The sequence below is a fragment of the Nicotiana tabacum genome, chromosome 20 (assembly GCF_000715075.1).
Source record: "Nicotiana tabacum cultivar K326 chromosome 20, ASM71507v2, whole genome shotgun sequence".
NCBI classification, from domain to species: domain Eukaryota; kingdom Viridiplantae; phylum Streptophyta; class Magnoliopsida; order Solanales; family Solanaceae; genus Nicotiana; species Nicotiana tabacum.
This window is the reverse complement of record NC_134099.1, coordinates 107,309,230-107,381,318: the sequence shown is the minus strand read 5'-3', so window position 1 is coordinate 107,381,318 and position 72,089 is coordinate 107,309,230. Positions and strand designations below refer to the sequence as shown.

Sequence of the window (72,089 nt, the reverse complement as noted above, 5' to 3'; positions counted from 1 at the left end):
CCACATAAACAAGATCAACAACTTCCAGAGGTTTAGCCAAAAGCTGGGCCAATACCAATAAGTTTTAAGCCGGCGTTGAAATTTGTCTTAAATTAAAACGTGAAAACAACATAAATTTTTCCCTGATATGGAATAAAGTTGTTTGCAACTTAGCTAATTTCTCTTGTGTAAAATATTCTCGTCTGTGCTTTGGCATATTGTAAAGCACTTTTTCCCAAACTGACACTTATCCCTCCTTAGAACATCGCCTCCTTTCAAGTTTCAACCCCAACAGGAAAAAAGAAACTGAAAAGTCATTTAAAAGACCTATTAAAAATCTCAAATGAGGTATCTTTGATGAGCTTAGACAAGGTTATGCTTAAAGAGAAGCAGCGACGTGAAATGAGGGGTTATCATTTGATGCTCTAGAGAAATGTGGCTCTTCAAAAAATGGAATGCCGAGTGATCCCAATCAGAAGCATTCTATTACTTGATTCTCAATTTAAAAGATGAAAAGTAAAAGAGGAGGGGACAAATGACCTTTTGCTATTTTAACTCATCTCCAGTTATGCTCATCATTCTCTTGGTTGTCCTTATCTTTTTGTTCTTCTCATTTTTGTAATGCATATTATAAAACTATTTATGTTGTGCTGCTTTTGATTTACTTCTTACTTTTTTTTCGTTTCCTTCAAACCGATTACTCTGTAAAAAGTTCTTTTTCTTCTAGAATGCAAGTCCTCATATATTCCTTATATATATATATTTTTTTGATAAGGTATATTGTATTAATCAAAAGGGAGAGAACTCCCGTATACAAGAAGTATACCAAAAAGTAGAGAATTTACATCAGAACATGATTCTCTACAAAAGACGCCCAATCTTCTATACAAATAAGGGCTATATGAGTGCACTATGGCTGTCCAACGGGACGGGACGGGACCAAATTAACGGGACGGGACGATATTTAAGCGGGACGGGACAAACGGGACGAAACGGTCGGCCCATCCCGTCCCGCTAACAAACGAGATGGGACGGGACGGGTTTGCGGGACTTAAGTGTAGTTTTTTTTTAATAAAAAAAAGTCTAGTTTTTTGAAAATGACTAAGTTCTTAAAGTTTACAATGGCTAGTTTTTTGACTTATTTAATAAACTTAAATGTTAAAAAGGAAATTAGAAAACTAAGTAAAGAATTATAAAATATTAAAACAATAGACTTGTAATGAAATATTCTAGTAATTGTAAATTTAAAATAGAGTTATAATTTATTTAATATAATTTCTAAGTATTAAGTAACTACGACAATTCATAAAAAAAATTCAACGCTTAGAGCCTATTATTTTATTAATAGAACTTTAAAATCTCACATACGAATATAATTCTTTTGAAGAGCACATATCCTACACAGCCACCTTCTAGGAAGGTTTTGTTTGAATTAGGCCTCTATGATCTCCGATTTGAAATATTGTTGCACTAACAGCATTCTCCGATGCTAAGAATCAAGTTCATCATCAATAGAGGAATCAAAACATGTTATATAATTCATATCTTCCAATAGAACTTCTACTCTAGACTTAGAAGTAGAAGGAGCAGTTTCACCACCTGTTATTTCCATAGATTTATATTTATCAAACATTGATCTAGATTCTAGCACAAGAATATATGTTAGCTTGGAAGTCTTCGAGAGATGGTTGTTCATTTTCTTGAATTGCTAAATTTTGATAAATTTTACGAACAAGTCCCTTTGTACCTCTTAATTTTAAATATGGTTTAAGTATTGTAGAAATTAAATAAACTTGGGGAATAGAGAAAAAATACATTTTAAATTTTGCAATCATTTCATTAATGGTCGGTGCATAAGTTGAATTTGTTTTATACTTACCAAATACAACAAAAATTCCACAAATATACCATAAAAACTCGCGGGACAGGCGGGACAGACGGGACGGGATGGGACGAGACGGGCGGGACAGGATGGGACGGGACGAAACGGGACGAAATGGGACGGGACAAACGGGACGAAATGGTCGTCCCGTCCCATCCCGTGTCCCGTTTAACATTGACCCATCTCGTTTAACTTGAAGCGGGATGGTACGGGACACGGGACAGGACCGGCCGGCCCGTCCCGTTGGGTCCCGTTGGACAGCCATAGAGTGCACCAAAAAGCGATCAAAGATAAAAGATTATTCTTAAGATGTGAAAAAGGAGACTCAATCCCCTCAAAAGCTCTCCTATTTCTCTCCCCCAAACTATCCACATGAGAGCTAACGGGGCGAACTTCCATGCCTTTTGCTTTCTTCTTCTACGGAAACCGACCCAGCTATATAGCATTTCCTTTACAGTGCATGGCATCACCCATTGAACACCAAAAAGGTTCAGGATCGCCCTCCACAAAGCCGAGGACACAGGACAATGCAACAAAAGATGATCAACTTCTTCCCCTGAGCTTTTACACATATAGCACCAACTATTGTAATTCCCCTCTTTCGCAGATTCTCAGCAGTCAAAATCACTCCCCTCACCGCAAGCCATGCAAAAAAAGGCACACCTTCGTGGGCGCCTTAGGAATCCAGATCGAGGAGTATGGAAAAGAGGCCTACTCTCTCACCAACATACTCTGGTAAAAGGACTTTACGGTAAACAGACCATCGCCACGCAAACCCCATCTCCAAGAATCACAAGATGGCTTAGGCCTGTCTTGCCCATATAGCAGTGTCAAAGAAATCTTGGAGCTCCGCAATCTCCCAAACTTGCATGTTCCTTCTAAATGAGAGGTTCCATACTACCCCCCCTACATGCTCCTTACCTTATATAATTTTATTAATGTTGGGGTAACCCCCATATATAAGTATCCCAAAAAGTAGAGAAATCTAGACTTTTAATACGGTACAAAAGTCACCCACTAATCTATAAAACCAAGAACTTCATGGGGCGGGAAAAAGAAACTAGAGAAACGAGACTACTCCTCACATGTACAAAATAACTCTCTACCCCTCCAAAAGCTCTCCTATTCCTCTTCTCCACACAACCCACATAAGAGCTACCTGGTCTTCTCTTCCTTCTCTTTAAGTCCCACTTGTGCAAGTCCTCTTTTTCTAATACTTCTGATTCCAATCTTCTCTTCTTCTTCTTTTTTTTGATAAGGTAAAAGTTTATTAAAAAGTACCAAGATGGCACAAAAAGATACAAAAAACATCCCAAACAACATCATCCAACTTCTATTCTACCCCTCCTAGCATGTCCAGGAACTCCATATACTGATCCAGATTTCCTATGGGGCTACATTTACACCAATAATACAGATTATGAAGACATTTATTCTTAATTCTAATAATGTGATTTCTACGCCCTTCAAATCTAGCTTTGTTCATCTCCAACCATAATGTCCATGTGATGCATAATGGAATGGTTCTCAAGATCTGCTTTAGTCTTCTAGGTACTTTCTGAGATTGCCAATTTTCTAATAAACCCCTTACAGTTTGAGACTCACCCAAGAAATGCCACAAATGCTTAAGAATAGATCCTAAGGTGCTCCGACACAGCAGTTTAGGTGCCACACCAATGTCGACGCGACACTCGTATGGGTGTGGGTATGGGATCCGTACCGAATTTGGTCAAACAATCTTGGGTACTTTGACCACGACGGACGGAAAAATTCGAGACGAGATACAATTTGATTCCCGAAATCAGACCCAAAACTCGGGTAAATTTGAAGAAAATGACATATCTTATCTAAGAAATCAATCTTTTACTTATCTACAACTTGAGAATAAAAAGAAGTCCATACATTACAAGCTAATACGTAAGCATTCCACAAAAAATTTCATAATTTAGTGATATTTTTATATTTTTGAATTATTTTTAGCCGGATCCTCGCACTCGTATCCGTACTAGGATCCGTATCCCCGAATCTTAGAATTTATATCTCGAAGGATCCGATCTCTAGATCCACACCCGTGTCGGTCACCCACACACGTGTCCGAGCAACTTAGAATAGATCACAACACTGTCTAGATACTCTGCAATGGAGGAGAAGAAGGTTCACTGTTTCCTGTTCTTCTTCTTCACACATATAACATCTGTTACATACACTGAAGCCTCTTTTCTGCAAGTTGTCTTGAGTCAAACAAACCTCCCACGTTGCTGACCATCAAAGCATGCTACCTTCACTGGTGCTCTGGTCTTCCAAATCATTTTCCGATTCCAGACTTCTCTTTTACTTCTGTCCTCTTGTAGTACAACTACTGAAGTAATCAAATACTATGAAATTGAATGCTGAAAATTGATCCTTTTTATGGTTGATTAATAAAAAATGGAAAAAAATATTTTGTGATTGAAATATCTTTTGGATGGTCTAGTTAAATTTATATTTTTATGATGATTTCTATCAGTTGGATAACAGCCGTCATTATTGTATATTGAACGCTAAGTAGTAACTGTACTTGCATATTGATTATTACAATTACTAAATCCTCATCCGTTTAGTCGTATTTTACTTTTGATAAGTTGTGCCATCACTTCTCACTTTTCGCTTCAAGCCTCACGGACCTCGTGCACTGTTTGCTCCTAGAAAACACTGAGCTACGAATTAAAGGTTTGACAACTCTTTTAATCTGAAACTAATATTAAATCAACTATGCTTGAAATCAAATCACCATATCTTATCATCTAAGGCAAGATTACAAACTAGTATAGTCACACCAAATGTCATAATATCCACACAAAAAATACTTCACAGAGCAACATCCACATATATTTTAGCACATGTTTGTATCTTTGAAGTCAAAAAAAAAAAAACAAGGTACTTACTTGGAGGGGTGTAACATGGTTGAGAAACTTGAGGGCTGACGTCATTCCACTTTTTGTTAGCAGAAAAAGCAGCCATGGGGTCAGTGTAATAATCAAATCTTGGGGCAGCATGAAATTCAGCCTGTCCTGAAGGAGATTCAATTAAAGGGTTGCTAAGACCTTGTAAATGATTCTGAGTTTCATTGTAATCTCCACTTTGTGAAGCTTCCATTCTCATAGCTTTTAGCCTTTCCTTTCTCTTTGCTGACTCCTCCTCCATTATCTAATGTTCTAACCAAGATTCAAGATTCAATCTTTATGGTCGGTTTGGGGGGTTTTGGGTACTGTGATTTTGTAATTGTAGGTCAAATTGGAATGGAGGAAGAGACAGATTTCTAATGTTTCAATCCCTAGGGCTTTATGTTTTACAATATTTATTTTATCCTATTTGGACGTAATTGACACATATATTTGTTTGGCAAAGTAATTGTTATTTACATTCTGTAATTATAAGTTGCTTTTTAGTTTCTTTACTTTTTGTTTTATTTTAATTTATTTTCTTTATAACTTTTTATTTCTATTATTTTAATTTTTAATTTTATTTTTACTTTTTAATTTCTTTTGAAATTTTAAAATATATTTTCTTTGTATATTATTTATCTTTTGTTTCTCTATCTTTACTTCTTGTGATTTCATGTAATTGCTTATATTTTATTTTTTATTTTTTGAAACTACACCTCCTAATATTAAAAATATTAATGAGTCATTAACAAACTTGGCATATAATGAGTGATGCAATTAAAGTGGAACTTCATTGTTGAATGTGGTTATAAACTTGTCATGTTTCCTAATCTTAAGTTGCAATGGAACTTACTATATTATGTCGGAATTTGACATATGTTAAACTTCTTTTTTTTTTTTTTGAATTTTGAAATTGTATTATATTCATGATTCTAATTTACTTGTTTTAATAGTATTGGCTCACATTGCATGTTGTTCATTTTTTAGTTAGAATTAATAGATTAGTTTTGTGAAATATTTGACTAATGTTATGACATTATATTTATAAATTAATTTATTTTATCAAACATGAATTCCATGATGTTCTTATAAAACGTATATTTTTAATTTTTGTAAGTATCTAAACATATATTTTTAGTTTTTGTAAGTATCTAAATTAAATATTATTAATTTGGAATATATATATATATATAAATTATTTTTACAATATTAGTTATAAATATATGATTACTAAATTAATGTATATTCACGAAAAATATACATCTTAAATACCAAATATAATATCATTTATACTTATAAAAATTTATAGGCATATATTTATTATATTAACTTTTAAGTTTTGATAATTACTTAATTTAAAATTTAATTTAACTATGTAATTACACTTGTGCAACCAAACAGTAAACATGTAATTACACTGTAATTACACTATGACAAACAAAAGGTCGTCGTAATTACACAACTGTATAATTACTAGACGGTAAAATTATTACTCTAGTAATTACACCAATTCCAATTGTAGGGTGACTTTCCAAACAGACTCTAACAGTTTGTTTGGATGGTTGTTACGCATCGTTTCATAATGTATTGTATCGTACTGTATTGTATTGTACTGTATCGTTTGATAAATACAATATTTGGATAGATTGTGTAGTTTGCCATCGTTTCATGATATCACGCACCAGCAATATGAAGAATAAACTTGCAATATGAAGAATAAACTTGCAATATTACAAAGAAAAATTATGATACAAGGTAAAATTACTATATAAAAAGATTGAGTAAATGATAAAATAAAATAATTTAATAATAATAAAGGGTGAGATTGAGAAAAAAAGGCAAGGTAACGACGCGACCACATAAATCGATCATTACATAAAGTGACACATTTCGTTGTTATGTAACGACGGATTTAACGATACGATACAATAAAATTTAAGTCATAATCAAAACAAATATTGTATTCAAAGTAACAATACGATACGATACAATGAGTAACAACCATCCAAACAAGCTGTAAAAGTAAATGGCGAATATGCCACCACGTTCATGCTGAGATTCTCAAAAGTTTGATGGGTATTTCTGGAATTAAATATCAGGAACCTTTTTTTAAAAAAATATTCTCATTTTTTTTGGGTAATTGTTTTTTCTCTTATATAGCTAGTATTTCGGATTCCTTTACATGTTGCATCTCTAGGTGGTACTATTTTTTCAAATGCACATCTCTAATTATTTTTTCTTGCTATTTAGTCTATAGGACCTAGGATGAAGGGAGCCCCGAGGAAGGGTAAAGTTGTCTTCGTATGACTTATAAATTACGAGTTTGAGTGGTAGAAGCAGTAACAAATGTTTGCATTAGGATAAGCTGTCTACATCACACTCTTTGGGGTGTAGCTTTTCCGTGGACTTTGTCCAATGCTTTATGCCCGAGCTGTCTTTGTTTTAATTTAGTCTCTAGGATATATATTTTCAACTAGCCCTTTCTTAATAACAATTTGTTTCATCTTCGTATTCTCTCTTTACCGTATCTCTACTTCATTTTCATTCAAAAACACAGAGAGAAATTCAAAAATAGTCAGATTTACAAGTAGTAATTGAAAAATAGCTAAAGTTTCAAAAGTAATCAAAATTTAGCTACTTTTCATGTAAATATAAAATTGAACGAAAATACTGTTCAAAATCAGGAAAATATTCCAGCATAATATACTGGAGTTCGAATTTTTTACAAGTGAACTTCCAGCATAATATACTGAAGTTCCAGCATAATATGCAGGAAGTTCATACACAGGTGCTCCAATCTCCAGTATATTATGCTGGAACTTTCCTTGTGCTGGAATTCCAGCATAATATGTTGGAACTTCATATACAGGTGCATCAATCTCCAGTATATCATGCTGGAACTTTCCATGTTGCAGCAAAATAGTGGCTATTTATCAGTGACTTTGCAAATGCTGGCTATTTTTCAATTACAAGTCCGAAAATTGTCTCTGCTATTTTCACAAAAGCACATTATCCTTTAACAATTACGTTTCTCCTTTATCTCCACTAATTTCATCAACTCTCTCAATTCTTACTATATGCACAATTGCCGAAGACATTTGGCTTCCTAGATCTAGCATAAAATTTGCTATCAAGAGATAGTAGAAGGTTTTCACGTTCTTGTGACCGTAATATTCTGCTTAAAAACGAGAATACCTTCGTTCACAAGTTCTTTAGGGGCTCTTATTCTTGGACAAAAAAGGAGCTGGTGTTGTCACAAAGATAAAATTAAGATATGAAACATGTCCAGCTAATAATTTGCGGAGTGGTACATAATACTACGGTACAATACTTTGAACTATGTTAGTCTTTTTACAAATACTGATTGATGTTTGTGCAGTAGTTTTACATTTTATGATATTAATTGCCTTACAATTTTTTATGTAATAATAATATTTTGTACGACGTTTTCTTAATTGAGTAGATTTTGTGTAACATGAAGTGAAAGGAAATTTGCTAAAGTGATATAAAAAACGATGAAGTAGAGCACGAAAGAAACGACAGCGCAAAGCACCGAAATTCCACCGTCCAGAATACTGCAAGGCTTTGAAACTTCACAGCCCTGGACATCGCCTGGCATTGTCCAGGGTGCCAAGAATGCCGCCTCTCACAGCGCTAGGCGGAGTAAATGTGGAGCCTCTCATGGCGCTAGGCGATGAAACTTTGGCGTCTCAAACTGACAGTCCTATCCGAGCCGATTTTTTCTCCCCTTCAGTTTGGAACGTAATTACTTCTTCCTAGACTTTATCCTAACCTATAAATATTCCAAAACTCATTTTGAACATGGATGGACATATTTTGGAGAGCAGGGTGTTGCCGTGGAGGTTGAATTTTAATTTTTCTTTCACCAACCTTGGTAATTTTCATTATTCTTTAAATAATTTATTGTTTGGCTACTATATCGTGTCTATGTGGAGCTAAACTTCATGTTCTAAGGTTTTGGTTCTTTCATGACTATTGTTATTTGGATATTGATTTTGGTTTCTTAATTTGTTGTATTGGTTTATTTTATTCAATATTGCACTTAATTATTTGATTGCTTGATCACCACTTGAATACTATTTATGAATCTAGAATTGAACTCAAAAGTGAAAATTTTAGATTGCACATAGAATTGAGTAGAGTAACCTCTTGAACCTGAACATCGTGTACCAGATTTGCGGTTAGGATAGACATTTCTAATCATCTTGCTTGATTATTATACAGGAATTATGAATGCATTTTAGTTATTTCTGACTCCATAAACATATAGACGTTAGGTTAGTTTGAATAAGCAAGTAAGAGCTCGACAGATTTTTACGAGCAATATTAACACCGCCAACCAATAAACCAGTTAATCAATTCAAGTGAAAAATATAATAGAATTATTAAATAGCTCATAACCCTAGATCGCTTTTATTGGATTGATAATGTAAAAATCTACTCTCTTTTTTTATAAAGTAATCACACTATGATTCAAACTTTTCTTTGGGTCAATTTTTGTTAGGCATTGAGTCTTATCTCAGGTGCTAAGATGTGTTCTTCTCTTCCTATATCTTAACCTGGTTCTGTTTATGGAGCCTTAATCTTAGGTCACGGGCACTAAATTAAGTTCGTAGTAAATTTGCCTAGTTTTCCGCCCAGTGCTTAAACTATTTAATGTAAGAAAAGAATCGGCCCAGACATAAAAATGAATATATCTTGACACAGTTAAATAGCTAAAATCTACCCTTACAAATTCTACTAAGGAATCCTTATGAGAAACGCCGAAACATAAACATCAAACTATCAAGAGATTTTTACCTAGCTATGTTTGTTAGGTTATAAACTTATTTACCTTTAATAGAGAAATTATCATTTAATTATGTTTCATAGACATAATTACATATTTTATACAAATTAATTAATATTAAATGAGTATCCCTTAATAATAATTTTTTTACTTTTGCTAGATTTGACTGCACTCACTTTACCCACCCGTTGCGTCTGAATTGTTTCAGACTTGCTCCTTCTCTCTCTCTTTGGTCTCTCTAAGAATCCGAAACCTAAATATGGTTTTTTTTAACTCAAGCGACAATAATAGGTGAAAAAAAGATTGGGCACCATTTTATATATAGCATGGTTATTCATCTCGCTATAATTTAATGGCACATTTGTCCGTTAAGGTATAGCGTGGTGAATAACCTCGCTATATTTGAACTTAAAATGGGCGGGAAGGTATAGCGCTCATATATACCGCGTTATAGTATAGCGCGGTACATATGGGCGCTATGCCTATATAAAAAATTGTGCCTTCTTTTTCCTTCCCCACATACGCGAACCCTCATTTCTCAATTTTCTATTTCAGCGGTCCCTCCCCCCCCCCCCTCCTCCGCGCGCGCTTTTAACGAAAAAAAGCTCGGTTGGAGCCCATCGGTCCCATAAAAAGTGTAGATTCTCGGTATTGTAGCAAACTAACATCGTATCTAAGGTGTTATCGTGTAGTGGGATTCTCGTTTGCGCTCCGAATCATTAAATCTTCAACTTTCAAAAAAATTAAAATCGAAGTATTCCAACTTATTTTTTGTTAAAACTCATATATAAAAATGCCCGTTAGTTGCTTTTTACTGTGTTCTATGTTATTTCATGATTGTTTTGTAATTTAATTAATTTATTATTTTTATCCGGATTATATTATTAGTGTGCTAAAAAAATTAGTAGGTTACAGAAATTGTTATTTTAGAAATAATTAATCTTATTTAGATGTTATTGTTGTACAAATATTAATGTGTGACTTTACTATTGTTTAGTTCCCTATAGTGTTTTGTTGTTCCCGTAATTTTAATATAGTTCATGTTATTGTAATGTAGTGCCCTTTAGCATAGTAAAATGTGGCCTTTTTCATAGAATCTTTGTAGTTATTGAAATTAATCACTTAATTATCTGTTAGCCCCAAAAATATATGAAAAAAGATGATAGTTCATACACAAACTCTCTCGAATTCTAGTCAACAAACGTAAGAAAATAACATTAAAAATAACAATATTTGTTAAACTAACATATAAAATAATAAAGTAACATATGAAATAATAAACTAACATATAAAATGATAAACCAACATATAAAATTATAAAATAATAAACTAGCATTTAAAATGATGAACAAACATATAAAATATAAACTAACATATAAAATAATAAAGTAATATATAAAATAATAAACTAACATATAATAAGAAACAAACATATAAAATAAGAAACTAACATGTTAAATAATAAACAAACATATAAAATAGTAAAGTAACATATAAAATAATAAAATAACATATTAAATAATAAACTAACATATAAAATGATAAACCAACATATAAAATAATAAATTAACATATAAAATTATAATATAGAAAATGTATCAATCTAATTAACAATATAATAAAAATATCAAATAAATTTTAATATTAAAGATATTGCAATATATTTAAAGATGTTAAACAATTAAAAAGAAAAATACTTTGATTAATATTGCTCAAATTACGGTCATCGTCATGGAGGTTCCGCATGTGCATCCTGGACCTGCGTCGCTAGAGCTACTGTTGTTACAGACCGAGCATAGATCTTCATACATATGGGATGGGTAGTGTTTGGCCCAGACATTCCACGCTAGACATATAGATGACATGTGGGAGTTCAGTAGGGCCCACCCACTCCATCCCCGTATAGTTAGACGCCTTCAGGATATGGGTTTCTACAGGATCATAGAGATCAGCTGATTGCAGTTTGACTGGGTGTTGATAACGGCTATGATAAAGCGTTGGCGACTAGAGACACACACTTTTCATCTACCCATCGGCGAGGCTAGCATCACGTTTGAGGAGGTGGAGGTTCTTTTTGGGCTGCTGATTAATGAATTACATGTAGCTTGCCCGCATGCTCTTAGAGAAAATACGGGATTGCATTACCTGCAGATGTTGTAGCGGCTCACCGATTTCCAGCCAAAGGAGGAGACTACATTGAGTGGGGCCATTCGTTTACATTTGACGCTTGTCCGGTAGCATCATGAGGCGATGGATGCGGACATTACGGATGATTCATCGGCGAAGATTATCGACTAGTACACGAGATTGTTGATGTTGTTGATGTTTGGTAGTGTATTGTTCCAGAATACTTCGGAAAACCTAGTCAGCTTGAGATTTCTTCATCATCTTGAGCGGCTATATGATTTACCTGGTTATAGCTGGGGTGCAGCTGTTCTAGGTTACCTGTATATAGGCAGATGTGACGGGCGAGCATGGGCACCCAACGAGACGTTGCCGGATTTTTGCCGCTGCTGCAGGTGAAAATATAGTCAATTATTTTCATGATTATAACATACAGAGTAAAAATATACCTTAAATTTTACGTCCACATTGTATATTAGGTTTGGGCCTGGGAGCGGTTCCTGCAGTTGCAGCCACCTCTACCACCCATCGCTCCGGATGCACCACCTCCACCATTTCTCCCTTTAGCTAGGAGGTGGGTTAAAAGGCGAGGCTACGCACGCGAGGTCGAGGCTCGACATTCTCTCCCCTGTTACAAGAATTTGTTGGATTTTCTTGAAGGTGCGCAGGTACATGTAAACTTAGTTTACTTGGTCTGGCTTTATATGTGTTGCGTTTACTAACGATTCCTATGTTTACTTAATAGTTAGCCATACAACGACGAGCTAATAGCTGGTTTGCCCGATTATTGCTCTCGCAGTCGAGCTGTGTGGAGTTCTTTCGTCCCATTAATTGGCACGACCCTAGCTCACCCTCCGTGAACCGTTGTGATAGCACCTAGTCTCTACGACTAGGTAAGCCTAACATTTGTGGAAAAAGGGAACGAAAACATAAAAACTATCAACTAATAATTTAAACAAGGAAAAATGAGATGTCGCTCGGCATATACAATAATTACTTCCGAACAATACTTAAACTCTCCCAAAACCCGGAATGTCATAAGTCACAAGCTACAGAAAGAAAACAGTGCTTCTAAACTCCAGAATCTATCAACCAAGAAAATACAAGAAGTCTTTAACTTGAGGAAAAGTAGATAGGGACTCCTAGGTCTGCGGACGTGGCAGATATACCTTGAAGTTTCTACAGTCATCTCGCCTCACTGGTGATGTGGCTGGTAAGAGGTACCTGGATCTGCACACAAAAAACATATGCATGAAAGGGATTGAGTACACCATAACGATACCCAATAAGTACCAAGCCTAACCTCGATCTAGTAGTGACGAGATCATGTCAGGCACTACTGTTATAAATACAATGAAATAAGACAGAAAACAAGTATTATAGTAAAATAAGTACGGAAATCTAACATGAATAAAATTCAATGATAACCAACAACTCAGAACACAATTATAGCAACAGGGGATCTCCCGAGATACCGTCTTGTAGTCCTAATCGTAAATGTGCAGGGGGATCTCCCTGAATACCGTTTTGTAGTCCCAAAGTAAATATACAGCGCTGGGGGATCTCTCGGTATACCGTTTCGTAGTCCTAAAGTAAACATGCAGTACAAAGGGTCTCCCGGAATGCCGTTCTGTAGTCCCAAAGTAAATATGCAGCTCAACCAAACAGAGATAATAGTTATAGCAAGAAACCACACAATTTAGACTGAGTCCGAGTCAAGGAAGAACAAGAAATCTCACTAAGACATGCTGCACAGAGTTCAGATAGGCAGTTAAGGAAATTAAGGCGTGTAGGCATGCTTTCCTAAACTAAACAGGATAGTTACATATACTAGTGTTGCTCAATTAAAGGAAAACAGATATTTACTTAATGAAAATGGGGGTTTTCAACAAATAACCCATGTACGTACTCGTCGCCTCACATACACGGTGCTCATATATCAAACAGTACCAAATCCTAAGGAGAGTTCTCACACACAAGGTTAGGCAAGCCACTTACCTCGAACAAGCTCCAATCAATCCAAGATAATGCTCTTTTCACGAATATCCGGCTCCGGATGGCCCAAATCTAGCCAAATCAATTACATAACGTAAATATAGCTACAAACAACTAATTTAGCTAAAAAATCAAAGCTAAGGCAAGAAAATAGAAAATGCCATAAAATCCTCCCCATGTCCACATCTCGAAATTGGGTAAAAGTCACAAATTACGAACACCCATTCACTCACGGGTTCATTCGTACCAAAATTATCCAAATTCGATGTCAAAATCCCACTCAAAACTCAGAAATTCGATTGGGGAACTTTTCCCCCATTTTCCCAACTTTCTCACTCAAATTCATTGATTAAATGAAGAAACAACAATAGATTAATGAAACATGATCAAAATATGATTAGGAACCATTACCCAAGGATTCCCTCTGAAAAACTCTCGAAAAATCGCCTTCTTCCGAGCTCAAAATCGAATTTTATGGAATGAACACCAAACCCTCGAATTCTCTCTTTTTTATGCCAGACAAGCCGCACCTACGGACCCTTCTTCGCACCTACGATGCCACACCTGCGGGAATTCCATCGCAGGTGCGGAATTCACTTAAATGGGCTGGGACCGCATCTGTGAGCACTAGGTTGCACTTGCGAGCCCGCTCATATGGTCCCCAACTGCTTCTGCGGATTCCTTACTGCATCTGCGAACCCAGCTGGCCTAGGCCAAATTCCGCTTCCGCGGTTCCTTAGCCGCTTCTGCGACTCCGCACCTGCGGTCCAAAATGCGCAAGTGCGAAAACACCAAGTGCAACAACTTCAGCAATTTGCATAAGTCCCAAACCAATCCGTTAAGCACCCGAAACTCAGCCGAGGCACCCGGGGCCTCAACCAAATATATCAACTAATCCTAAAACAACATACGAACTTAGTTGAGCCCTCAAATCACATCAAACAATGTTAAAATCATGAATCACCCTCCAATTCAAATTTAAAGAACTTGAAACTTTAAATTTCTACAACTGATGCCGAAACCTATCAAACCATGTCCGATTGACCCCAAATTTTGCACACAAGTCATAATCAACATTACAGACTTACTCCAACTTCTGGAATAAGATTCAGACCCGGATATCAAAAATTCCACTACTGGTCCGAATCTCCAAAAATTCGACTGTTGCCATTTCGAGCATAAATAAGCTACGGACCTCCAAAACACAATCCGGACATGCCCCTAAGCCCAAAATCACCCAACGGAGCTAACGGAATCGACGGAACTCCATTCCAGATCCGTCTTCACACAGTTTCGATACGGTCTAAATTCTAAGACTTAAGCTCCCATTAGGGACTAAGTGCCCCAAAACACTCTGAAACTCAAAATGAATCATCCCGGCAAGTCACAATAGTAGAAATAGATACGGGGGAAACAGTTAATAAGGGATCAGAGTGCTAATTCTCAAAACAACCGGCTGGGTCGTTACATCCTCCCCCTCTTAAAACATTCATTCGTCCTCGAACGAGCATAGAGACATACCTAAAGTGGTGAAAAGATGAAGATAACGGATGCGCATGTCCTGCTCGATCTCCCAAGTCGCCTCCTCGACCGGCTGACCCCGCCACTGAACCTTCACTGATGCAATATTCTTTGACATCGGCTTTCGAACCTGCCTGTCCAATATAGCCACTGGCTCCTCAACATAATATCGATCCTTGTCCAACTAGACTGGGCTAAAATCCAACATGTGAGACGGATCACCATGATACCTCCGGAGCATCGAAACATGAAATACCAGATGAACTCCTACCAACCTGGGAGGTAAGGCAATCACATAAGCAACCTCCCCAACACGTCGCAACACCTCAAAGGGACTAATAAACCTTGGGCTCAATTTTCCCCTCTTTCCGAATCTCATAACGCCCTTCATAGGCGAAACCCGAAGCAAGACCCGCTCTCCAACCATAAATGAAACACCGTGAACCTTCCGATCTGCACAACTCTTTTGTTTGGACTAGGCTGTGCGAAGTCTATCCTGAATCACCTTAACCTTCTCCAAAACGTCCTAAACCAAGTCCACGCCCAATAATCTAGCATCGCCCAGCTCAAACCAACCCACTAGGGACCGACACTGCCTACCATACAGAGCCTTATACGGCGCCATCTGAATGCTGGAGTAATAATTGTTATTGTAGGCAAACTCCACAAGTGGCAAGAACTGATCCCAAGAACCTCCAAAATCCATCACACATGCACAAAACATATCCTCAAGAATCTGAACAGTGCACTCGAATTGTCCGTCTCTCTAAGTGTAAAATGTCGTGCTCAACTCCACTCGAGTACCCAACTCATGATATACGACTCTCCAGAATCGTGATGTAAACTGCATACCCCGGTCAGAGATGATAGATAACGACATGCCATGAAGTCTGACAATCTCTCAGATATAAACTCGAGCCAGCTGCTCGGAAGAATAGATAGTCATCACAGGAAGAAAATAAGCTGACTTGGTCAGCCTATCTATAATCACCCAAACTACATCAAACTTTTGCTGAGTCCATGGGAGGCCAACAACGAAATCTATAGTGATCTGCTCCAATTTCAACTCCGGAATCTCTAACTTCTGAAGCAATCCACCCGGCCGTTGATGCTCATACTTCACCTGCTGCAATTTAGGCACTGAGCAACATATTCCACTATGTCCTTCTTCCTCGACGTCACCAATAATGCTGCCTCAAGTCCTGATACATCTTCACGGCACCCGGATGAATAGAGTACCGCGATCTATGAGCCTCCTGAAGGATCAACTCACATAAACCATCCATATTAGGCACATATAGCCTGTTCTACATCCTCAATGCACCATCATCCCCAATAGTGACCTCCTTAGCATCACCGTGCTGAACCGTGTCCTTAAGGACAAGCAGATGGGGGTCATCATACTGATGCTCCCTGACACTATCATAAAGAGAAGACCGGGAGACCACACAAACCAATACTCGACTTGGCTCAGAAATATCCAATCTCACACACTGGCTGGCTAAGGCCTGAACATCCAACGCCATGGGCTTCTCTGCTACCGGTAGATATGCTAAACTCCCAAAACTCTCTACCCGGCGACTCAAGGCATCGGCCATCACATTGGCCTTCCCCGAGTGGTAAAAAATAGTAATATCATAGTCCTTATGCAGCTCTAACCACCTCCTCTAACGTAAATTAAGATTATTTTGCTTGAACAGATGCTACAAACTCCGATGATCAGTATAGATCTCACAAGGGACACCATACAAATAGTGCCTCCAAATCATCAGAGCATGAACAATAGCTGCTAGCTCAAGATCATGGACAGGATAGTTCTTTTCATGCACCTTCAACTGTCCGGATGCATAGGCAATCACCCTATGGTCTTGCATCAACGCCGCGCCGAGGACAACTCTCGACACATCACAATAAACTATATAAGACCCCAAACCTGAAGGCAATACCAATATTGAGGCTATAGTCAAAGCTGTCTTGAGCTTCTGAAAGCTCTCCTCACACTCTTCCATTCACCTGAACGGAGCACCCTTTTGGGTCAGCCTGGTCATAGGTGCTGCAATAGATGAGAATACCTCAACAAATCAACGGTAATAACCCACCAAACTTAGAAAACTCCGGATCTCTGTAGCTGAGAATGGTCTGGGCCAACTCTGCACTGCCTCCACCTTCTTTGGATCCTCCTTGATCTATTCATTTGACACTATGTGACTCGAAAATGCCACAGAATCCAACTAGAATTCACATTTTGAGAACTTTGCATATAATTTCTTTTCTCTCAAGGTCTGAAGTACTGTCCTCAGGTGTTGCTCATGATTTTTCCGACTCAGGGAGTACACCAGAATGTCATCAATAAAGAAAATGACAAACGAGTCAAGATATGGCCGGAATACACTATGCATCAAATGCATAAATGTTGTTGGGGCGTTGGTCAACCCAAATGACATAACAAGGAACTCGTAATGACCATACCGAGTCCTAAAAGCAGTTTCGGGATATCTGGCTCCCGAATCTTCAACTGATGATAACCTGAACGCAAATCAATCTTAGAAAATACTCGAGCACCCTGTAACTGATCAAATAGGTCATCAATACGAGGTAAGGATACCGGTTCTTCACTGTAACTTTGTTCAACTGGCGATAATCAATGCACATACGCATAGAACCATCCTTTTTCTTCACAAACAAGACAGGAGCACCCCAAGGTGACACACTAGGCCAAATAAAGCCCTTATCAAGCAATTTTTGTAACTGTTCCTTCAACTCTTTCAACTCAGGAGGGGCCATACGATAGGGAGGAATAGAGATGGACTGAGTGCCCGACAACAAATCAATGCCAAAATCAATATCTCTATCAGGTGGCATGCCTGAAAGATCAACTGAAAACATATTAGGGAAATCCCTCACTACTAGGACTGAATCAACTGTGGGGGTATCAATACTGACATTTTTCACATAGGCTAGATATGCCTCACACCCATTCTCAGCCATTCACTGAGCTTTAAGAAATGAAATAACTCTACTAGGAGTGTAATCTAAAGTACCCGTCCACTCTAATCGCGGTAAACCTGGCATAGCCAACGTCATGGTCTTGGCGTGACAATCAAGAATAGCATAATGGGGAGACAACCTGTCCATGCCCAAGATAACATCAAAATCTACTATGCTAAGCAATAATAAATTGGCCCTATTCTCAAAACCACTAAAAGCAATCAAACACGACCGATAAACGCGGTTTACAACAAGAGAATCTCCCACGGAAGTAGACACATAAACAAGGGGAACTCAAAGAATCCCGAGATACGCCCAAATGCGGGGCAAAATAAGAGGACACATAGGTCAAATTCCGCTTCTGCGATTCCTTAGCCGCTTCTGTGGTCTGAAATGCGCAGGTGCGAAAACACTAGGTGCAACAACTTTAGCAATTTGCATAAGTCCCAAACCAATCCGTTAAGCACCCGAAACTCACTCGAGGCCCCCGGGACCTCAACCAAACATACCAAACAATCCTAAAACATCATAGAACTTAGTCAAGCTCTCAAATAACATCAAACAACGCTAAAATCACGAATCATCCTCCAATTTAAACTTAAAGAACTTGAAACTTCAAATTTCTACAACCGATGCCAAAACCTATCAAACCATGTACGATTGACCCTAGAGTTTGGACACAAGTCATAATCAACATTACGGACCTACTCCAATTGCCGGAATCGGATTCCGACCCTAATATAAAAAATTCCACTACTGGTCTGAATCTCAAAAAATTCGACTTTCGCCATTTCAAGCCTAAATAAACTATGGACCTCCAAAATAAAATCCGTACACGCCCCTAAGCCCAAAATTACCCAACAGAGATAATGAAATCGACAAAACTCCATTCCGGAGCCGTCTTCACACAATTCTGACTACGGTCCAAATTCTAAGACTTAAGCTCTCATTTAGGAACTAAGTGCCCCAAAATACTCTGAAACTCAAAACAAATCATCCCAGCAAGTCATAATAGTAGAAATAGATTCGGGGAAAACATTAATAGGGGATCAGGACACTAATTCTCAAAACAACTGGCCGGGTCGTTACATTGATGTATCTCGATATTGTCGAGCATCATGCCACTGAGCGAGTCCTTCTCCAGTTTGGTCGACCGCAGCTTGTACCTACTCTGCCCGCTTGGTTTAGGACACATTACTAGCGGGATGATCATTCCAGGGTTGACAAGACATACGTGACCTGGCTAGAGGCCCAGATTGAGATTTGGGATCATAAGTATGACCTGATTCCGCCACCCCCTCCACCTGAGCATACGAATGGTGAGCATGAGTATATGGGATGGTATCGCAATGTTACCCGACTTTTTATCGCGAATCTCATTCATCGCGCTGGTGGTTGGTACATTTCATATGCCGGGAGGCATGCGACACTAGTATGTTATTTGTTACACTTACTTATAATGTTAACCTATCATTCCGTAATTAATATTCTACATGTTGTGTAGGATATTAGCTTATATCTGTTATACCAATTGGTACTATAAATGTAGTAGCATACCGGCAAGGGAGCGACAGTTTTACACAAGTATGGCCGGCAGGTTACAGATTTGGTTTCCCGGACATTGAGGCGTGCCTGAGATGATGAGCGCTTATGATACGAGGCTGCTTATATGTCGTCAGAAGAGTACCACCGTGGGACACCAATGGAGCCTGAACGTGGTAGACGTGGCAGACGTGCCTAGAGAGGAAGGGGTGTCCCACGAGGTCGTGGTGGTCGGCGAAGACGTGGTCCCGAACAAGGGGGCGTTGAGGCACCTATTGAGGATATTAGAGAAGATTAGCTGGGTGACCACCCTGATCCAGGCGACGCTCCTCATGATATGTCACCATTCAGCCTTCAGCTGACACTAGGGACTTCACAGGTGACCCCGTCAACTCCATTGTTGATCGTGGGCATAACTATTACGTGACAGGAGTGAGATCAGTATTTTCTTGGTTCCCTAGAGCCATCGACAATTGCTAATAATCGTTCGACATGAGATGTGCATAGTGGGCGCCGACTGAATTATGACTCATTATCGAGGGATGCTGAGGATCTTTCACAGGCGCAGGTTTGTTTGTTTTATTTAAAAAAATTTACCTCATTGATTAGTCATCAATATCTAAAGCATTTTTTATTTTTTTTAAAAAACATCATCATTGCCCATCACATAGGCCACTTTGTGCGATACTGACATATCGGAGATGGATGATTTTATTCTGAGTCCCGCCGAGACCATTGTATGACCATTAAAAATTTGTTAGCTAACACGTACGTTAGTAATATATATTTCATATACTAAAATATCTTATTATTTTGTAGGTTACTGCTGGCCCGACGACCGCTTCTACCAAGTCTTCCAGCCTTACCGACGATCATACTGCAACGCATCCTTCGACAAGACAATACACATAATGCATATTGGTGGCGCGCTATGTTTCGTGTGATAATGATTCTTTAGTGTACGAGAGAGCTTTTCCAGAACGACAGCTTTTTCAGGTCGACAAGACAATACACATAACGTATATTGGTTGCACGCTATGTTTCGCGTGATAATGATTCTTTAGGGTACAAGATAGCTTTTCCAAAATGACAACTTTTTCAGGTCGACAAAACAATACACATAATACATATTGTTGGCGTGCTATGTTTCGCGTGATAATGATTCTTTAGGGTACAAGATAGATTTTCCAGACGGTAGCTTTTTTAGGTCAATAAGACAATACACATAACGCATATTGGTGGCGTGCTATGTTTCACGTGATAATGATTCTTTCTGGTATAAGGTATCTTCTTAAACTGAACCAAGAGATCTGTATTCAAAGACCAGTTGAAGAAACATTACAAGATCCATTTCAAAAATTCCACTAACATTTAATAAATGGTTCAAGAAGAGGCAAAAGTGTGAAGGTGGTTCAAGATATCCCCATGGAACACGTCTTAACACTATCGATCCCTACATTAAAAAAAATATGCTAGGTTGCTATACTGATTTGGTTGATGACATGTGGTATGGTGTTCTGCGTCCCTTGAAAAATAAACCTATCAATATAAACACTGATCTCAAAGTTGCAGGGCACATTATTGAGGGTGAAACACATTCTACAAATCCTGAAGATATGCGAATTTGGGGTGAAAAACTACAACGGGGTCCCCTTTATTCAAAATGATGTGATTATGAAGTACTATGTCGCTGGCATGGGCTTGTTGTGCCACAAGAACTGTCTGCAACCTTCCTAACAAACACACACAAAGATGAACCAGAAGTGATTCGGCATTTGATGAAGGAGATTCTAGAAATGGAAAAGGCACACGTTGTTCATCATTCAATAGATGACCTTAACTATTTGGAAGGAATGGAGGATCAGTACAGGGATTTATTAGAAAATGAAAAATTGCATAGAGACAATGATTATCCTATTTTCCCAACAATTATCGAGTGGGAGGTACTACCTAAGTTTCTACCACAGACGTTGGACGTAGGAGTACCATATTGTTGTATAAATCAAGCAAGTGGTCTTATTGATTATAGCGATTAAATAATAAAAATGTGTGTCAATTGGGGCCTAGATTATGATGCCCTCAGTCCCGAAGGATGCGTACACGATGTTGACGAAGAAGATGAAGACAGTGACATTGAAATCGTGCCAAACAGTGACGATAATGGCGAATGACAATTGGTTTTTTTCTTGGGGTATATGTTAACTTGTTGTACTAAAGTATTAATGCTAAATATCAATTAGATTTAATCCCACCGGAAACATAATTTTATTTTATACATTTTGCAAGCCGAACATTTACATACATTTATTACAACAAATTACTTCAACAAAACACTACGTGTATCCTTGATAATTGGACACATTGGATGAACTTTCACCGGGAGTTGGATTGTCATCGTTATCCAAACCAGCTGAAGGAAATTTGCGGCGATCGTGTCATGTTTGGGAACATATGCCACATTTAATCGCATAAACGGTATCACCAATATCTATTTGGTTCCGTATATGCGTTCTTTTCTGCACTTGTCATTGACACACATAATCCTTGTTACACAACATTTTGAATGGTTTTGGACGCCAATAATGCTCAGCACCCACTGGCTGTAACTGTCCACTATATGTGTTTAAGTATGCAACAACACTATATTCTTTATCAACATAACTGGTTGCCGCAAAACCTGTATGTTGAAAGCACTTCATGGCATGTGAGCACGGCATGTGATAGATGGACCATTTTCCACAAAAGCATAACCTTCTGGCTTTATTGACGGTGTGTGTATTATTCCCCAGTTGTGATGAATAACAATGCAATCTTCAAAAATATTTCGCTCGTTGCAAATACTGCAAAAATGGATGCCATTGTGCTTGGTTCCTGTATTTCTCAAATCTTTTCATTGGTATATTCAACAACCCTTTCCATCAATAACGATGCACCTCTCGATCTTTCAACAAACCTCTTCGCCATATGCTTGAATGACATTCGCACCATGGCAATGACAGGCAATCTACATACAGACTTCAATAAGTCATTGAAAGATTCTAACATATTTGTAGTCAGAATTCCCCATCTTCTGCCACCATCCATATGCAAAGTCCACTTGTCAAGCTCATGTCGCATCAACCAACTATACGCTCCTTGGTCGTCCTGCCTAATCAATTCCATTCGCCTCCTGAATTTACATTCTTGGTGATTTGTTGTAGCCATCCACATTAAATCATACAAGTCTTTGTTCGGATAAGCCCTCTGAAAGTTGTCCTTCAAGTGCCTAACACAGTAACGATGGTAGGCATACGATTCCTTCCATGCACGAAAATTCTATGCAGAACCTAAAATACCGCCATGCCGACTAGATATTAGACAAATAGCTGAACAATGTCTAACAACGTGCTCCTTCAAGTGGTTCAAAAATAATGTCCACGTCTCTTGGCTTTTATTGGCACAAATTGCAAATGCTAGGGGAAATGTATTTCCATTAGCATCTACTGCAACAACGATCAACAACTTAATATCATACTTTCCATAGACATAAGTGCCGTCTATGGATATTACCGGCCGATAATGCACAAAACCATCAATGGCTGGTTTAAATACTCAAAAAACATATCTGAATATGTGTTCTGGTATTCCCGGACTTCGCTCAAGCTTCCATTCAACAACAGTCCTGGGATTAAAGTATTGTAATGCAGCCATGTACCTGGGTAGAAAGGCAAACGACTTATCCCAGTTACCATAATCAATTTCAAACACACGTTTACGCCCGAGAAATATCTTTCTTTTGGTAATGGTACATCCATATATCCGGTGGACAAATGTTATACACTCTTTGATCTTGTACCTTATGGACGCTTCAATATATGGAATTAAGACTAGAGAAATCAAGTCAATATTCAAGTTAAAATGATTCCCACTGAATGTGTTCATTTTACAATTGTGGGCTCCAATGTATTTACCCACAACCACATTTTTGTTTTCAGCTTCCTCGCACGCAACATCCAATTACAACCCGTAAACTATCTGCGACAAATAACCTTGTATACGTCCGGAGATAACTCATGAACCACGATCTCACGACACTCTTTTATGTTGTACATTTGCACCGCCCTACTTAGGCACACTTTATTAGTAAAAATCATGCCCTTTGACATCACCGTTGCTCTAGATTCATCCCACATTATTGTCCGAATTTCATCAAGATCCCTTATGAGGGCATCCACATCTGGCATACTTGGCAAATGATCAAGGTACGGGATATCCCTTGAATGAAATGGCACATGGGACTCGTACACTCTTGGTCTAACGGGAGGTAGAGCATGCTCCCTCGTCAAATCAAGTTCAGCATTTTTGTCCTTCTTATTATCACCCTCATCAGGGAAGGGTGTGTCATCTCCAGACTCATCAATATTGTTGTTATAATCACTATTATCTTTCCAACTCTGCGCATCTGCCAGATCCCGATTAAATATGTTGTCTTCGGGCAATTGAGTAAGGACATGACCTTCAAGTTGCTCGTTTTCACTGCACAACTAATAAAATAATGAGTTTCTCAAATTCATCCAAACTTTACAAAGAGCTTTATCACTTCACTTACAAATCATAATGTGTTGATATCCCATGATACACATTATCATGTTGATTATGACTCCTAGATGGACCACCATGATCTAACACACCAAAACTAGGCATATTCTAACTGGCCGCTGGTTCATAACTTGTAAAATTCATATTTGGCCGGTACCTCCTGGGGAATATATGAGTGTTAATACAAATTCAATACATAAAAATAACTATCGTAAAATAGAGGAAAATTGAAGTTTACTACTCGGCTTGTGGATTATGTAAACTTGGGGAGAAATTATTTCCTCGCTCATCATACACCCGTGGAGATAAGTTTATATCAGGTCAAACTTTTTTCCTCGGAACCTGTTCGGCTAAACTGCTCCATAATAACCATCCGATGATTGAGGGATATTCCTACTTTGCGGAACCTCATTATTGCGAACGTCTTCAGCCTTGACGTACATTTCCAACATTTTTATCACAAGAAGTTCACGATGTTCATTCGGACTCTTCAAAAAATCTGCCAGAGTTTCATCGTCTTTAATGTTAAACTCAGCATAACAAGAAATCCCTTGTAGAGCTACATCATATGAATATCTTCTGGTTACTTTAATATTCAATGAACGTTTGCTCACACTCATTTTTTTACATAACAACGATACCAATGTATCGTACTCCATTGTAAGTGGCAACTTAATATGATATTGTGGAGAACAACTATAGCGTATTGAGTTATTCTCCACCACAACCTCACTCCCCTCCAATATAATGAAATCCTAATTTTTCGCTCTTTGGACATTATGATAAATTGCAAAATAACTTAGCGAACAAATATTTCGGAAGACTTGAAGGATCCTGAATAGATTTTTACAAAATCCTGAAACTCCTTAAGTAAGGAAAAAATTAGTCCAGGGTTACAATTATTTAATGTATAGCGCGCTATACCCCTATGAATTATTGGTGTGTCAGTTACTTGCAGATGAATTATTGGTGGAGCCAACTTTTATGTATAGCGCGGTTATTCATTACGCTATACCTTAACGGACAAACGTGCCATTAAGGTATAGTGTCGTGAATAACCCGCTCTATATATATTATGGTGCTCAGTCTTTTTTTTTTACCTATTATGATCGCTTGAGTCCTAATGAACCACACTTTAGTTCCGGGCGGTCTCTCTAACAATATCACAACACGACACTGTTTTTACTTTTCTCTTTCATGTTCAAAAGTAGCAGGCAAATTTTCGCCACTTTTGGGAAAAAATCCTTTCTTCTCCATTTTTGGCTTAATGATTTCTGCCTTTTGTTTCTTTTTCTGTCATTACCCGATGGAAGAAACCAAAAAAATGTTCAAATTTCAAACGGGTTTCGAAGAGTTTTGAAATCTGCCCGAGCCTAAATGACCACTCAAAGAACCCTAATTTTTCTTTATAAATACTCTACTTTACATATATATATATATATTATAGTTATCAAAATTATATTATAGTTATAAGAAAATTGTATTTAAGTTGTTTGATGTTATACTTGCATTTAGTTTTTTATGAGAGTTGTATATATGTATTAAAATTATATCAAAGTTGCATTACAGTTATATGGAAATTAGACTTAAATTGTATGCTATTATAGTTGTAGTATTTTTTTTATGAACGTTGTACACAAGTTCTAGAAAGTTTTATATAAGTTGTATATTGTATGAATAAATGTATGAAACTTATATTTAAGTTTTATGCTATTGTAAATATATCATTTTTAATCAAATTTGTATGAAACTTGCAAATAAGGTTTTGCTGCATTGGCCAAAAAGAGGAGAAAGAGTAAAGAGAGGGTGTTGGTTTGGTCGGATATTAGTCCGGCGACGAGAGGGAATATGAAAGAACATGACCAATCAGAAAAGAAAAAAATATGGAAGAACATAGCCAAGAAATGTCAATTAAAAATGCAAAGAGAAGGGGAATAGAACATAAATAATTGAGAGAGAGTACAACGGACAATTGATTCCCTCCATTATCTGGTTTTGAACGTACTGAGTTGATTCGTGATTCCCAAAGCATACGATTTCCAGAGAGCTCGATGACGGCAGAAGAAGAGGGACAGAGGAGAGGAGAGCGAAAAGGAAGTAAGGTATAACTAAATCTTTTTTGAAGGTGCAAATAACGGTTTGAGAGTCTTTTAAGGGGAAATACATACCCAATTAGTTATAACAATTAGCAAATTTCAGTAAAAAGGGACAAAAATGCTTCCTTGTGTTTCAAAGTAGGTTTAAAAGTTGCCCCTTAAATATATTCATGACTAGTTTTGATCCTTTAAATTTGACCTAAAAGAACCTCTCTTTATTCTTGAAATTTTGAAGGAGAAGTAGAGTAACTAATGCTTTTACCCTTAAATCGTATCTTCCCTCTTTATTTTTGTTTTTGTTTTCCTTTTTTTTTTTTAAAGTTTGCTTTTAAATTGATTATGTTAAAGTTTTTAACTTCTATTGGTTTGAGGGACCAAAGTCACATGTTCATACTGGTTGAAGGTCAATATGCCAAGTCGAATTACACAGGGATCAAAACTAGAATAAAGCTATAATTTAGGGACTAAAATTACTATCTTCCCTATAAATAAACACGCACTGTTAGTTAGATTTAATAAATCTTACATGCTCCAATGGCTGGGTGCCAAAAAAAAAAAAAAAAAAAAAGGAAGAAGAAGAAGAAAGAAACCCCAACAAATAGATTTGCATAAAGAGATAATTACTAAGAGAAAACATTGTTCAAGAGATTTTTCCTTTTTATTTCTCTTCTTTGGATGACAACCAAAATCACAAGGCCTTAGCAACATTAGGACAGTTAATATCATAAAGCCAGATATACAATTACAATGACAAGAACTCAATCACTCCATAGTAATATCTTTCAATTACTGCCTATTTTCTTTTTCTCAAAGATTTCTTCAATTCAAGACAATTATACTGGTTGGAAACTGGATTATGTCATATCTGCAGCCTATTAACCACAGGCTGTTATATGTAGGAATAACATCTATATCTGTTTGGTATAAGTAATGAGACTAAAGAGTCATATTTTGATTTTTATTCCATCTCCACAATTACAGTTCAATGTGATAAATTTAGCAAACGGAACTTTATAATTTAGTCTAATGTATGAGTACTGGCAGTGATGAGCCTTTTGGCTTCTTGCTAAAGACAAGACATGATTACAATTTTTTTGACTATTACAAGTCCAGGAGTACATTCTACATAGGTGAAAGAATAAATACATAGTGCTAAGAAGCTAAAAAAATCCCATAACTCAGGAATCACCCCACTTGTATTTCCAAGATATCTCAAGAACTCTAAAAGGCAATGATATGTTAAACAGATAGTGGACTTTTTTCCATCAGTGTGCACAGCTCTTACCTCGTTCTGCATTTTAGAACAAGTAGGCATCTCACACAGTCTAAGTAGGAGTGCTACAAAGCCCTATTCAAATGGAATTGCTGCCATTGGCAGAGTCCATTTTAGATCCTAAACGAATATGCTTTTACTGTTATCAAGCTCTGCTACTCATGCTCGTAAGGCGATGTTTCACTTGAAGAATCACTATCAAATGGGGCGTTTTCTCTTGGTGATGAAGGAAGTGATTCTTGTTGAGAAGATAAACCTGGAAAGAAATGTTGAGTCAACATAACAGTCATTGATACTCAGTAATGGTATAGCTGAAAAAGTGAAGGACCCCTAAGCCACATAACAAAGAATAATCTGGATATCGGCATCACATAAATGCTTAGATTCTACTAACTCTAGTGTAGCAGAGAGGGCATAGAATTTGACATTAGGTGCTACACATGAAAGACATAAGGGCCAATATGCACAAAAGAGAGAACAGAAAGAAAGAGAAATCAGGAGATAATGTCAGGGATCCACCAACCTTTTGCCCCTCTGGAACGGAACTTCTTTGTATGCCGTCTAATCAGCTTCTTGGCCTTTATTATGGTCAGTTGTCTCGCAAAAGGAGAGAATTCCGCCTCACCTTCACTCCAGTCACCGTGTAAGTCATCTTCTTCACCCCTCATTGTGCGAAGCACGAAAGCCTTAGCCTTTTTGCGCTGGGAATTAAAAAGGCCTTTTACTGAGGTGACAAACCCATCACCTGCGCCATCAGTGGGACGCTTAGGCCAGGATAGCAGGTTCTGCTCAGATTTTTCAGCTGAACCACCATCACTATCACTGAGATTAAGATCAATATTGGGAACACTAGCAGCACTGGCTTCCTTTTGGTTGTTTGCTTTGAACTTCTTGCCCTGCATTAAAATTAACAGACATATGCCATGAAGCTTTAAGAACCCCCTAAAGTAATCTAACAGTGAAGATATTTATCACGGAGAAAGTAAAAGAGAAGGGTGGTTGCAATGCAACTAACACAAAGCAGAAACTGAAAACATTGATTTGGTAAGGCCAATAATTAAGCAATGAAAAGTTAAAAGAATTTCCAGGAATTATAACCTGCATTCCCGTTACTGATTTAAGGACTCCCCAGATGATATGCTTCTTAACTCGTGAGAATAATCTCTGCCAGGTTCCAGTAAATTCAACGCGATGGAATGTATCCATCAGCAATCTCATATCACCCACAGCAAATCTTGATCCTTCATATGTAATTTGTAACTCAACCTAACCCATGCATAAATAAGAATGAATTAGTTATGGAACTAACAAATTTAAAAAACATACACATAATAACACAAAATTGACTGACTTGACTAATCTTGATATTGTGGAACTCTCTCATTCTTCGGGGCCTAGATTTTTTCTCATCATGTGTCTTCCCCACCTTTTTCTCTTCATGAGAGGAACGACCAGATTTAACTAATTTTGATTCCTTGGATTTGTTTCTGTTAGCTTCATCTGGCTGCTCAATATTTGAGAGGGGCCCACTTTTTGAAGAAGAAACACTTGATGAGTGCATTTGCAGTACAAGTTCATTAGCAACAGATTCAGCTACATTTTCTTCCCAGTTTCTATCAAAGGAGGATGTTCGTCTTAGCTTAGGGGTCACAGCAGTAACATTAGCTTTTTGGTTCTGCACCTTTGATGCCTGCACATATTCAGGCATACAAAACTCATTTGGTAAAAAGAAATGATCAAAGATTAAGGAACTATACCGAAGAATTTATCCGAGTCTGTAAAATAAAACTAAAGAAAGAGGACGTGCGAACCACAGTTCACTCCGTCGTCTGCTTCCATTGGTTAGCTAGATGGAATAAGTAACCAACAACCAACTGAAGGGATCAGAGACTCACTAGGGATAAATCACCATAAGAGGAAGACTGAGAATCTTTAGTTAAATGGCTACTTGACGCTGGTGCTTCCTGCACTGAGCCTTTCTTTGCACGTTTGGCACCAGCAGTTGTTGAAACTTTCCATACTTCCTACAAACAAAAAAGATGTTATCAACATTATGTTGTCACATGGTTAAAGCATCAGGTTGCTTAAACTCATTGCACCGTAGAACTGATAAATGGGACCTGAGACAGACCTGCCGCCTCTGGGAGTCTTGTTCATCTTCTGGGAAAAAATACGCCCACATCATTCTGTACATTGACTCAGTCAGATGTATCTTTAAGGGATAAATCTCCACCTACACAAAGGAGAAATCTAAACAGGTTATAAGAGGAATTATCATAAAAGAAGCCAAAAGGGTGAAAAAGGGTTGATCTCTTACAAATGTCCTAGTGTGAAGATTTAATGAATAATTCAATGAGATAACTGTAAGTTCCTGAATTTGTGAAAACATAGCTTATTAAAAAAAAAAAAAAAAGCAATACTATTACCTGCAATAGTTCAATGGTAGAGTTTCCATCTTTTGGAGCTCCCTGTTTAGCATCTACCCGAACCATAACTTTTCTGAAGCAATTACAAGTAAAGATAGCATGATCACAATGCAATGTAACAAAAAAACAAAGATATGAAGCTTCCGAAGAACATTGCAAGGTAAGCTTTCAGTATTCCGTTAACAGATTTTTTAATTTTCATCTGATGATGCTTTTCTTTTGCCGTTTTCAATAGGTATGTCTGATGGTGTTTTCTTCCACGTGTACACGGAAAAAAAAGAATTTTATGCAATTCTCACTTAATGGTTTTCAGTAGATATGCCAAAGCATGAGTTGTCAAACAAATTGTTTAACACATCACTCCAGAAAACAACAGAATCTTTTAACATAATAAAATACATAGTGCGAAATAGATAAGGGAGTAGCATATAATGTATCATGTGAACATTTATTTGTCTGTTTATTCTAAAATAAAAGATCGGCTATTGACCAAAAAGGAAGAAATGGAAGTATTAGTTTAACCGGACAGCTATGTCGTTTTCTGAGTTGGTCAGTAGATGCCAAGCTGATTATTTCTCGCTTCAAGCATACCAGATCAGGAGATCATCATGCCTCATTCTCTTCATCATTGTTATAAGGGGTTGGTTCTTCTAATTTAAGTGGAGAATGAGGTAATTCTTCAGGAATTTATGGTTACAAATGCAAAAACTGGCACTAATCTCCATCAGCCATCACATAATCGCAGATGATACTGCATTTTTGGGATGAGGAAATTCAAGTTTGCAAAGTAAAAGACTCCATCAGGGCGCCAATTGGCAAAAGGAGAAAAGCACAAACAATGTGCATTAAATATGCATGACTTAATGCAAGAAGTAGAACCGAAGATTAATAGGAAGTAGCCGGCATTACTTTCCCCATTCTGGAGGAGGATTCCATGCTGATAAAAGCATATCCGACTTGGCGTTGGGCAGGCAGTTCCTCACAACAAAGTACTTTATTGTGAACTTAGCAATTCCAATATCTTTGTAATCCCGGTCAAAATCATATATCTGCATTGAGAAATGGAAAATAAAGCATTTTGATTCAAGTGATTCCATGTGAAAGAAGCTACAAGTAATCACTTTTTCCTCGTCAAACGCATTACTAAATCAAGAGAGCTTCCTCCCTAAGGAAATAGCAAGAGGATAGCTAGCCTAAGCCCTGATCTTCTTAGCAGGTACTTTACCGTTCAAACAGAGGCGGATCTAGGATTTGAAGGTGACAGGTGCCATAATTTCTTTTAATGTATACCTTATAATGACTAATATGAAATTTATTAGGAATGTTTATTCGATTTTTTAAATAAGGAATCATACCTTAATTATAACAACATAAGTAAAATCAACATTTTCACTAGGAAATTACATCTTTTTTTATATATTAAAAATAAATTTACACAAGATAACATCTTGAATGAGGGAATTACATCAAGCAGAATAATATATTTTTTAAAAATATTTTCAATAGATAAATTATATCCCACAAGTATAGAATTAAATAAACTAGGAGTTCTCAAAAATCAAAATCATAAATCTCATATTTTTTAAGCAATGCTTAGAAATTTTTTGTTATAATTTAATAGTAAAGAGATTTAAATTATATTTAATAACCATAGAATAACATAAATGTTTATGATACAACTAAAAAAAAGAAGAATTTTTTTTGATCTCAATCGAAAATTCTCATTAAGACTCAAATTTTTCGGATATGAAAGAAGCAAACTCATATATTTGAGATTAAGAGGAATGCTTATTTTATAAAATTTTATAATATTGGAGTCTCTTTTTTGAGTGTTTTTGTTAGAGACCACATATAAATAATAGAATAAAGAAAAGAAAAATACAAAAAATAATGAAACGATAAATAGAAAATTGGGAGGGAGCCAAGAAGGAAAATGATTGGGAACAAAAGAAATAAAAAGCACACGAAAAGGAAAAGTCGGACAAGGTTCAAGATAATTTTCAACTTGAATTTTTCACACGAGAAAAGCTTTCAAAAAGATCTACCAGTCATGGCAGAGATAATTTTCAACTTGAATTTTTCACACGAGAAAAGCTTTCAAAAAGATCTACCAGTCATGGCACCTTTGTTTAATTTACAGTTGCGGGTGGTAGGATTAGATATTTAACCTAATTTAAGAAAATTTCGACATTGGTATATAAATTTTTTATCATCTTAGCGGGTGCCATGCCACTCCATGGTAAAGGGGTGGATCCGCCCCTGCGTTCAAATGTAAGTTTCCTGGTTTGAACTTTGCTATCTTGAACCTCATTTCTAATGCAGTTTTTTCTAGGTAAAATAGTGTGATATGTCCAGCTAAACATTGACTAGACCAGCCAAAAATGATTCGATCATTTTCTAGCAGTAAATCAGAGTAGATGAAGACTCTCACATGAACAAGGAATGATTTATTTAGATTAACAATAGAAATCGTAGTTCGGAAGGTTTTCCTTTCCACAAATTTTGCATCTCCATATTGTGGATTAGTATGTAATTTTTCAATATTTGCTGTTCATTAGGAGGAAAGGAGGTATTCTCATTTTGCAGAAAAGTGCCACTTTTCATATTAGAACACTCAACCTAGCATAATTGAGAGTGCAAAACCCATCAAGTGTTTAAGTGTTTACCAACACATTACCTGATTTGAGAAATTTCTAACTCCTAGAATAATCAAAAGATTTAGGTGCTAGTTTGCTGTAAAACGATGGTACAGTTTAGACTACATTGACTATCTTATGTTTTTTGGATGGAAGCACAAAGGTGGTCCCTGAACTAATACACACAAAGAATTAGTTAAATGAAAAACAAATACCAGACCTCCAAGCCAACAGTTCCCAGATATTGTAACTCATTTTGTTGAAGGATGTCAGTATTTCCTGTCAGCTGACTAGTCTGACATAAAAGCTACTGATGAAGGATATGCATATTTTTTAACTAGTGTTACTTTAATAGAGAAACTCCGCGGGAATTTCAGCCAAGCAAAGAGACAACCAAACATGATGAAATTATATAGACTCACCATGTCATTTATTTCAGCTTCAGCAAATGATTTACCATCCACAAGCATACTCCAGACCAGTTTATTAATTTGCAAAGAGATGCGCATAGCACAAGAAGGACTTTTGTTTTTTTCTTTCTCCATCAACCGTATCTGTGCAGCCTTCTGTAAAGCCATCCTTAGAGAAGCAGATGCAACTTTTTTTGATTTTTTAGCATTTACCAGCTCTTTCTTCAGTTTTTGCACCTGTAGACAGTCAACATAACAGGCATTCACTTTAATACACCTCCTATTTATAATTATAATAAAATCTGTACAACGTCAAATGAATCTATCAGAAATTTGTGGAAGAGACGAGGGGCCAAACACGCAAATCGTCAGAACTAGGGTAAATTCCTCAGAAAGTAGTTGCTAGGTTTCATAATGGGGCACAGTTCGGAAAAAATGAGTCTAAAGCCAACCAGCCAGTTGTTATTAGGATTAACACAAGTTGGCTGCAAAAGCTTCTCATTAAGGGTAAAACAGGTAAAATGGATAGTTTAACATTAAATATTCCAAATATAGAAACCCGTCAATTTTTTTGGAATAGACGAACAAAGGGAAGTGTCATATAAATTAAAACGGAGAGAGTAATTGTTATTTGTCTTTATAGTTACATTTTTTGTTTTTGCATTACATAGATATGTTTTATCTTTTTCCTCACTGCACCTTTCATTGAAGAAGTTCACTCTTTAATTCGCCTTTCGTTTAAGGCCCCAACAGACCTTTGGCACTTTAATATGCTTTTCGCATTTGACAACACTGTTATTTCACAATAAAAAAGGTATGGGACTTGTACCACATTCATAAAGTTAAAGTGCTTCAGAGAGTTCCTGTCTTACCAATATGGACCTTCCACCACTAAGAATCCAGAGATCACCTTCCTTTACGGGGCCCATGTCCACGGAAACATCAGTAGAAAGAGATAATTTCCTAATATCTTCCTGGATCAACTTCTGGACTCGTTCTTCACGCTCAAGCTCCACTCTTGCTAATTCTACCTCTTCCACTCCATCAGGAACGACTTCATCAGCCTCTTCTTCATCATCTTCATCATCACCTTCTGAATATGAGAAACTAACTTTTCGAGGCCTGAATTAGCATTCCAATTTAATTTAGTTGAGAGCTCAACAAAAAATGAGGATTGAGAAGCAACTGGTCTAACATCCAAGTATATTAAAGGGTTCAAAGGAACAATATGCGATAGATGCATTCACTTCCACAAAGACAAATTAAAAACAACAAGATGTTAAAATTAATGACAAAAATTTTAATAGGTGTCTGTACTTTGGAGCCCGAGCAAGGAGAAGATTGGTCAACACATCTAACATAACTTGAAATTGACGAGACGTCATTGCTGCTGTTATGTTATGAGAATTGAATGAAAGCTCCTTCAAGGGTTTCACCTGGATAAAACATTATCATAGTTGAGAATCAAACAAAAGATAGTACACTTGTGATCCCATGAAACAATGTCAACAGGTTGTCACAGATTCAGACACAAGGCATACCTTCAACTGTGTTGTTCCGCCTTTATGTCTAGTGTAGCGGAAATACATATCACAAGGCATAAACACTCTTTCAAGTAATGCTCCGGTGCGCTTAACTTTAGGTGAGCTTCTCCGAATTTTAGGAAGCCACTGCACTCCAGCCCCTGGATCTACATCAGTTGGGGCGACATGTGCCTGTACCTGTTCTAACATCACAGACAACTCCATGCGATTCCACGTCATTTGTGGTTGAGACTCAGGAATTTGGACATCTCCTCCACCAAGAGCTTGCTCAATCACTTCATAGCCAATGGAAATAACTGAATGGAATGAACGAGCCAAAACACGACCACTCACAGCAGCTAACAGAAATCTACCCTGTCAAGGAGGGAGGGTTCTGTAGCATTAGCATACATGAAAATTCAAAGCATTGCTATAGATTTCACATACATAATATTTCCCCTTTCTTGTCATTGTATGTTGGATTACAAATTTCCCTGACAATGCTTACATCACAACTCTCAATTGAACATCACAAGTTTGTAACAATACATTGATACTCTTATAAGAGTAAGGCAATTTCTAAGGCTCCTCTAGCACTCGATGCTATAAAATGAATCACACTTGGAATTTGGAAGCACTTGAATAAAGCCAAATGAAGGAAATTATCATAAAATAAAACTAAAGCTGAATGAAGAAGCACAAATTCATGTAGGTAGAAGCTGTTAATAATTTATAGTTAAGTTGAGCTGCATAGAGCACAAAGTGATCAGGGTGTTTCACCCGCCATCATGACAGGTTAAGCACCTCAATGCACACCTTTCGGTTTTAAGAGAATTAGTATGAGAAACAAGAGTATAAACAAAGCTAATTTCATAAAAAGATATCAGTTACTTGATTGTGTTTCCTCTCTCTTCAGCTATATTACATCTAGAGAATGATCAAGCGAGATAGAAAGAAAATAAACAAATATTAATAATCAAATATGAATAATGATAAAAAGAAACTAGGAAATTATGACCTTGCTAGAATTGACAATTGATCCAAGAATGACTCTTTATTAACTTACATTTGCATCCTCCGAGTGAAGGTTGAATTGTGGTTCAATGACGTTCACCATAAAATGGCGAGTCCCCTCCCCCTCAGAGTCTTCAGCAACACCAAGCTTTGCTGGTAATAAAGAGAAAAAAAGGACAAAATACAACAATAAGCATTTAGCAGCAAGGAGTTCAAACAGTGAGAAGTCCAGCAAAAGATTCTCATGCACATCTCAAAGAGTATGTAAATGTTCATATTGATCACATGCACATGCAGCTATCTCCAGTTGGTGCAACTGATTGTCAAAATATGCCGGCAAGTAAACTGGATAAACCTAATACCTAGACATACTAGAAAAAGTTGTCCCTACTAGTCACTGTAAAATAAGTGAAATGCATAGCCTAACTTTATAGGTAGACACTTGAAAAAATTGTGGTGTTAAGCTTCCCTATGCCTCAGAGAAGAATACACATTCTATGTCCAAAGTATGATAAAAATTTCAAGTTTCAGTTAGAGCTTACCAGTAGAACTAGACTGAGGAGTGTCTGCTTTAACTGCATTTGATGGCGGTGGTTCTAATTGTGATTTTGGTGGCCCTGCTTGTTCTGGAGGAGACTTACTATTATCATCTTGACTCCTTGATGGCCCTGCATCTTGACTCCTTGACGGCCCTGCATCTTGACTGGGAGGAGACTTCTGGTTACCATTTTCATGCGATTCAATACTATTAATCACCTTACTTTCCTCCAGCAGCTTTCGTTGCGCATATTGCCTAGAGGGAGATGGTTTTGAAGGTTCAAAGGCTTTAGATAATCCAGCTACCCAGGACCGAACAGCATCTCTTATTTCAAGTGTCCACAAAATCTTAAGACCATAGACGAAGATACGTTGACAATTATCTGCTATTACTACATTGTATCCATCATCGTCACTTGGATCAGATCTTGTCTTGTCCTCACTTTCACTCTCATTATCAACTTCAGACTTAACGCATGTCGTCTCAATATTTCTTCTACCAGCTTCTTGCCATGCCAATAACCTCTCTGGGTCAGCCTTTGGGGATTGCCTTCTGATCGTGAAATATTCGGATGATAAAAGAAAACCGTCATCTTGATATCTGTCCATGCTGCCACTCATACTGCCAAGTTTATCATTAGTAGAAGTATCCAAAACTGCAGTTTGTGATTCTTTTCTAGCCTTTTGAACTACTTTTGCAACACTAATGCTATCATCTCTACTGATAAATGCCTTTGGAATGTGAAGGTCAATACCTTGGTACACAAGTTCAAGAGGGTCTCGTACACTCTCAAATGTGTACTTTTGCTTACCCCGGCCTAAATAAATTTCAAATTTTAACTTTGTCATTGTAAATGCCAGCCCCTTAGCCGGGTCATCATCATATAAAGGCATATGCTTTATGCATGTTGGTGTTGAATCAATTCTAAACATAAATTCAGTCATTACTCTGTCCAATGACAGATTGCCAGATCTAGGAATTCTTGGAACTCCAAAACGCGGCCATCTTGAAAAGGTCCGCAACTTCTGAGGAGGAATGAAGTTTAAGTTCCAAAATTTGATTAGCCATGCCAAATCATGAGGACCAACCTGTATTGTTGGTGAATTGACTGCCCCGGTATCTTTCTTTTGAGCACCAAAGGCAGCAGTGCTCGAGAGACCCTGATTATCCGCAGAGGATACCTCTGACTGATTATCACGGAAGGGAAGAGAGGGCCTAAGCAAAAGATTCCACCGTAGGGACAGAAAAGTTGACCTAAAGGGATCAAAAACTTTTTCACGAGGCACACCTTCATTTGGAAGAGCAAACAAATAATGGTTTAGAGGATTTCCAGAATCACAATCCCATTCCATTAAAACTTCAACACTCAAGGCCGGGGCTTCTAGGAAAGTGCAGGAAAAGCCAGTTGGATGTTTTAAGTCAGTGTTCCTCGACAAGCTATCCAAACTGCTTAATAGAATCTTGAAGTCCTTCACAAAAGCATAAATACGACCATCTGCCTGCTGGATCTCCATATACCCAGATGCTATCTGAAGCTTGTTGGACTTTTCATAAGGATCTGTACTGGAAAGAATATTGACTTGAGACTCATCGAAATATAAGGTGGAGCTCCCATGAATGTAGTGTCTCATTTCATCCCACCATGGCAAGCTCTTTTCCTTTTTAGGTGGAGGAGGATCCGGATTTGGATTTCTGATGCTCAAATTGGCCCTACGAAGGGCCACAGTGAAAGCATAGCTGAGATCAGTCAATGCAGGTTCAAAACCAACTCCATACGAAATTTCTGCTTTCTGAAAGTGTAAGGGCAAATCCAAATATGTTTTCATTGGTGGAGTTGTCCCAGTGACTGATCGAAGCAAACGGACCTTCCTCCATCTCCCAATGAACACATTTTGCTGCATTTGGGGCTGAAAAGGTGTTGCCTGCAGTTAATATGGACGAAAAAGGTTCATCAAAATGCCAGTGGGTACATTAAAAGATTTCCATACATTCAAAAGGTAACTCATGAGTAAACCTTTTCAAAAACACTGATAAATAAACTTCTCAAGAAAAAAAAAGTAAAAAAGGAAAAGTTAGACGTCTAACATCTTCTGCTTTAGGATTATCTAATTCCAAGGTGCAAAGATAAACATAAATTTAAATGGTATTATTATCTCACCGAAATTATTTCACCTAGTAGAATTTTAGTAACAGCTTAGCAAAGATAAACATAAATTTAACTGGTATTATTATCTCACCAAAATTATTTCACCTAGTAGAATTTTGGTAACAGCTTATAAAATCTTTTCTTCTGGATATCATCAGATTGATACAGTTGAATTTAGTAGTCTTGTCAACTTCAGCATACTGATGAAACTTGGCAGCAAGAGTTATATACACGCACAAATCAGGAGTTTGTTGAGCATTAAGTAAAATAGAACTTGCCCACAGAGTAAAAATAGAAGCAGAAGTACTTGTCCGTGTTGCCTTGACAGTTAACACAATAGAAAGTGAAGTTTGACATGACAAAGGCAACACTAAAGACTGCACTATTATGAAAATAATGTTTTGATTTGTTCCTTATAGCGTAACATTGTAGTACTAATATCAAAGCTGATAGCTATTTCATGATGAATTGACTGGGCAACCATATTCATCCGTCATGATTAAGTTTTAAAATAGTATGGGTCCTGCTAATATTTCCAGTACTGCGGCAAGTAAAAATGGTGCTTTGATAGGCAAAGTTCAAAACAACAGAATCTGCATGTGCACTACTTATGTCTAGTCTCGTCAATGTATTAGAATGACCATAAAATAGCAAATTGCAATAAATTTGGGAGGAATAATTGAAAACTATTAGATGGGGAATCTCCAACTCTCTACATTATGAGAAGCAGTTGCGAGAATGCATGGGAGAAAAATATTATTCTTGATGTTAATTGTAATACAATGAACCCTATTTATAAATACACATAATACATAATCTACTCCATACGGGACTCAGACTAATTACATATATATTCACAAAGCTATTCTAACACTCCCCCTAGCTGGTGCATACAAATCATATGTACCGAGTTTGTTACATATATAACTAATACGAGGACAAGTGAGGGACTTGGTGAAAATATCTGCAAGCTGATCATTCGACTTCACAAACTTTGTAGTAATATCTCCTGAGAGTATCTTTTCTCCGACGAAGTGACAGTCAATCTCAATATGTTTAGTTCTCTTATGGAACACTAGATTCGATGCAATATGAAGGGCAACTTGATTATCACAAACAAGTTCCATTTGGCTGATCTCACCAAATTTCAACTCCTTGAGCAACTGTTTGATCCAAACTAGCTCACATGTTGCTATAGCCATTGCTCGATATTCTACTTCTGCACTAGACCGAGCAACGACATTCTGTTTCTTGCTCTTCCAAGATACCAAGTTACCTCCTACTAAAACACAATATCCAGATGTTGAAAGTCTATCAGAAAGTGAACCTGCCCAATCAACATCTGAGTATCCAACGGTTTGCTCATGGCCTCGATCCTCAAACAATAGTCCTTTGCTTGGAGCTGATTTTATATACCGAAGAATGCGGACAACTGCATCCCAATGACTATCACAGGGAGAATCCATAAACTGACTTACAACACTCACAGGAAAGGAAATGTCAGGTCTAGTCACTCTGAGGTAATTTATTTTACCAACCAGCCGCCTATATCTTGCAGGATCGCTAAGCGGCTCCCCCTGCGCTGGCAGAAGTTTAGAATTCGGATCCATAAGAGTGTCAATAGGTCTACAGCCTGTCATTCATCTCTCCTCAAGAATGTCTAAGGCATACTTCTGTTGTAAGATCACAATACCTGAGCTAGACTGAGCGACCTCAATAACCAGAAAATACTTTAATTTGCCCAGATCCTTAGTCTGAAAGTGCTGAAAGAGATGCTGCTTCAACTTAGTAATATCATCCTAATCATTGCCTGTGATAACAATACCATCAACATAAACCACCAGATAAATACTGAGATTTGAAGCAGAATGCTAATAAAACACAGAGTGATCAGCTTCACTACGAGTCATGCCAAACTCCTGAATAATTGTATTGAACTTACCAAACCAGGCTCGAGGAGACTGCTTTAGACCATAGAGGGACCGGCGTAACCGACATACAAGATCACTAGACTCCTCCTGAGCAACAAAACTAGGTGGTTGCTCCATGTAAACCTCTTCTTCAAGGTCACCGGGAAGAACAACATTCTTAATGTTCAACTGATAGAGAGGCCAATAGCGAACAACAACCATGGAGAGAAAGTATCACCGTAATCGAGCCCAAATATCCGAGTGTACCCTTTGGCAACAAGACGAGCCTTAAGTCGATCAACCTGGCCATCTGGACCAACTTTGACGGCATACACCCAGCGACAATCAACAGTCAATTTACCCGAAGGAAGTGGAACAAGCTCCCAAGTACCACTCGTATGTGAAGAAGACATCTCGTCAATCATAGCATGTCGCCATCCTGGATGAGATAGTGCTTCACCTGTAGACTTAGGGATGGAAACAAAGGACAAAGATGATACCAATGCACAATCGGGTGATGACAGACGATGATAACTTAAACCGACATAATGAGGATTAGGATTAAGTGTAGACTGTATACCTTTCCGTAGTGCAATCGGTTGGCTAAGAGGAGACAAGTCCACAGTATTAGCAGGGTCAGGTGCAGGACGTGAGTCAGATGAGCCTAATGTTGTGCGTGGACGACGATGATAAGTCAGGAGTGGTGGAGCTGCAGAAGGTTGCACTGAACTAGGTGGTGGAGCTGCAAAAGGTTGAACTGGACAAGGTGGTGGAACTGGAGCTATAGATGGTGGAGCAGCAACTAGAGCCGTAGGTGGTGGAGCTGGAGTTGTAGAGGAAGTTGAATGGGAGATAGTGACTGAATCTCCAAAAGATGGAACTGGTAGCACCTCAGAAATATCTAAGTGATTACCTAGACCTGTGAAATATGATTGGGTTTCAAAGAAGGTAACATCAGCCGACATAAGGTACCGCTGGAGGTCAAGAGAATAGCCTTGATACCCCTTTTGCGTTCTCGAGTAACCCAAAAATACGCACTTAAGAGCACGATGAGCTAACTTATCTTTTCCTGGAGTAAGGTTATGAGCAAAACATGTGCTCCCAAAGACACGAGTTGGAAGAGAGAACAAAGGTAAGTGGGGAAACAGGACAGGGAATGAAACTTGATTCTGGATAGCTGAAGATGACATACGATTAATAAGATAGCAAGATGTAAGAACCGCATCCCCCAAAAACGCAACGGAACATGAGACTATATGAGTAGGGTACGAGCAGTTTCAATAAGATGTCTACTCTTTCTTTCAGCTACCCCATTTTGTTGAGATGTGTACGGACAAGATGTTTGATGAATAATTCCATGAGAGTTCATAAACTGCTGAAATGGAGAAGACAAATACTCTAGGGCATTATCACTACAAAATGTGTGGATAGAAACCCCAAATTGATTTTGAATTTCAGCGTGGAAGGTCTGGAAAATAGAAAACAACTCAGACAAATTTTTCATCAACAATATCCAAGTGCACTTGGAATAATCATCAATACAACTGACAAAGTAGTGGAATCCCAAGGTAAAACTGACCCGACTAGGACCCCAAACATCTGAATGGACTAACGTAAAAGGTGGCTCTGCTCGATTATCAAGATGCCAAGGTAAATGGGAGCGGGTATGCTTACCGAGATGATATGACTCACACTCTAGAGTGGACAAGTGAGATAAACCAGGTACCTTCTGAAGTTTTGACAAACTGGGATGTCCCAACCGTTTATGTAATAAATCTAGTGAATCGGTAACAACACAAGTTATTGAAGGAAGATAAGATGTGAGTCCATGTGATTTTGCAAGTATAAGGTAATAAAGTCCATCTGATTCACGCCCGGTACCATTGATCTGCCTCGTACTGCGTTCCTGTGTAAAAACAAGGTCATCAAGAAATAAAACAGCGCATTTAAGTGATTTGGCTAAGCGACTAACGGCTATGAGATTAAAAGGACTATTAGGAACATAAAGGACTGAATTTAAAGGTAAGGAAGGAAATGGGCTTGCTTGACCTATTGCAGTTGCCATGGTTTGAGACCCATTGGCCATTGTGACTGTTGGAAGAGATTGAGAATACGAACTACCAGTGAAAAGAGATTTGTTACCAGAAATATGATTAGATGCACCTAAATCAATGACCCAAGACTCAGAGGTTGAAGATTGGGAGACACAAATCACGCTACTATCTATTTGAACAACGGAAGCTATCCCTGAAGATGTCTGTTTACATGCTTTGTACTGAAGGAATTCAATATAATTCGGTAAAGAAACTGCCTGGATTGCATTGGATCCAATGTATTGTGAGTCAAAGGCTTGTGATATGAATTCCATTATAATGTTTAAGCCGGAAAAAGCAATTTTTTGGAATTACTGTTCACGCTGGAAAAATATAAAAGTGGTTGGAATTTGATTTGAACTAGATGGGTAGGCTCGGAATTGTGAGGAGAGCAGTCTGTCTTGAAGAAGTTTCGCGAAAAATTGGCCGGAAAGTGACCCACGCGCCGGCGCGTAGGTCGGAACCCTCACCGAAAAAGTTTCTCTTGACGGCGCGTGGAGGCGCGTGGCAGATTTTCTGCCGGAGAAATTTTAATGGGTTGGTCAACGGAGGGTGATATACCTCGTGGTGGTGTTCGTTTTTGCACAACGCCGACAGAAAATGACTTTCACGTAGACAGGCCTTAGGTCACCGGAAAAATTGCACGATGACTAAATTTTTTCTTCCCGATTAACACTGGAATGACGCACTACGATCTTTTCTCACTAATGCTCTGATACCATGTGAGAATGCACAGGAGAAAAATATTATTCTTGATGTTAATTATAATACAATGAACCCTATTTATAAGTACACATAATATATAACTTACTCCTATTACATACAGGACTCGGACTAATTACATATATATTCACAAAGCTATTCTAACAGCAGCAATTTCATTTTCACATCATACAGAGAAAATGAAGTATATACAAGTATTGCAGGATATCCAGAAACAAAATCAAGCAGACAGAAAATGCTGGAAAAGTTATTTGCCTTTTCATGACCATATATATTCAGAAAAAGCCATAGGGGTTTGGGGGTTTGAGGAGGATGAAAAATACAAAGAACTAAAGATTGTACCTGCTGAGCCATTACAAGACGGCCTTCACATCGGCCTGAATTAGCAGCAAGAAGCGGAGATGTGTAGTTTCTTATCCGAACAACAAGAGAACCTGTATGCAAATTGATGTTACCACCATATAATCGTGAAAATGGGATGCTATGTGCACGGCATACTGGATCAAGCTTTTGCAGAAGCTCTATCATCCCTGCATCACCTCCTTCAATTTTTGTCAAGCTTACATCTAATTCGGTAGCAGAAATTGAAAAAAGAGAAGTTCTTGCAGTGCTAAGCTTGAAGCCCGCTTGAAATCCTTCATTACAGGCCCCAGATCCTTCTGCCAGAACAAGCTTTTTGCATGCCTGGTAATATGACCTGAATGACTGCTTGTAGATCTCCTCCCGCAGTTTCTGAATGGCTGAAGTATCCTCTACATCGATCTCTTCTCCAGTAATATTGATCTTGCCATCATCAAGAGGATCATTTCCTTCAGCGGAACCTTCACATTTTCCGCCTTTGGAAATAAGTTCATCAAGAAAGTTTAATCTGACCGCTGATTCACAGGCCCCGTTCTTCCATAGCTGATAATGTTCATCAAGCCATCCCTGTATTGGTTCTTCTTCAATATCAGCCGTGAGCTTCTTTATGCAGAATCTGACTCGACCAATTTTTGTTGAACTAGTCTTTTTAACTTTCGGTTTCTCTTCCTTATTGGGAAACATAAGTTTAGTCTTTGCAGCAGTTACGAGCTTTAAAGCTCGAATCATTTCCTCAACAGAATCGTCTATTGCACGCAATTGCAACCTGTATGGCATGCATATATGAACATCAAGGGCTTGAATTACCCAATCCCATGTTGTGCCATTCTCAGTTTTTTCATTTGGTGCGCTGCTAGAGGGTTTGGGAATACGAGAAATTTGCATCCTGCTGCTTCTAAATAGTCTTGCATTGTTGAAGCTGAGCACGATCCCTTCAAGAAGCATACCTATCCGAGCATTTTCTGAAAAGATCGACTGCACCTGAACTGCTGTCTCAACACCATCTCCAACTTCAGCAGATATATTAAGCACTTCCACATCAACAGCAAAAACTGATTCTCTTTTCTTGTGTTGTTTCTCCAGCTGTAGTGATTCTTTGGAGGTCTCTTTGCCCTGCTCATTATCTTTAAAATCTCCTTCTTTAGCAGGTTCTTGAAGCTTTTGATTGTGCACGAGCAACTTCAATTGCAGGCCCAGCTCAAACAATGCTATATGCGCATCAGGCTCCCATCTAACTGATATATCGCTGGCACTAAAGAGAGAGCACGTCGCAATCTCTTTAAGGCCACCAGATCGTTTCACAAACTTTGTATTCTGCATATCAAGCAATGTAACTTTAGTGACAAGGTTTCTGTCTTCTAAATGTTCTTGAAAAATAGATTTGGCTCTTTCAAGCTCCACCTGTGTCGATTGTTTCTCCTTGTTCATACAAAATTTTAGGTGGAAAATATCAAGGGACACAGAGTACTTCACTTTTTCTAATTCATCTGAAGCTGTAGATATTATATTTGCAGTGCGGGGGGTACCATCAGCTGAAACACTAATCACAATACGACCACCCTGAGATCCATAATTGACCCGTTTCGGGTCAGGAACAACAGCATTTTCCAAGCCCGCCTCTCCAATTATATTTAAAGAGCACTGTTGTAGATTAAATTTTATTTCTTGAATCCCTTTTCCTGATGGCTTGGATGATTTCGTTCCCTGGGTATTTGGTTTCTTACCAGTGACAGAGAAACTCTTCAGGAAACATTTGAAAGAAAAAGCTGCTGATATCAGGGATGCGAGGCGCCTATAGGTCAAGCATATACCCATTCCAGGAACATCAACAGAGAGAACTTTTTTACAGTTAAGTCCCTCTTCAGGTGAATCCAAATCTTTCCTGCCCATATCAAGACTGACTTTTGCTATATGAATTAGTGAACTAATGTTTTTTTCAACCCCAAACAGGTCCTTTATGCATTCTTGATGCTCGTCAGACATGTTTAGATTGAATTCAACAATTTCTGTTTGCATTAATGGGCCTGCACTTGATGTATTATTGGAAAAGACATGTAAAGACTGAGAACAAGCCTGCAATATACAGATAACAAAGGACGATGCATCATATTTCTTTGATAACGAAGTACGATGCATCATATTTAAACAGGAGGATGAAATAACGTGTCTACTACAAAAATATTCTACAGACACCAGCTGACAACCTAGTTATCCATGCTAATACTGATGTAACATTTTTTGACTATTTTGAATAGAAAGGGAAACTCATTGTCAGGAGAAACTAAATGTCTAGAACGCAACATGTCCTTGATTACATGGAAAAAAGAAATCAGTTCAAGCAAAAGGTCACCAACTCGGTGAGTCCCTTGTAGCTGAGAGATGTAAATTATAGGAAAGAGTTCAAGACCAATAGCTTTACTATGTTGAAGCCAAACTACCATCTTAATCCGTAGAGTTTCAGCAGATCTATACTCAGATATTTAAGCATTGTATTCTGGCTAAAACAACAAATAGCTGAAGTAAAATCATGCAAAAACCAAACTCAATTTTTTTGTTTGAGCTTGGATCACTAAATGTTTTGTGTGAAGTAAAGACACAAAAGATTTGAGAAGGAATAAAGAGAAGAATTTCATGTAAGGGACAACGTCTCAAACAAGAGTCAAAGATGTCCATAGGATATCAGAAGTCTTACATGACAGAATGGCAAGCCATTCAGATCATAGACCATTATACTCATTTCAGGGGCCGAAATAGTGGCGGTCCACATAATGGTTTTATGATCAGATGACTTTATTTTTTCACGAGTAGAACTTTCTTCTCGGAGTACCATCTTCTTTTTCTTTGAAGCATGAAGGCGCATCCAAGGATTTAATCTTGTAATTATGAGGTTGCACCGCGTACCTCCAAGCTTAACACCAATTTCAGATCTGATCGGTGAAGCAGGCTGAAAGTAAAATGTTATGTATGATCAAATTGCAGGAGAAGAATTGACATAATTAAGACATACAGAAACAATGAATGCCAAAGGGGAAGCATGAAAAAGATGATATACAGCAAAAGGGGAACATGTCATGGATAGAACATTAGTTTAACTTATATCCATCCTTATAAATGATGCTGGTAGAGGAGCACACATATTGAGGTGAAACCTTAACAAGCACAACATATGTTACAGGAGAAACATGCAAAATCATGCAAACCTTTCAACTCCTGATAAAGAAAATAGAAAGCATGAATAGTAACTAAAACCAGTGTTAGAAACCAAAGAAGTTCTATATTTCATATCTAGAAGAGAAGATTACAAGGCCTATTTATAATACTAATTCACCTAATCTATTAGTTGCCATACACCTAATTACACCTACTATACAACTCATATACATGTGCTAGCTATGATGTAGTACATGTGTATACATGTGCTACACAACTTGTATTACACCTACTATACAACTCATATACATGTGCTAGCTATGATGTAGTACATGTGTATACATGTGCTAGACAACTTGTATGTCAATACTCCCCCTCAAGTTGGAGCATATATATTGATCATGCCCAACTTGTTCCAGATATATTCAACTCGAGCTCCATTCAAAGCTTTTGTGAAAATGTCTCCCAATTGATCTCCAGTTCTAACATGACCTGTAGAGATGAGCTTTTGTTGAATCTTTTCACGAACAAAGTGACAATCTATTTCAATGTGCTTAGTCCTTTCGTGAAATACAGGATTAGAGGAGATATGAAGAGCAGCTTGATTATCACACCACAACTTTGCTGGCAATGTAGTTTGGAAGCCAACTTCACTTAATAGTTTATGTACCCATACAACCTCACACACAGATTGTGCCATAGCTCTGTATTCTGCTTCCGCACTAGATCGAGATACGACATTTTGTTTCTTACTCTTCCACGAAATCAAGTTTCCACCAACAAAAACGCAATATCCTGTCGTGGATCTCCTATCGTCTTTTGACCCTGCCCAATCTGCATCTGTGAAACACTCAATGTTAGTGTGTTCATTATTCTTATATACTAGACCCCGTCCTGGAGATCCCTTTAGATAACAAAGAATCTGCTCCAGAGCCGCCCAATGCCTGACTGTTGGGGAAGACATAAACTGACTCACAATGCTGACAGAGTATGCGATATCGGGACGAGTTACTGTAAGATAGTTCAGTTTCCCAACCAATCTCCTATATTTCTCTGGATCTTCGAATAACTCACCGTCTTCTTTCACGAGTTGTGTGTTAGGAACCATTGGCATGCTGCATGGTTTAGATCCCAACTTTCCAGTTTCAGCTAACAAGTCAAGAGTATATTTCCTTTGGGACAAGAAGATGCCTTTCTTGCTCCGTGTAACTTCAACTCCCAAAAAATACTTTAGTTGCCCTAAATCTTTCGTCTGAAATTGAGTGTGAAGGAAAGACTTTAGAGTTGAAATTCCTGTAATATCACTTCCAGTAATAACGATGTCATCAACATATACTACCAATAAAAGAATACCATCATCAGACTTTTTATAAAACACCGTATGATCGCAATTGCTTTTCTTCATCCCATATTCTAGAACAGCCTCACTAAATCTGCCAAACCAAGCACAGGGACTCTGTTTCAGCCCATAAAGAGATTTTCGAAGACGACATACCTTTCCACACTCCCCCTGAGCAACAAACCCAGGTGGTTGCTCCATATATACTTCTTCCTGAAGATCTCCATGTAGAAAAGCATTCTTTATATCAAGCTGATGCAGAGGCCAATCATAAGTAGCTGCCATGGAAATGAATAATCGAACAGAAGCTAACTTGGCGACCGGGGAAAAAGTATCCAAATAGTCGACTCCATAGGTCTGTGCATACCCTTTTGCAATAAGGTGTGCCTTAAGGCGAGCTACTGTCCCATCGGAGTTAAACTTAACAGCAAATACTCACTTGCACCCAATAGCCTTTTTGTTAGTGGGCAGATCGGCCAACTCCCAAGTACCATTCTCATCTAAAGCCATCATCTCTTCTGGGTGGGGCAATGCTTCACGAACAGTTTTAGGTATCCTAGCAGAATCTAATGATGCAATAAACGAGCTAGAAGAAGTAGACAAATGGTCATAAGACACAAAAGAAGAAATAGGATAAGTACATTGTCGTGTACCTTTGCGAATGGCAATAGGAAGATCCAAACTAGGATCTGAAACACAGGAGGTTGGATCTACCGACAAAGCAGAAGTAGGTAAAGGATCGGGTTCTGAGGTTTGTTGTCGCCTGGTATACACACGAAGAATAGGTGGCTGCTCGGATGGTCGATCGAGGGAAACAGGTGACTGAGGAAGAGGTGTTGGAGAACTAACTGGATGTGTGACAGTGTAGACCAAAGTATCATCTTCTTCCTCAGGACTGTTATAAACATATGAAGAAAAGAACGGATAATTTTCATGGAATGTGACATCGGCAGACACTAAGTACCTTTTGAGATCTGGAGAATAACACCGATAACCTTTCTGAAGACGTGAGTACCCTAAGAACACACACTTAAGGGCCTTTGGATCTAATTTAGTTACCTGTGGACGAACATCACGAACAAACAAGTACAGTGAACAGTGCCGGAACAGTGATCTTGGAAAATGAAAGTTGTCAGGAAAAAAAAATTCTGACAGTACCACTTTGGTCGGAATAGTGAGTAGAAAAATCTGTAAAGAAGCGGCCGGGGCAAAAAATGGCCGGAAATAGTGAAATAGAATCAAAGCAGCGAAAGACTGTTCTGAACAAAAATAATTCGAACGGGGAAAAAAAATTCCCAACAACAAACTGATGAAAAAACTTCAATGCTCTGATACCATGTTAGAAACCAAAGAAGTTCTATATTTCATATCTAGAAGAGAAGATTACAAGGCCTATTTATAATACTAATTCACCTAATCTATTAGTTGTCATACACCTAATTACACCTACTATACAACTCATATACATGTGCTAGCTATGATGTAGTACATGTGTATACATGTGCTACACAACTTGTATTACACCTACTATACAACTCATATACATGTGCTAGCTATGATGTAGTACATGTGTATACATGTGCTAGACAACTTGTATGTCAACACTCCCCCTCAAGTTGGAGCATATATATTGATCATGCCCAACTTGTTACAGATATATTCAACTCGAGCTCCATTCAAAGCTTTTGTGAAAATGTCTCCCAATTGATCTCCAGTTCTAACCATGGAATTGGTAAACATTCATGTGTAATGGTCTCAATTGGTATATAAATTATAGGCATACAATCGTGTATAGCCGACAACATTTTCCAAATTTTGCTTCCGATATCCTTACCCATTTCGCACATAAATGAAGTCTGCACCCACCTTCTCCATTTCATTTCATATTAAACCATAATTTGAACGCTTATAGCACACTCTATATTTAAAACTAATTCTCTTAAATTTCACATACACAAGTTTTTATATTTCCATTACACAAAAGAAAAATTCATTTCTCCTGTTAAATGAAATTGAACAAAAATACATAATATCATGAACTGAATTGGTAGATCCAATAAACTAAAAAGATGGGCAGTTCAAGCATGGTTTGTTGGGAAAGGCAAAATCTATTCATCTTAATTACGGTATCAATTTTGAGAACTTCACTGAGGTGAATATAGTATGTCCCAGTTTGCCTTCTCAACAGTGAAAGAAGTAACTCTACAACGTGATACAATGCTAAATGTACAGCAGTTTGCCAAAAATAAGAAAGCTAAGAAAATTGGTGCAGCTAAAAGCAGGCAGCATTTTACCTCAAACGGAATATAAACTGAAGCAATGGTTTCAAGTTTTGATATCTCGACAATTGATGTGCCGGCATCTTTAAGTAGCTACAATATAGTAAAAAATCAATCTTTAGATAAATACCTGGCAAGAGAAATTTTATAGTAAAGAAGAGTTTAAGGGAATTGACCATGCGAACATACATGAATTTCACTGATCTCCAACTGAACATGAAGTTGCGTGCTTTCTCCAACATCTTCAATAGATTGAGTTTTTGAGCCTTTTAGGTGGATGCCCATAATGCTATTCTCAACCATTAAACCCTCTACCCGGTGCACAAACTTCACATCCACTTTGGGTAAAGTGAAGCTAAGCTATCAAACAAAATACAGTAAGTATATCAATCAAATGCAAGCACCACTACCTATATGTGTGCTATTACATAACAAGTATTGGGTATCCCAGTCCACGCAGTATATGTTGATCATGTGTTTTTTACCAAGCATTGCACGAGATGATGCCTAATCCACCTGTCACTCCTATTTCAACTGCTTGACAAAAGCTGTTACCCTAACTGCACCTCTTTTACCTGATATCTACTGTGCCAACTGCACTCAGATCATGATTTCCATTTAATGTTTCAACTGTGAACAATAATGAAATTTCTTCAAGTGATGGGAAAATAAGTAAGCTTAAAGTGCCTCACATAGGACTCCTCGCCCAAAAAGTTAAAGAGAGAAATTACAGACATAGCAGACCAGTTCTTCTAAAACTACACAAGGAAGAACTAGTCTAGAAAGGAGTTAATTTTCAACTGCATAGCAAATGCACATAAGATTTTCAGTCAATATTCTTGCTATTCAGGGTTTAACTGAATGTGTCGAATTCAATTAATTGGAGCATGTTTCGCACATAATGGGCATTTAAAGAACACTATTGTAAATTGGTCCCTACTAACTGATAAATTACATTTACAATTTATGTATTCTAGTCTAGAATTTCTTGAGATTGTCTGGAAGAAGTAAGAACAATGTTCAACAGCATCATCTCCGTGCTATTGAACCTTAATTTTCCAGTCTGTTTTTATTGCTGTTTCTTCCTAGTGGTAATCGACTGCACATACCATCAATTAAGAACCTTGCCTTACAGTAAATTGCTTTCCATGGTGTTGTTCATGTAATGAAACACATGATCTCTATATGAACACTCCTTTTCTATGTTCATCTCACATACAGGTACATGTGACCACGAGTGAGATTTTTGCTTGCACAGTTTGACCCAAGGGCCATTTTCTTCACACTAGGCAGATTGTACTCTTCAACATTAAACTCTTCTACTTCTCAGTCTTTAAGTTTTTTCTAATAGTTGATAAAATCCAAGAATTCCTTAACCTGCTCTTGTCCTCCCAGCTACTTGCATTTCTATTCAATGCTAGACAATATAAATAAAGTGCCCTCCTTTTGAGCCCCTAGAATGACACACACTAGATATTTTAGGGGATGTCATTCTTTTTCCTTAATAAAAAGCATGACATTCCCTACAATTACTGAAATCCCAATAATTCTTTCCCATCCATGCTGAAACCCTTATCTCCCCCATAGAGAATCTATATGTTATCTAGTGGTGGCGGAACCAACTAAGATGCATGTTATCTGACCCGCCTGCAGACATCTTCAATGCCTTCTTCTTTCCCTCTTCTACATCCAAACTTTCTGAAATGCTCCCATTAATCATCCATCTCATCATGACTGACCAATTCATACTTCCTAGTAAACTGCATATCCCAACTGAATGTCGTTCCCCCTTGAATCACTATCAAGCCGCAAGGTAGCAGTAAAATTGTCAATTGTTTGTATTTTGAAGATATTGAGTTTCAGCTAAATTATACAGTTCTCCCATTCCTCCTTCTACCTCTATCCGTCCCACCTTATTAAATTTCCATCTCCTTCCTTCACCAGAAAAAGGGTAGCCATTTGAGTGAAGTAGTTAGTAAATTATTTTTGGGTGTGGAGGCCAATTGGTTGGAAATGTCATCAGTTGTGCATTGGTCTTCCCTCACACACTGATCCTCCCCCTTTTTGCTTCGCTTGTTCACTTCACTAGTCATTCCTTCAGTATTCTCTATAACTTATCATGGAAGATCATTCAACTTTTGATGAAATATTGCTAGGTTCAGTTAAGCTTTTGGTCTTGGTTTGGGTTTTGGTTGGTCAGAGGCTGATTATGTTGTTACACTTAGTCTCGGTTTATGTTTACTGTCTGTATCGGTTTGTGGTTTTTTTAAGTGAACTCGGGTTTGTACTTTTTAAGTGAAATCTTTAGTTATAAGGAACAATCTGAAGTCCTGGGCTTTTCCTAGCAGGTCTTTCACTCACCATGGTACAGTCAAGGGCCTGCTTACTCAACTTCATACTGGATGGCCCCTAAAATTTCAGGCGTTCTGTTCTCAAACTCCCAAACTTAACCAATAATTCACTAACTGGTGCACTCATGGTTGCAAGTTGATTGGCTTCGTCTCTCCATTGTTCCTAGTCCCCATTTAACTTGAGTGCATCTTTCTTTTACATTGGGCTTATCATAATTTTCTGGACCCGCCTTCAACTGTCTGACCCATCTTACCTTTGATTTAAAGTGATCGCCCTGTAGGCCAGTCCCATATGCAATATGTCTTCGTTCTTGTATATGTTTCTTCTCCGACATATTAGTAACAGCAAAGAATTTCATTTGCAGCTTCTTCCATGGACTCAAATGATAAGGCTTTCTCCTTCACTGGGAACTCTATTTCTCCTTCACAATTGCATTAAGATTTGATGGATTAAGGTACAGCTCTATCTCTTTTTCCACTGGCAAGCAATGTAATATAAGACTTGCTTAAGATGCACTTAAGCTCTAAACCTAATCAAGCACAAATTGTACGCTTCATCTTTGATTATTCAGTGCTTAACATAGTTACCAAAGCATCAAAGAGGATAAACATATATAGTCAAGCACATTAGAAAAGATGAGAATAAGGAAATAGCTGACCTTTTCTGGAAACATAGAGGCATATTTTTCTCTCATAAAAGCAAAAGCTGATGGTTTTTTCTCTGGTTTTTCAGTAGTACCAGATTCATTAATCGGCTTTATAGCTACATGTGAAATATCTGCACTTTTCTTTTTAAGAAGCAGCTCCTCATTCAGATTAACCGAAATTTCACCATTTCTGATATCCACATTCCTAACAACCACTCCTGCTTCCCTAAACGAAAAGAAACAGCAACGAGAAGTAACGAGGCACAGTCAACATCAGACTAAAAGATGAAAAATTGCTTTCACTAAGATCAGATTACATGAATGCATTTGAATAAGTCACAGGGCAACACTGTTATCCACAATAAGCAATGATTTGTATCAAGCACATGGCAAAGAATAGTAGCAAACAGGGTCTGTTGGATGATATACTTCCCGTCTCATCTAGAAATGAGAATCGAGAAGAGCTAATTAAATTGCTCTTTTTAATGCCAGAAAACATTGTTGTTTCGAATAGCATAAAACAGAAAGCCGGTAAACTTTTCATCTAGCAAAGTCAAAAAATACTTGTCCCCTTCATGCAGGACATATTTAAGTTAAAAGGTGAAATCTTGTTCACGATGACATTTTCATGCTCACTGTTCAGTGATATAGCAGCTCTAGCTCAAACCTGTTTACGATGAAGTAAGGTTATTTTATTCACAATAACAGCACCAGGCAAGTGCTATTGTTATAGAGCACCAAGCAACTCTAGCTCAAATATTTACATCCACACAATTGTGTTTTTGTTTGATTTCAGATATCTACTGTCAATCCAATTCCAAAAAGTTGTGGAGCTTCTATCTTACTGTCTTCTGTTTTATTTCTTGATTGACAAGCTACCATCCTAGTTTTCCTATGATTGGGGTTCTTCAATGTATCCTTTTCCTATATAAATATAGGTGCTACATCTTTATAAACAGCAAGTTCTCTTCTCCTCAATGAAATTCATCTCTGTACTTCACGATTTATCAAAGAACTTTTATAGTTTTGCTCAATCAGCCCCTTTTGACATATCCATGTTTTCCATCAAACAAGATGACATGATCTAAGAAAGTTCCTTCTGCTCAACCTGTGTAAACTCAACATGCTCTTTATCTCAAAATCTTATTGTACTTAGACAAGGAAAGGGAGATGTAAAACTATCACCTCAACATATATTGCATATCAAATAGCTGTTTTCTTAATATATAAGCTGGGACTACTCGTTCTTTACATAAGAACAATTTTTTGAAGGTTTAATTGGACAAAATGACCTGCTTTATGAGAAATTAAAGAAAGCTCTAGTTTAGGTATTTGTGTTACTTTTGTATAGCATATTGAGAGATACAATTACTTAGTTAATATAAGGCATCTTTTGGAAATTTAGCTGTATGAGATGCTTGAGGGCTTCTACTTCCAAAGAAAACTAAACCAATTTGGTGCACATATTAAGCTTATAAGTTATAACCTTTAAAATTTCCAAAGAAAAGAAAAAAGCAAGAAAATGTAGAAGTAGTTGAGCCAACTGATTATCTTAGATAAGGTTCTCGTGTTTAAAACAACAAAGGTAATGAGACGGCCCGAGCTGTTAAAAAGTTGTAGGAAGAAAATAATGGCATGGACATTAACGGCACTCCGAAAGCTTAAATTCTGATCTAACACAACCAGCAAGTATATTACTATGTATGGGCTACAAGAGAAGTAACTAGGATTTGAATGACTAGAGGAGAGGCCCCATAAATTGTCAGTTACTGAATAAATTAAACTACATAATGCATTTTTTTTTAAAATGAAACAATTGAAAAAGTATACCTATCATGGCCAAACTCACACAAGAGAGAAACTTCCTCACAGCGGAAAGGGGCAGAGGTCCTTTCCGTCATGGTTAGTATTGCACGGTTGGCAGGAAAAGATCCGCTGTGCATTGATGATTGACCAGAACTGACTTGTGATTCACATACGTGAACAAGAATAGAAGTAACGTGCAACTTGACAGATAAGGCTGGCTCTGATCCATTATCTTTAGATATATCAAGTGTTATTTCTTTAACTTCCAAACCAGCTTTTGGTGTCTACAAAATTTAAAGAGAGAATCAACAAGCATAAGAAAAATGATACATGAGGGGAAAAAAGCTACCGAAATTAACAAGAACATAAGCATCACAAAGAAGAAAAAATATCATGTGTATTAGAACAAATTAGGAACATACTTTGGAACAAAATGGATGTCCCATTAAGAAATACTTTATCTAGCTATCATTGCATTAACATACTACACTAAGGCTACAGGTCATTGCAGAACAGAAACAAATTTCATACAATTCCTTCACTTTATGGGTAATGAATTTCCATGCACATAAAGCTTTAATGATATTCCCCAATACCACTAACAAATGGAGTACTCCAAATTATTCTCTTCTTGTTAGTGCTTCTTAATGATCTGTATCCAAAAGTATAAGAGTCTATAATATTTTTTCCAGTTTCCCGTATATAACTTTGAAAAAGAACACGTTTTTGTTTTGACAGGTAAGATAACTGAATTAAAAGCACTCAAAGGGGAACCTATGCACACCAGAGTATACCAATAAAATATCCAAACCTCAAAAATATCTACCCCCCAAACACCTCAGAGTAGTGATTACAACTAATTAACCCCTTAAAAAAATTACACTCCACTCATTGAGGTTTTCGTCATTTTTCTTTCTTGATATAATAACCATGTCATTCACACCCACTCCAAGCTTTTTTGGCTCCATTTATTGTTCTTTGTTTGTTCCCTTTTGTTCTTGCCTGCACTCTTAAAGCTACTTCCTTGCCAGCTTTTCTCAATGTACACCGTCTTAACATTTACCTTCATTTCATATCGTCCCACTATAACCCCAATGCCCAAAGTCTTATAACGCTGCCCTTTTAAATCTGGTCTGCCTACGTCCGCGTGTTAAAGTAAAGAACATGTTACAATGGAATTTGTACAAATTCTTAAATATTGTTAAGTTGCAGATTCCTTTATTCTGATTAATATTAGTAGGATCTCTAGTTTCACATTTATTGCAAAATCAGTTAACACAAAAAATCAATATGTTCCCATCAGTCAATCATATACTTCAACTGATTTCCTTGGTTTTTTTTTAATAATGATGCTGCCTGGGCCATCTTTCGTACACTCGACTATTCCACTGGGTACCTGCTAACTCCTACCAGCACAGGTACCGGGTAATTCTGCCCACCAAGGCTTAGGCAGATGAAAAAAAATCACCTACTTTTTGTCCCCACTAGGATTTGAACCTTGATCTCCAAGGTATACTTCAACTGGTTTCTTGTAAGCATTAACCTACAATTCAAATCCTTCTATGTATAAGTTGATCGAACTCGGAAGTAGCGCGCTATACAGGCAAAAGCAATTAATTTCCTTGTTTAGTTATTTCAGCTCACACATAAAGTAAGAATTTCAGTGAATCAAAAAATTATTCAAATATATTTTTGTCACAAAAATCTTCAGCATGCACAATTACAAACAGTAAAAAAACTTGACAAAAAAGGTAACCGATAAAGCAACATCCGTTAGAGTGTCTATCTGGTGCATCAGTATGATGGAAGAAAAGGCAAGTCAAACAATAATCATAAACACCCAAAAGATCAAGTGTGATAATTGGAACCAGGCTTACCTTCACAACCGTCTCAGTCATAGAAACTGACAAAAACCTGGCTATATTAGCTACAACCATCCACTTCCCTCTACCTAATTTCCGAGATTTACGAGATCTTGTTCTCTTTGAGCTTGTTTTCTTTGAGCTTTTACTTGAAGCCCTCATTACAACTTTTAAACCGCATATTAACAGCTGTAGTTTTGGATCCCTCGAGATCAACCCAGCCCCGAGCTTCACCAAGGACTGTCGTATACTGAGTCTGATTTCACTGATGAATATGCTCTCAACAGCACCCTGAAAATTATCCGTTATAGTGAGGAGAACAAAGATTAAAGTAATTCATGACCCAGCATATATAGAACATCTTGCAGGGAATTCTTGCCTTGTCAAGTAAACAATCACAAACTTGCAAATCAATGCCAGAACAGTTAGTTACAGCAACTTAAGAATTCCCTTAAGTGGAGGACCTAGCTAAATCATTGTGCACTCCAGACTTTGGTGTAAAAACAACCCAAAGTACGGGAATAACCCATAACATTAATTTCTATTCTGGAACTCAAGCACAAAAATGGCATGAGTAATTTTTTAGATTCAGATACCAAATTTTTTTCCAATAAAAGGTAATGCTTGCTAACAAGGACTCTGTTCTAGTCAGTTCATATCCTGCAACTCAAAAGATCTGATGCCAAGAAGGCCAAAGTGTTCTTCCACTTTTTTAGTTGATCTAAAACCAAAAAGCTTGCTGGCATGGCCAAAACTAGTTAAAGTGTACAGCACTCTAAGCAATGGATGGTACTTGAGACAATGAAACAAACAGAATAAGGACAAACGTAATATCATCATTATAGAAAACAGTTCTCCATAGCTTAAGATCATTTTCAATGACAATTCTTCGAAGGCACTGGAAATAGACAATACTAATGATTTTTCCAAATGAGAAGGTTTTGCCCACAACCATTCATGATTCAAATCGAGCTATGATCAAAGAAAGTTTCACCTGTAGATTAGCTACATGATCTTTGGCATGTTTTGCCAAGGAGGAGTAGGCACCAAGTGAATATGAGCCAGTTTGGGAACATGGTGGATAACAGGGCGGATTTAGGGGGGCGGAAGGGGGTTCACCCGAACCCCCTTCGCCGAAAATTTACGCTGTATATATAAGGCAAAATCTGTTTTTTACCTCTATATATTAAGTTTTGAACTCCCTTAACACAACCCAAAAGTGTAGCTTAGTGGTTAAGGGGGTTCAAAACCTTCCTAAGGTCATAGGTTCAATTCCCACTAGCTACAAATTTTTTGTTTGAACCCCCTTCGTGGAGATCCTGCCTACGCCATCGGATAACAACACTGTTTCAATCAAGATCTTCACAAGTATTATGTACTAGCCTAATACAACATAAGTTGAGTTGCCTCCTGTACCTCTACCAACAAACTTGGCTTGCAAAGAGAAAATGCTTTTCCAGGGAAAAGAAAGTAAAATTTCTAACACTAGGACAAGAATTAAAGCTTTAACATAATCTAAAAGAATAAGAGTCATATTTTAGATCTTAACAGGACAACCATGGTACAGGAAGGAGAAGCTCTATAGGAGTCACATTTACTCCAAGAATCACACCGTTACAGTCAATTTGGATCACAAAAAACTAAAGCCTTAAGTCCTAAAAGTAATATTAGATATGTTTACAAATCCTATAGTAGTCTTAAGGACATTAACCTAAGATGAAACATAAAATCACTAATAATCTTGTATATTGTAAAAGCCAAGTGTCAAGACTAACAAATAAACTTCCTATTACTTATTATCTTTTTTTTTTTTTTTTGAAAAGGTAAAGGTTTATTAACTGAATACCAAGATGGTACCAGAAAAGAGTACAAAACTGCTGCGAATATCCATGCAGTTAAAGGTTGACACAAAGGTTGATACTTATTATCTAACCAACTACTTAAGTAGTACATCACCTGTAAAGGTTGACACAAAGCAGTACGTAGTTGGAAAATGTATGCAGAAATTCAAACATAGTCAGCCAAAACAATGACAGAAAACAAAGCAAAAAGTAGTAAATTTAGTCTAGTTAAAAACTGTTCCACGAAACAAAGACATCATCAGAGACAGTTGATGTCACTCCCTTAAAGTTACAGATCAAACTGAAATAGAAAAAAGTTATTAAAAAAAAACTACCTTGTTGAACTTCACCGCCACATCTCTCAAGCAATTACATCCTCCAACACGGAATGAAATGGAGGCTTTCATGACCCGGCTTAAAATCCATATAAACAACCTGGAACCAAATCTGAGCAAGAAATGCATAGTGAGCATGCACTAAAACTAATTCAACGAATGAAAAAGGAAAAGGGTATAGAAGAAAAGAAAATTGCTCATGGATTCAAGATTGACCTGGAACCAAATCTGAGCAAGAAATGCATAGTGAGCATGCACTAAAACTAATTCAACGAATGAAAAAGGAAAAGGATATAGAAGAAAAGAAAATTACTCATGGATTCAAGATTGACCAAACGAGACGTACAAATGTTTTAGCTAACAAATTTCTCTAGATAGAACCAAACCCTTTTTAAAATCGTTAAGCTCAATTAGAGCTAGACTGCTTAATGCTGACAATAAGAAAAATGGAAAATTTTCTGCACTAACACTTTCTCATCACTACTAAGAGTCAACGTTACATATGACCTACAATAAACTTACAATTAATATTTTGCACCAAATAGAAGCAGTGAAGACGCATATCACTAAAACATGAGTCTAATCCAATTAAATTAAGCATTACATTCTACAACACCACTCTATATCAATATAGAGAAGAGAATTGTGAATGGATAGAAAAATTTTCTTATATGCTACATGTACTAGTGTCTAATTTTATTCGAGAAAAGCATTAGCACAACCGATAAAGTTCAACTAATAATGAATAATTCTCCCTCCCTCCATTTTACATGACAATATAATCCTTTGTTTTTTTTTCCCAAAAAGAATACGAGTTCGCAGTATTAGGGTCAATCCATTCAATTTTCCATCTTAATACAGACATTAGCTCCTTCATTTTACAAAAACAATTTAAATTAGCATAGTTTGAACTAATAAGAGTACAAAAGTTTAATAGTTTTATATTTGAAATATATTTTGCAGTTTTTTCCCCATAAGGCTTTGATTCAGTGATAAAGACACAAGGCAGGATGTGTACATAGGGCACACAGAAGTTAGCAGCTTATATTAATCCATAACATGAGTCAGAAGTACATAAGAAACATAAGCCTCATTGACAAACCAAACAAGGAAGCTATTGTACCATGAGACCTCGTTTACTAGAGAAATAGCAAACTTTGCTAAACTTGTGACTACAAGTATTATACTTCCTACTTATATACACAAAGGGGTCGTTTGGTATGAGGTATAAGAAGGTATAAGGGTGGTATAAAACTTTTATACCACCTTAATACTCTGTTTGGTTAGCAAACCAGGTATAAGTTATCCCGGTGTTAATTTTAACACCGGGATAACTTATACCTTATAGAAGGTGGGGTAATTAGCACCGGTATAACTTATACCTTCTTCTTAGAAATTATACAATTGTCATTCTTAATACAACATACCAAACAATGAATAAACAACAATCCCAACATAACTAATCCCAACATAACTAATCCCAATATAACTTATACCGGTATAAATCGTATTCCAACCAAACGACCCCAAAAAGTATAGGGCGCACAGTTCACCTAACAATTAAGTGAGAGCAAGATAGAGAGCGGCCCATACTACTGGGTTGCGCCAGCTAACTCAGAAGAGATCTCCGGTTATTAATAAAAAATACTCCCTCCTTTCCAATTTATGTGACACTATTTACTAAAAAGTACTTCCTTTTTGTGTGACACTACTTACTTTTTAAAGAATTACATTTCTATTTGAAAACAATTTAACTTTACACTTCTCATTTTACTCTAATTGTGAAGCTTTTACAACCACAGAAATATTATGGCATGTTTAAGGCACAAGTTTCAAAATTTCCCTTTGTTTCTTAAACTTGGTGGATCGTCAAATTACATCAGATAAATCGTAACATAAAGAGTATATCTTAAGAATATATGAAAATCCTAGTCAAAGAAAAACCATTTTGGGGGAGTGTCACATAAAATGGAATACTGAGTGTGGTAATGATTGAAAAATTAGTTTGATAGATAAATAATCTGAGAATGTCCCAAAATTGAAAGAGTGTCATAGAATTAGGAGTTTAGAACAATTAATAGTTGCCATAGAAATGTAAGCGAGAGCGAAGTATTCATTATTCACATGATATAGTAACAATTGATAAATACTTGAACTGCAATTGACTTACTTGATTATACTCCATAGTATTGCCGAAACAACAAAGAATCCCAACATATACTTCGCCAAAGAAGCAGCCATGGCGGTTGGCAAAAAAATGATTGATATATTGTCTCACTGATTAACCATTTTTCGAAGCTAAAAAAATAAAAAATCAATCCCTATACACTAATTTTCTGCACATCTTCTTCATGTGAAGAGAAAAGAAGAGGAAAAAAAACAAAGGAATTTCCAGTTCCTCTATGGTGGGACGAGTACTGAAGAAAAATACTGAATAGTGGAGGAGAAATTGACAGAGAAGAGGAAAGAAGCGAGGTAGACGGAGAATGGGAAATGGTCAAGTAGTGGTAAAGGAGTGTTTGTAGGAGAGGGACGTAAAATGAATTGTGTTCGATCCGCCATATTTGCTAAATCAAAGAGCATACGAGAGAGAGTGCGTAAAACAGAGAGACGCCTGTTCAATTCACTTGCCTCAATTTACAACTTGCTCCACTTAATTTGATGGATTTAAGTTATATATACATTACATTGAATTTAAACACGAGACATTTTTTAAAAATTAAATAATTTTTTCCTTTTTTAAAATCATGCATTTTTGGAGCCTTTTTTAACTCAGATTTGTAAAATGCTTAGTCGAAACTCTATTTTATTCCTGCATACTTACCCTTCTAAATTTTAAACACGTGATGTTTTATTTTTTGGGGAAAAAAGAAAATATTTTTCAAAACTCTTTCTCAAACTTCATCACCTTGCCACGAAGGGGTTCAAAAAATTGAACTCATGACCTTAAGTAGATTTTGAACCTCCTTGACCCCTAAACTACACTTTTGAATTATGTTAGAGTATTCAAAACTTAATATATAGAGATAAAAAATAGATTTTGCCTTATATATATAGTGTAATTTTTCAGCAAAGGATGTTCGGGTGAACACCCTTGCGCCCCCTAAATCCGCCCCTGACCACCAACCCTCCACTGCCCCACCCCCATCCCCACCCCGCACAAAAAAAAGTTGTTTTTATTTATTATTTTTTTGTAATTTTCAAATTTCTGTTTTTTCGTTTTTCTCCACACTCCCCTCACTCCCACTGCCCCTCCCCATCCCACCCCGCACAAAAAAGTCTTTTATTACTTTTTTTTGTAATTTTTAAATTTCTGTTTTTTCAACCCCTCTCCCCGGAATTTATATATATATATAGTTTTAGTTTTTTTATCTTTCAATTTACATGTTCGAAATTTTACAAGTTTCAAAGTTATGAGTTCGGAGATTTATGTGTGTGGAAGTTCACGAGTTTAGAAATTATAAATTTTACAGGTTCGAAGTTCGCGATTCGGAAGTTTATGAAATTTGTGGGTTCGGAAGGTTGTGGGTTCAAAAGTTTATAGCTTCATGTTTATTGTATCTAAATTATTTATGAATACTCTTGAGAAGTTATTTTCCTTAATTTACACACCAAACACCGAAAAATGAATAAGATTACTACTTATTTTCCAAGAAAATGTTTTCTTGAAAAAAATAATTCACAAAAAACATTTTCTATTACACCAAACACACCCTTAATTAGATTACTTTTTCCATTTAGATTTGTATATTTTTGAGAAGTTTATTTTTCTTGCCAGATTTGTTAACAAGCTCGGCGGAAACTTCATTCTTCCAACTTTCTACTTTACTATAAGCAACTAGTAATCGTATCCGCACGATGCACGGTCAATATTAAAAAATATTAATTAAATTAAATTATGATCGGGCTTGTTTGAATATATTAGATCGTGTTTAATAAATTTCAATTATCATCTTGAGAGGCGGAGTCAGGATTTCAACCTTATGGGTTCTAGATTTTGGAACCAGGACTTCAAGTGTTAATGACTGAGTTCTAAATTTAATATTTATACATATTTCATGAATTCAAAACACCAAATATATTGTTTGAGCAAAAGCACTGAATTCGGCCGAACCCTAGATCGGCTTGTGCCTCCGCCCCTGATCATCTTATTTGTCAATACGATATACCCAATAATAAAATCACTATTAAATTAAAAGGACTTATATTGTCATTAAATAACTTTTTTGTTCTATATTTTTCTTTATTATATTATCCAATGTTTAGTAATATTACATTGTCAATAGAAATTTTATAATCATATTACTTCGATTCATATTTTTACCTGCTCGCTTTCTTTTTGTAATATAAGAGAAGATATATATTTTAGAGAAATTTTCAGAAACCGCTATGTTTTAGTGATTATTAGCTTGTTATAGCTACCATTTACTAAATTACTTCCTATAACTATGTTTTCAGTTGTTATAGATTGTATTCCATGTATTTTTGCTACTGTATTCATGCTCGACGGAAAACAGGGGAGTCCAGCTAAGTAGAGAATGTATTCGACTGTATTCGCGAGCCGTATTCGTAAATACAATAATGGAATTTGCGAAAAAAGATCTTCAGCCGTTTAAAAACGGTAAGTGAATCAATTAGCGCGATAACCCAACAAACTCAATTATAACACACAAAATTTGTATTTCCAGTTATAGAAAAGATTCTCAACCGAAAAACATCCAAAAAACAAAGCGATCTTCAGAAACTCAATCCATCCTTTCTTTTTTTTAGTGGTATCTTTACTAAAATATTTTTTAGTGGTATCTTTACAAATAGATTTATATATTAAAATTTATATAATTACATTGAATACAATTAAATACATAAAAATACATTGAATACATGAAGTATAGCAGGTCATCTATAGTGCAAAAACATATGAATCATACTACAGATATATTTGAATACATATATACATCTGAATGCATAAATTATATTAATTAAAAAAGTATATGAATACATTCATGGAATATAACGAGACAATGAATATGATGAAATACATGCAATACAGCGATATACATTGAAATACAATAAAAAAAGGTAACAGACTCTTCAAATTCCTCGGCCCCAAACGTCGTGCCCAATCCACCGATATCTAGGCCGCCACCATGTGGGGAATCGCCTCCAATTAAATGAAGACAGTTGTTGAAGAAGTACCAATTTAAAGGATCAAACGAAAACTAGAGATAGAACTTCTTCATATCTCACACGACAAACATGAACAATCAATGCGAAATCTAAGAAAAATTAGAATGTGTAACACAATTGTGTAAAAGAAATCGTCGGTCAGGAGAGTTTAGGGGTGACACAACAAGGAAGGGGGGAAGTGGTCGCCGACCGGATCTGACTTTGGTGGAACACAGCCCCCGCTAGGGTTTCTAAAAGCAATGAAGGAAAAAATCGGGGGGGGAAAGAGAAGAAAGAGGAAAGAGAAAGGAGGAGAGAGGGAGAGAGAAAATAATACACAGCGTATTTAATGGCTTAAAGGTAGGAAGTGCCATAAATAGATATTTTGTTATAAAAATTAAAAGGTAGCTATAAGAGATAATTTTTTAAAAGGGTATTTATTTATAATAAATAAGATATCAACCTTTGCTATAAGAGGTACAATTTCCTAATTTTATTACTCTTGAAATATTTTTTATTTTAAATTTTATTCTGTTGTTCAATAATATTATCTGAATTTTAATGAATAAAATCTCTATTAAATTAAAAGGACTTTTTTTTGGTTAAAAAGATAAATATATATTATGATTAAGTGTTGCGTACATAGGAAGGATGCTTATGTTGCATCCTATTATACGATAATTTGCTAGCACTGGGTACCAAACTATTATACAAACAGACATTAATACTATTATCTACTGCATTACTGCTGCAACTGACATTTATAGCGTCAGAATTGTTTGAGGTAGTGCTGAAGTCTTCCAAAACATATCCTTGCACTGCACTCCTTTCTTGTTCAAAAATTGGCCATGCAAAATCTGGGTTGTCTTCCAAAATACACACCGCTGGGTTATGGTCAAAATTACAGCCTAACTTTACTAGTTTATTTGCAACCCTATTCTTCTCTCTGTACGCATGTTGTACTACTGGCTTACCTAACCTGTCCAGGAAGTACCTGCAGTCAGTTAACAAATTATCAAATGAGACATTGTTAGAGAGGAGTTGTGTAATAATGTTTTGTGAATCCACTTCCACCTCCAGTGAAATAAAATTGTGGGTGTATGCCATCTTAAGTCCTTGTAACAAAGCAAGCAAATCTGCTGAAGTTGATGAATCTCTTGGGACTGCTGCTGCAAAGCCCAACATCCATTCAGCGGTTGAAATTTCGGATTAATCCACCAATGCCAGCCTTGGTTGCTGTATGAGCTCCGTTAGTATTTAGTTTATAGAAATTTTCTTTTGGAGGTGTCCATTTTAGATTTTGTTGTCTTTTTTAACGCAAGTGTGTTTATAAGCTACTAGGTATGTGTATTCTGCCGCTTGTTAAGTTATATGTTTAACTGAAGTTGTGTTCATAATATGCCTATAACAATTATTATTACGAGCTAGCCATATATTCCATAAACTTAGAGTTAGATATATAGCTAGATTCATGTGATAAGGAAATTGAAGATCCTTACAAGTTATGAGGTCATTTACCCAATTACAGGTGTTTCTATAGGATATTTTTGTATTAATAAAATGAAGAACTCCCAATTCCTGCCAATATGTTTTGGCATTTGTGCAATCAAGGAACAAGTGTCTAATAGTTTCATCCTCTTGGTGGCAATATTGACAAGTAGCATCCTAAATTAAATTAATATTCCTAAGGAATTCCTTGGTAGGTAGTCGTTTCCTATACAGAAGCCAAATAAACCCTTTGATTTTGGGTTGCATAGGAAGCTTCCACATCCAATTATATTTCGTAGAACTATTAGTAGTTTCAGTTAGTTGTGCTTCCAAAACTCTATACATGGATCTAGTTGTAAAGTGACCCATTAGAGTTAGACCCCAAAAAATATTATCTACCTTATTACTATATTTGGAAATATATGTAGTTTGAATTTTGCGAGTAATATTAGTAGGTAACTCAAAAGGTAAATTGTTCCAATCCCATCCAGTATCATTTATTAAAGAGGAAATAGCGATATTCTGATGGCATAACGGTAATGGACCCTGAATTTGTGATCTAATTATTGTGTCAAGCCCAATCCATGGATCTTCCCAAAACTTGATATGTGTGCATTTTCCTATCTTCCATTTTATTCCCAACTGACAGTGATGCCAGCCATTGATAATATTAGTCCAAATTTGTGAGTGAAAATATTTAGGTGATGTATTAAGATATTTGTTAAAAAGGATATTAGCCCACATTGCATGTGGCGACTTAAAAATCCTCCAAGCTCGACTTTCTAGTAAAGCATAGTTCTTTTGCCGTAATTTTTGAATTCCTAATCCTCCTACTTCCTTTGAAGTAGTTATTTCATTCCATTTGACAAGGTGTAGTTTCTTCTTTTCTGAAGTTGTACCCTATAAAAAATTCTGTTGATATTGTTCCATTTTATTAACTATGTGAGCCGGAATATGAATATACTGCATGATATAGTTTGGTAACTGGTTTAGAGTAGATTTTATTAGTGTGGCTCTTCTTGCCAAAGTTAAAAACTTAGATTTCTTTCGCGACCCTAAATCCAGATCCGGTCGTGATGACGCCTCTCGTGAAGACAAGGTCAGCCAACACTTTCCATTTTAGTTTTAAGAAATTAAACAATAAGATTCAAATCTAAAGCATAATAAAATAATCCAAAGTTTAAGTAGTCAACAGTACAAATTTGCGGAAGAACAACCCAACACAACCCGATATCGGGGTGTCACTAGTCATGAGCATCTAACAATACGCTACAAGTCTGAAATGCCTACGAAACTATTACAATACAACTAATAAAGAGATAGAAATGAGATAAGGGGGAGAGACACGTGATTGCGGACGCCAAGCAGCTACCTCGTGGACTCCGAAGTCTGTCGGGAGCTCTCAACTCGCACTAGCAGGATCAGCAACGCCTGAATCTACACATGAGGTACAGGGAGTAAAGTGAGTACTCCAACCCAGCGAGTAATAATCATAAATAAACGACTGAGAGCATGAAATCACGTAAGGCACATTATAGTCTATAATGAAGCAGTAAAACAGGTAAGAACAATGATTCAGTAAAGATATGTAAAATCATATAAGTTCAGTTTAAACTTCAAGAAATACCTATTCAACAATTAAACAGGTAAATGACAGACAAATAAGACAGATAAGCACATAAAGGTTTTTGCCCTCGGGCACAATGTCAACAATACCAGCTCCTCGGGCTATCTCTCACATCACAATGGGTACCCGCGCTCACTGTGGGTGTGCAGACTCCTGGAGGGGCCACCTTCGGCCCAAGCGCAATATCAAGCCATCTCGTGGCATCATTATTAGGCCCTCGGCCTCATATCAACAAGTCACCTAGTGGCGTACATATCTTAGGCTCTCGGCTTCATGATCATCATTAGTGTTTTCTCACAAATAGGCCCTCGACCTTACTCTGTCAAAAACCTCACAAGCCACTTGACAGTAGTAAAACATGATTCTCAGCCCAATTATCATTTAAAAGATCATTTAAGTGTTAAAACATAGTAAACATGGCTAAGTTTGAAAACAGTGGAGTATAACATGACTGAGTTCAAGTATAAAGTCAAAACATTGACGAAATATCAATAAAAATGCCCGAAGGGTTCAAATAGTTGGCACGAGGCCCAAATATGGCATTCAGCCCAAATAATGATAGCAAATAGATTTCAGTCAAATGCGTGGAAAATAGTCATTCGGGATGGACTAAGTCACAATCCCCAACAGTGCACGACCCCACGCTCGTCATCAAGCGTGTGCGTCACCTCAATATAGCACAACGATGTGCAATCCGGGGTTTCAAACCCTCAGGATATCATTTGCAATCATTACTCACCTCAATCCGGTCAAATCTCTAGCCCGCGATGCCTTTGCACCTCGCATCAGCCTCCACTCGCGTCGAATCTATCCAAAATCAGAATCACAACATCAAAATATGTTAAGGGAACGAAGCCCAAGCGAAAATAATCAATTTACAATATAAATCCCAAAATTACCAAAACCCGACCCCCGGGCCCACATCTCGGAATTTGATAATTTTTACATCAATAGATTCCTTATCTCCCCACGAGTTCATACATATCAAAAGTACCAAAATCTGACCACAAATGGTCCCTCAAATCCTCAAGTCTAGGTCTCCAATACCAAGCCCTAGTTTCCCCAATTTTAACCCTAAATTTCCATTAATTATAGCTCTAATCCGTGAAATAATACCATGGGAACGAGTTTTTAGGTCCAAAATTCTTACCTCAATGAAGTCTCCTTGAATTCCCTCTTCAAAATCGTCTAAAAATTCTTACCTCAATGAAGTCTCCTCGCATCTGCGGCATCGCACCTGCGGTCCCCAATCCGCAGGTGCGAAAATACTAGAAGCAGAAAAATCTGCAGCTCATCAAAATCTCAAACTCTCCGTCAACCATCCGAAATCACCCTGTGGCCCCCGGGACCTCAACCAAAAGCACCAACATATTCCAACACCTTATTCAAACTTGTAAAATCTTCAAAACACCTCAAACAACATCGAATCAACCAAAACATATCGGATTCAAGCCTAAGTTTTCAAAATCTTCCGAATTACGCTTTTGATAAAAAAAACCAACTAAACCATGTCCGAATGACATGAAATTTTGCACACACCTCCCAAATGACACCACAGAACTATTGTAACTCTTGGAATTTCATTTCGACCCCTATATCAAAATCTCACCTATCAACCAGAAATTGCCAAAATCAACTTCGCCAATTCAAGCCTAAATCTACTCCGAGCCTCCAAAACTCATTCCGATCACGCTCCTAAGTCCCAAATCACGTCCCGACGCTATCCGAACCATATGAACTCACATCCGATCCCTCTAACACATAAGTCAACATCTAGTTGACTTTTCCAACTTAAGCTTCCTCAAAAGAGACTAAGTGTCTCAAACCTTACCAAATCCTTTCTGGACCCGAGACAACCAACTCGATCACATATAGAACCGATAGACAAAGAAATAAGAAGCAGAAATGGGGGAAACAGTGCGGTAAATCATAAGACGACTGGCCGGGTCGTCACATCCTCCCCAACTTAAACAAACGTTCGTCCTCGAACGAGTCAAGAAACATACCTGAAGCCTTAAACAGGTGAGGATATCTGCTCTGCATCTCCCCCTCAGTCCCCCAGGTAGTCTCCTCCATGGGCCGACCTCTCTACTGCACTTTTACTGAAGCTATATCTTTTGACCTCAACTTTTGAAGTTGACGATCCAAAATAGCTACTAGCTCTACATCATAGGTCAAATCATCATCCAACTAAACCGTGCTGAAGTCCAGAACATGAGACGGATCCCCAATATACTTCCAGAGCATAGAAACATGAAATACTGGATGCACACCCGACAAGCTGGGTGGCAACGCAAGCTCATAAGCCACCTCCCCAATCTCCCAAAGCACCTCTAAAGGCCCAATGAACTGAGGACTCAATTTACCCTTCTTCCCAAATCTCATAACACCCTTCATGGGCGAAACCTTCAACAGAACCTTCTCGCCAACCTTGTAGGACATATCTCGAACCTTCCTGTCAGCATAACTCTTTTGCCTTGACTGCGCGGTATGAAGCCTATCCTGAATTACCTTCACCTTTTCTAAGGCACCCTGCACCAAGTCTGTCCCCAATTATCTAGCCTCACTTGGCTCAAACCAACCAACTGGAGATCTACACCGTCTCCCATACAAAGCCTCATATGGAGCCATCTAAATACTCGACTGGTAGCTGTTGTTATAAGCAAACTCTGAAAGAGGTAGAAACTGATCCCATGACCCTCCAAAATCAATGACACAAGCATGCAACATGTCCTCCAATATTTGAATAGTGTGCTCGGACTGCCCGTACATCTGAGGGTGAAAAACTATGCTCAACTCAACCTGAGTACACAACTCTCGCTGCACAGACCTCCAAAACTGTAAAGTAAATTGAGTGACCCTATTTGAAATGATGGAAACTGGGACACCATGCAAACAAACAATCTCTCGGATATAGATCTCTGCCAACCGCTCTAAAGAATAGGTAGTACACACAGGAATGAAGTGCGCGGACTTGGTAAGCCGATCCACAATCACCCAAATAGCATCGAACTTCTTCAATGTCCGTGGAAGTCCAACTACAAAGTCCATAGTGATCCGCTCCCACTTCCACTCTGGAATATCCATCCGCTGACCACCTGGTCTCTAATGCTCATGTTTCACCTGCTGACAATTGAGACACTGAGCTACGAATCCCACAATGTCTTTCTTCATTCTCCTCCACCAATAGTGATGTCTCAAATTCGGATACATCTTCACGGCACCCAGATGAATGGAATAACGCGAGCTATGGGCCTCCTCCAGAATCAACTCTCGTAGCCCATCCACATTGGGCACACAAATCCGACACTGCATCCTCAACACCCCATCATCACCAATGGTCTTATCTCTAGCATTATCATGCTGAACTCTGTCCTTAAGGACAAGCAAATGCGGATCATCATATTGGTGCTCTTTGATGCGCTCATACAAGGAAGACCGAGAAACCACACAAGCCAATACCCGACTGGGCTACGAAATATCTAACCTTACGAACCGATTGGCCAAGGCCTGAATATCAACTGCAAGAGGTCTCTCCCCAACTGGAATATATGCCAAACTCCCCATACTCACTGCCTTTTGGCTCAAAGCATCGGCAACCACATTGGCCTTTCCCGGATGGTACAATATTGTGATATCATAATCCTTAAGCAACTCCAACCACCTCCGCTGCCTCAAATTGAGATCCTTCTGTTTGAACAAGTGCTGGAGGCTACGATGATCAGTAAACACCTCATAAGACACACCATACAAGTAATTCCTCCAAATCTTCAATGCGTGAACTATGCCAGCCAACTCCAAATCATGAACGTGGTAGTTTTTCTTATGGGGCTTCAACTGACGAGAAACATAAGCAATAACTCTACCCTCCTGCATCAACAAACAACCAATACCAACCCTCGAAGCATCACAATACACGATATATGAACCTGAAGCTGATGGTAAAACCAACACTGGAGCTGTGGTCAAGGCTGTCTTGAGCTTCTGAAAGCTCTCTTCACACTCATCCAACCACACAAATGAAATACCCTTCTGAGTCAACTTGGTCAAGGGTGATGCAATAGATGAGAACCCCTGATCAAACCGGCGATAATAGCTTGCCAAACCAAGAAAGCTGCTAATCTCTATGGCTCAGGACGGTATGGGCCAACTCTGAACCGCCTATATCTTCTTCGGATCAACCTAAATACCCTCGCTGGACACCACGTGTCTCAAGAAATCCACTGAACTGAGCCAAAACTCACACTTGGAGAATTTTGCATAAAGCTTCTCCTCCCTTAATCTTTGCAACACAACTCTCAAATGCTTTGCGTGCTCCTCCTGACTATGCGAATACACCAGAATATCATCAATGAAGACGATGACAAACGAGTCGAGATAAGGCCGGAACACGCTGTTCATCAAATGCATGAACGCTGCTGGGGCATTGGTCAGCCCAAAAGACATCACCAAAACTCATAATGACCATATTGGGTCCTGAAAGTTGTCTTAAGAATATCCGAGTTCCTGATCTTCAACTAATGATAACCTGAATGGAGATCAATCTTGGGGAACACTTTCGCTCCCTGAAGTTGGTCGAATAAATCATCAATGCGAGGCAAAGGATACTTGTTCTTAACTGTTACTTTGTTCAATTGCCTGTAATCAATGCACATCCTCATAGTGCCATCCTTCTTCTTCACAAATAGAACCGACGCACCCCAAGGT

The 72,089-nt window shown here is 37.5% G+C and overlaps 2 protein-coding genes across 4 annotated transcripts in view; both read right to left on the bottom strand.

Annotated features, from left to right (window-relative positions):
* Positions 1-5,204, bottom strand: part of LOC107806438 (protein SICKLE-like) — a 6,763-nt gene extending 1,559 nt beyond the window's left edge. Inside the window, exon 1 of the mRNA XM_016630599.2 lies at positions 4,786-5,204. Within this exon, the coding sequence (XP_016486085.2) occupies positions 4,786-5,044 (259 nt within the window). The 5' untranslated portion in view covers positions 5,045-5,204. The remainder of the gene's footprint in view (positions 1-4,785) is intronic.
* A 22,149-nt stretch (positions 5,205-27,353) lies between these two features.
* LOC107806432 (protein SABRE) lies at positions 27,354-61,752 on the bottom strand. Of its 3 annotated transcripts, none has more exons than XM_075240594.1 (23): positions 61,272-61,752; positions 59,102-59,213; positions 56,941-57,216; positions 55,088-55,347; positions 53,270-53,483; positions 50,449-50,619; positions 50,275-50,352; positions 46,184-46,435; positions 43,474-45,564; positions 36,264-38,181; positions 35,774-35,874; positions 34,726-35,082; positions 34,502-34,620; positions 34,057-34,306; positions 33,197-33,421; positions 31,048-31,187; positions 30,139-30,211; positions 29,844-29,945; positions 29,608-29,736; positions 29,064-29,402; positions 28,811-28,978; positions 28,236-28,608; positions 27,354-27,968 (listed from the first exon to the last, which is right to left on the bottom strand). In XM_075240594.1, exons 1-23 carry the CDS (start codon positions 61,340-61,342, stop codon positions 27,868-27,870), a joined length of 7,920 nt encoding a protein of 2,639 aa, XP_075096695.1. In that variant the 5' UTR covers positions 61,343-61,752; the 3' UTR covers positions 27,354-27,867. The 3 variants fall into 3 exon arrangements, with proteins under 3 accessions (XP_075096695.1, XP_075096696.1, XP_075096697.1); XM_075240595.1 differs by having other exon boundaries at positions 50,449-50,614; XM_075240596.1 differs by lacking the exons at positions 27,354-27,968; positions 28,236-28,608; positions 28,811-28,978; ... (1 more) ...; positions 29,608-29,736; positions 31,048-31,187 and having other exon boundaries at positions 61,272-61,749.
* Between the last annotated feature and the right edge of the window lie 10,337 nt (positions 61,753-72,089).

What these genes read in the sequence shown, in the direction of transcription:
- LOC107806432 (XM_075240594.1), bottom strand. Translation starts at nt 61,342, where the DNA reads ATGGCTGCTTCTTTGGCGAAGTATATGTTGGGATTCTTTGTTGTTTCG. An exon ending in TGGCGGTGAAGTTCAACAAG is followed by an intron (nt 57,217 to 59,101) that starts GTAGTTTTTTTT and finishes GATAATTTTCAG; the next exon opens with GGTGCTGTTGAGAGCATATT. An exon ending in GCGGAACAACACAGTTGAAG is followed by an intron (nt 34,621 to 34,725) that starts GTATGCCTTGTG and finishes TGTTTTATCCAG; the next exon opens with GTGAAACCCTTGAAGGAGCT.